The 59,225-nt window shown below is 38.3% G+C and overlaps 3 protein-coding genes and 1 pseudogene across 3 annotated transcripts; 1 reads left to right on the top strand and 3 right to left on the bottom strand.

Annotated features, from left to right (window-relative positions):
• Positions 1–16,602: 16,602 nt before the first annotated feature.
• LOC113347174 (pentatricopeptide repeat-containing protein At3g63370, chloroplastic-like) lies at positions 16,603–19,703 on the bottom strand. Its single transcript, XM_026590777.1, has one exon. It carries the CDS (start codon positions 19,564–19,566, stop codon positions 16,630–16,632), a length of 2,937 nt encoding a protein of 978 aa, XP_026446562.1. The 5' UTR covers positions 19,567–19,703; the 3' UTR covers positions 16,603–16,629.
• Positions 19,704–22,552: 2,849 nt separating this feature from the next.
• Positions 22,553–25,534, bottom strand: LOC113347173 (transmembrane emp24 domain-containing protein p24beta3). Its single transcript, XM_026590776.1, has 4 exons — positions 25,183–25,534; positions 24,082–24,268; positions 23,836–23,943; positions 22,553–22,934 (listed from the first exon to the last, which is right to left on the bottom strand). Exons 1-4 carry the CDS (start codon positions 25,402–25,404, stop codon positions 22,801–22,803), a joined length of 651 nt encoding a protein of 216 aa, XP_026446561.1. The 5' UTR covers positions 25,405–25,534; the 3' UTR covers positions 22,553–22,800.
• A 1,413-nt stretch (positions 25,535–26,947) lies between these two features.
• LOC113347172 lies at positions 26,948–43,805 on the bottom strand (annotated as a pseudogene).
• A 1,285-nt stretch (positions 43,806–45,090) lies between these two features.
• Positions 45,091–45,723, top strand: LOC113350755. Its single transcript, XM_026594877.1, has one exon. The coding sequence runs from the start codon at positions 45,091–45,093 to the stop codon at positions 45,721–45,723; it is 633 nt and encodes a 210-aa protein (XP_026450662.1).
• Positions 45,724–59,225: the final 13,502 nt, after the last annotated feature.

Genomic DNA, 59,225 nt, shown 5'->3' with positions numbered 1-59,225 from the left:
CAGGAACAAAATTTATGCATACTTGTGTGTGTACTAAATGGTTGATGGAGACTGGGTAAGTACACGTACCCGTACGCATACTGGCGGAAGTTCACGACCGTGATTTTGTGCTGAGTTTGGAAATCAAAACCAACTCAATCCGGTTACCTAAGTATGCATACCCGTACGCATACTGGCGGAAAGTTCACGTCCGTGAATTTCTGTTGAGTTTGAAAACCAAAAATAACTCAAATCCGGTTACTTAAGTACGCATACTTAAGTGTGTTACTTTCTAAAATTGGTTTGTCCATGAACTAAAACATTTATATAATAAGTAATGCAATTTGCAAACCGTGGCTATAATGTTCATGAATCGATTCGAGTGAATCAAAACCGATTTTGCTTCGATTGTGCCTTGTATACTTCCATGAGATCTAAGCAATTGAACAACTCTCTAACTAGTTCTTTTAAGTCATATGAACTAGTTATGTTGAAGATGAATAAGGTTGATATGAAAGTGCTCATATGGCTAACCATTTGGTTAACTACTGTTGAACCAACTAGGTGACACGTTTAAGTACGGTTACACAAACCTAAATGAACGTGCATTTCATTTGTGTATAACAAGCTAAGTTTGATCTAAAAGTTGAAAGATATTAGCTTGAATCTAATCAGGTTTTCATCTAACGATGAATATTGAATTCTTTATTACCAAGGTAGCATTGATTGCAAACCATGATTTGAATAATATATAAAGGAGAACTCTAACAACTGGGAAACCTAATCCCCACACCTCCTGTGTGATACTATTTGTGTAATCTAGAGTCGATTCTCCGATAAACTTAGGTTTCTACCGAGACCCTGTAGGTTAACGACTTGAAGACTTCATTGGGATTGTGAATCCAAACCCAACTATTTTTTCTGTAGTTGTGTGATCTAATCTTGTTGTTTCTATCATGTTGAGTGAAATTGGAATAATTGGCTCGAGATTGATATCTCCGATAGGCAAGATAAAAATTAGTCACAAACATCTTCGTCTGATCGTTTGTGATTCCACAATATCTTGTTTCGCTAGTCGATTAAGATTATTGTGAGGTGATTGATATTTCTGTGGTATATCAATTGGTTCATGTTCACCTTGATTTATCAAAAGACGGAACAAAACTCGTAGGTATTTTTATGGGAGACAGACTTATCTATTCCTGTAGACTTTTCTATGTGATACATATTTGTTTATTTTGGGTCGTAGCAACTCTTAGTTGTGGGTGAGATCAGCTGACGGAATCAAGTGTGTAGTATCCTGCAGGGATCAGAGATGTAAGGAGCGCAACTGTACCTTGAATCAGTGTGAGATTGATTGGGGTTCAGCTACAGTCCAGAATGAAGTTAGTTTGTATTAGGCTAGTGTCTGTAGCGGCTTAATACAGTGTGGTGTTCAATCTGGACTAGGTACCGGGATTTTTTTTCATTTGCTGTTTCCTCGTTAACAAAACTTCTGGAGTCTGTGTTATTTCTTTTCCGCATTATATTTTGTTATATAATTGAAATATCACAGGTTGTGCATTAAATCGATCAATTGGTAAATTCAACCTTTGTTTGTTGATTGAAATTGATTGATCCTTAAACATTGGTCTTTGGAACTGTTCAAGTTATCTCTCTTATATTCAATCAGGCTCCCAAATTTTTGTTTGTTTGATTGCGGATTGAATTGGGAGATTGAGATGTAACTCTTTGATATACTTTTCTTAAGATTGAGTCTGACTGTCTAGTTGATTCTCTTGAAAGTATATTGGAGTTAGTCCATACAGATTGCTAAGCGAAATATTGGGTGAGGTTGTTAGACCCCCACTTTTTCAGTATGCAAACATGTACGCATACCTAAGTGGCCAGACTTAGTTTGGGTTCGCCACTATGCGAACGGGTACGCATACCTCCAAACTCAGTTGAACTCCCAGACTTGAACTTTCACGCCGGTACGCATACGGGTATGCATACTAAGTTCTCGGACTTTCAACTAACCAACCAGTACACATACGGGTATGCATACTATGGTTCCCGGACTTCGAACAACTTGCAACAATTAGCATACAAGTACGCATATTGTGTTATATCCAATCATGGTTAATTGTTCTAAACTCCCATTTCAATCATTGAAACATTCTTAGAAGACGGAAATAGCTGTCTCACATAAACTATTAGCTTCAAATCAATTTTCAAGTGATCGAATGATCAATACGAAACATTCTGAGTCTACATCAAATGACTGTCTCACACAAATCATGTAAGATGTTACCAGGCGATTTTCACATGATCATATTTTGACTTTCGTCAAGAATATAAGATGAACTTGGTTAAAGCGAAAGCTTACTAACACATATTTCGAGAAATATGTAAGCGAGTTAAACTCAGCTCGAAATATCAAATGTGCATAATCGAAGTCTATATAGCTATAAGAATTTTGTCTCAAATAGGAGATAGAGTAGATAGACTTTTGAGTGATAGATGAGTTCAAGTCTCCACATACCTTTTGTTGATGAAGTTCCAGAATATCCCATTATTAGTTCTTCGTCTTTAATCGATGAATCGCCGTGAAGTCTAAAGCTCAACTACACTTACTATCCTAATCCGAGACTTAGTTATAAGTAGACTAGAAATAAAGAGTTATAGTTATGGTAACTAAACTTGACAAACACGCTTGAGATAACAACACTTGCGAGTTCGACCGAGCAGTGCTCTAATACCTCCCATGCCTATCGTTATATAATTATGGCATTCTAAGACGCACCATGCTACTTAATATTGATGTTTAATCAAACATAATCAAGGATGATTTCACATTCCATATTCAAAAATACATATAACAATATTAATCATGAGATCTTCAGACTTTCCTTTTACCGATCAAGCGATGAATTATTTTTCCTTTTATAGGTCATAAATAAGAAGTTAGCACGTATTTCAAGTGGTAATGAATTGAGTCTTGTTAGTCGTAATAGAAGATGCGCTCTTAGTTAATAGGTTGGAAATTGGGTACCAGAGGATGCAAAATCAGAGAATATAAAAGAATGTTGTGACACTGACTTTAAGGCCTTTCGATTATTTTCAGCAAATATTTCGACCGTTTCCAAATATTTGGCGAAAGTACAATCGGTCAATAAAATAAGGATATAATAAAGCCCTAATAATGTTTTTGGATTCAAGAGTTGTACTCCCTTGACCCAACCAAAAACACATAATTATTGGATTATGATGATGCTTAGAGCGAAACGAAATCAGAGATTTTGATATGTTGAAATGTGAGAAAGCCTTGACAATTTATAAAGGGTTTCATGTCTATTGAAGATGTCTCTTCATGTCCAACAGACGTCTTCAAAAGACATCCATTAATGAAAAGACACTTTATGGGAAGAGACGCGTTTGTATAATTTTCTGAAAAACCGAATTAGGTTTTCAAATTCATACTAAAAAAAAAATTAACGAGACGCTGTCTCGCACTCTGTTAAGGGGCGCTGTCTAGATCTCAACACTCCCTCCTTATAACAAAAATCAATATAATAGTACGATATTTTTTGTACTGTATAACTTCATCAAATGCACCGCACGTGAACAAGAAAGTGCATAATGAACACTTGCAGAACAATAACCCCACCATAAAGATTGAAAAAATACAACACAAAAACATATTAGGGACAATCTTCTTTATATTTATAAGCAATTAGTTTAAATACTCATGCATTATTATTTGTACTCGAAGTATTTGATTCGAGAAACAAACAATTATTTTTACGAGTCTACAACTAATTATATGGTGTCCGCATAAAAAACGATGGTCAATAAAATATCATCATTGTCAAACCCAAAAACATTTGGCTACTTAAAACTTTGAGATGCAAGGATATTTTTTCTTAAAGCTGTCAGCTAAGTCAATATCTGAAGAGCCTGATAGTCATAAGAAGAGTTATCCCACGTCCAAATAGGTGCAAGGTGGGAAAACTAATTAGGTCCCAACCATCACGTACTTACTTAAGACGAAGTTATTTACTGTAATCCATATATTAACATAATGTATAATTGGACAGAAAAGCTCACATTGTAACCAAGACATTTCATTAATAGAAATTACACTTTGAATATTTCTCTCTCTTCTGATTCTCTTCTTGTTCATAAGTTCTTCACTGTCCTGGAAAGATAATCAGAAACCATAACTTTACAGACAAGATCACTAAATAACCGATCAAATATCAGAGATAAGAGTGATCAACTAAGGTTGTGAATCCAAGTTAAGGACTATAATCAGAATATTATGAAGGTGTCATTCTCATATGAATTGACGCATCTTCACCCTAAAGCAACTGATCCCAAAAAGCTCATTTGTTTATGTGTAGAAGTGAATGATCACAAGTAATTACTGGTATAAAGGTCCACCACTAAATTGATACCTCGTAGAATATTATATTTGGATAAGTAACATAAGATTTCCCAACATAACCTAATTAATTAATAAGGTCCTAATTAACACACAATATTTTGTTATGGAAGAAAACTGTTTGGCAGAAAAAAGCCCGGGACCTAGTCCAGTTTTAAATACTCTCAGAATTAAGCTGTTATACAAGTTGAATACCGCAACTTTGTATAGTTGAGACTAAGTAAACACTCCTTCATTACCTGGTTCGTGCAGTTTCCATGTGCCTACTGTTAGAGCATTGCTCGGTCGAACTCGCATGCGTTTCTATCTCAAGCATGTTTGTTAATGTTAGTGATCAAAACTATAAGTCTGGATTTCTAGTCTAATATAGCTAAGTCTCGGACTAGGATAGAAAGTGTAGTTGAGCTCAAGGACTTCATGGTGATTCATCATACAAGAAGAAGAAATACTCAAGGAACCGGTGGAACTTCTCGACAAAAAGGTATGTGAAGACTTGAACTTATCTGTCACTCAAAAGTCTATCTACTCTATCTCCTACTTCTTGAGACAAAAAGTCGTATGCTATATATAGACTTAGATTATACACATTTGGTATTTCGAGCCGAGTATACCTCTCCTATCTATATCTCGAAATATATGTTGGTAAGCGTTTTGCTTCGATCATGTTTATCTTTACCTAGTGACGAAACTCATGATATGTTTCAATCACTTTGAAAATTGCTTTGACGAGAAATGGTGTAACAACTGTATAACGTCCTCTAAGAATGTTTCAATGGTTGAAATGAGATTTTAGATTACATAACCAATGATGGACATAAGTATTGTTGTGGAAACACATATGTGCATAATTCCTATTCCTTGAAACAAAGTTTGCGAACTTTGTTGATCAAGAGAAACCGGAAGAATGGCTTGTTGCCAAGTCCGCGAACTCAGTCCACGAACTGCCGAACTTCTTATCCCGAGAAATTCTGCTGGAGTTGACAAACTTGTTACGTGAGTACCAGTCCGCGAAACCAGTCCGCGAACCGGCGGAAAGTCTTTGCCGAGATTTTCTGCTGGAGTTTGTAAATTCTTCCCTGTTGCTTAAGTCTGCGAACCTAGTGTGCGAATTTAAGAAGGTTATATATCTGAAAATGATTTCTGAACTTAAACTTATAAAGACTAAGGAATGCAATTTGCAAAACGTGGCTATAAAGTTCATGAACTGATTCGAGTGAATCAAATCATCTTTGCTTCAATTGTGTCTTGTGTATTACATAAGATTTCCTTGCAATTGAACAACTCTCTAACTAGTTCATTTGAGTAATTTAAACTAGTTATGGTGAAGAAGAATATGGTTGGTATGAAATGATCGTATGGTTAACCTTTTGGTTAACTATTGTTGAACCAACAATGTACACGTTTGGGTACAGTTAACAAACCTAGAAGCGTGCATTTCATTTGTGTATAACAAGCTAAGTTTTCGATCTAACAGTTGAGAAATATTAGCTTGAATCTAAATCAAGTTTTTATCTAACGGTGGATATTGTTTGCTTTGTGACCAAGGCGAAACCATGTTTTGAAAGATTATATAAAGGAGACATCTATTATTGTGCAAAACTAATCCCCACACTTCACGTGCGATACTAGTTTGCGTGCTAGAGTCGTTTCTCCTTTAACCTTTGGTTTTATTCTTCTAAAACCAGGTTAACGACTTAAAGACTTCATTGGGATTGTGAAGCCAGACCGATACTACTTTTATCGTTGCTGTGCAGCACTTGTGCTGCTGCTGCATTGCCTTCTCTGCTGCTGCAACTCTGTTGTTGCTGCTTTCTTTGCTTTCCCCTGCTGTTGCTGCTCACTGCTGCTGCTGCCCTTCTGCTGTGCAGTCTTGCTACTGCTGCTGCCTGCCAAAGCCAGCTGAGCCCAATTCAGTTCATTGCTGTGCACTCAAGCCCAAAGCTCACTTCAAACTGAAGCCCAATTCAGTCAACTGTGGGCTTAACCAAAGCCCAGTTGTTTAAAACCAAAGCCCAAATTCATTAAGGCCCAATCCAATTCAGGCTTAATCAAAAGCCTAAGTTTAAGGCCAAAGCCCATTTGCACTTCAAAGACTAACTGAGCCAAAGCTCAGTTCATTTTATTGTGAACAAACCCATTAGCACTCAAAGCCCAATTTAAGCCAAAAGGCTTCTAAGCCCAAAGCAAATCTAGGAACCCAATTAGCTAGAACACTCCAAACACACCCGATCTCTGTGGATCGACCCGTATTTGCACGAGCTACAACCGACGACCGTGCACTTGCGGTATTACTGTAGGCCCCCGTTTTTATTGCGCTCATTTATATACCCTTTTCAAAGCCTACCAAGTTTTTGGCGCCGCTGCCGGGGACTCGGTTAGCGGCGCTGTTTTTTTTTTTTTTTTTATTTTGATTTTGTTGTGTTCTACCTTTGTTTGCTGTTCTCTGCATTTGTTTGCTGGTGCAGGTCTTGTTGCTGGCTATCCTTTGCTAGCTAGCTAGCTAACTGTTGCCTGTTGCTAGACCTTTCTTAACCTTGCTGCTGAGCTTGCCAAGCTGCTGGGTTGTAAGAACTTGACCCTTGTTGCTGCTGCCCTGCCCGCAAGCCCTGAACTGAACCACCTGCTGCTGCTGATGCTCTTGTGCTGCTGTGGTGCTCCTGCTGGTGCCAGGCCAAGAATCCTGTGAGCTGTTGCACCTGTTGCTGAACCAAAGCTGCTGCACCTGGTGCCAGGCCAACTGACCCTGTGCACTTGCAGCTTTGCTGAACCAAAGCCCAGCTGGGCTGTAAGCTGCAGAAGGTGAATAAAGTGAACCAAAGCCCAACTGGGCTGTAAGCTGCAGAAGGTGAACCAAAGCCCAACTGGGCCTTGAGTGTTGAAGCCAAAGCTTAGGATGATCCAAAGCCCAACTGGGCTTTTGCAACCAAACTGAGCAGCTGGGCTGTGCTTAAGCAAGTAAGCCTAAACCCATTAAGAGAACCCAACCTGTGGGCTTCCATTTTTCATTTGTGGGCTTGTAATAATTTTTTCCATTTTTCTGTTGGGCTTGTAATCTTAATTACTTGTGGGCTTGTTTGTTTAATTGCTTGTGGGCTTGTGATGTTAGACTGATTTGGGCCTGTAGTTTTAAATTAGAAAAACTGAACTTTTGAAAGCCCAACTGGGCCTCCGACCAAACAAGCAACAGTTAGGCTATTTCAAAAGCTACATTGGGCTTCAGTTTGCATACACATTGTAGGCTTAGTTCAACTTCCCTTGACAAAGCAATTTCTCCCACCAATGTGGGCTTGCTCCTAATTTCAAAAACCAAAATTGCTCCCAAATTAAACCAAATTTTTATCATCTCCCTTGGGCCTTACTTTTTTGTGATTTGTGTGATTATTTCATAAAACAAAGACATGTCTGGATTTTGGTCTGCCTCTGGGAATAAATCTATTAGAGATGCTTACGGGCAAGATTCACCTTATGAGCCTCCCACAGACCATGATGTCAATAGTTATAGGGATTATAATTATGGACCTTTTCAAGGTCATGAGCCTCAATATGCAAACCCGTATAACTATTCACCCATGTATCAACCTAGCCAACCTAATATGCATGTTTGTACCTTTTGTGGTGGTTTAGACCACCCTGATGAATATGCTATGTTTTGCATGAATTTAGGAAATCTAGGGGATACCATGAAAATCCAAATTATGAAATGCCCACAAATTGTGAGGCTGGTAGTCATTGGGACCATAATCAACCTTTCGAAGGTTGTGATCAATATTTTGTAAACCCTAATGACCATGCACACATGTACCATTCACCACAATTTGAACATGAAGAATTTTGTACTCCCATGAATTTAGACTCCACCGTAGAAGCTCTCAGACTCGGTGAGCAAAATTCTGATAGAACTATGTCACGCATTCAGGCGAAGTTAGATCAGATTTTGCTTCAACTACAAAAGGAGGAAATTCATGAGAAATGCATGTTGTCCCTAATGAAGTGTCCAGTCCCATTCATCTAAATGATATTGAATATGAACCTGATTTAGAGGAACATGAATCGACTAAGGACACCACCACTTTTAATGAGGATCAATATGCATGTTACCATGATGATGATTATGATGATAATGATATGTTAGAAGAACATGTTTTTGCTGAAAATATTGTGGAACCTTTTGGTTCAATAACATATGGCTTCTCAGCCTCAACCTTCATGAATGTTGTTTCTTCTGATACTCATTGTAATTCATATGATTTTGATTCTAATATGGGGCTTGTACAATTCTTCTGTGAAGATGAACATGACATAGGAATAGTTGAATCTTCTGTAGACACTAATTTTATTTGCATGAGGACGAATTTGATGTGTCTGATTCCTTGCCTAAGTCACAAAATGTTATTTCTTCCGGTGATGATTTGAGTACTTCGAACAATCATGATACTGATTTAGGTCTTGATGTTTTGTTCGATGAATGTAAGCATGTTTTACCTGTTTCTGATTTAGGGAAAGTATGTGTTGGTACTATTGATCTTACCCATGAAAATAATTTAGATGTACCCACTTTCTTACCTAAATCTCAAATTGAGATTATTCCACCCAACCTAGATTTGGTTTGCAACAAAAAATTTAAACCAACTTTTCTGAAAATTCCCAATCTAGGATTGGAACTGTGTGCCTCCCAAGTCCTCTTGGACTATTTTGCTTCAAAATATAACACTTTAAAGAGCCACAGTTGGAATGCATTTCTTTGCCCATCCCGAAAACAGTCCATTATGAGTTAGACCTTTTGAATCCTGAACCCCTAAAATTAAAAGATTTTGTGCTTAAAAGTAAACCTGTTGAACAATTTAGGTTTAGGGGTGATTCATTGGTTTTTCACTCTCACTCCCATTTCAGTCCAATTTTAGTGTTTTGAAACTTTCTATGTTTCAACACTTTGTCTTTTGGGTTGATCCTCAACTCTTTAGATTGTTAGTGTATGGTGAATTTTTGTATATAATCCAGTAGATAAATTTTTAAAAACCCTTTTGTTCCTTTTGTATATATTTTGCTAATCCAATATGATCTCGGCTGAAATATGGTTGGATTTTTGCCTTGAATAACGGAGTTTTAATTCTGCTTTCGCCGAAATCGGGTATTCTCTCTCCTTTTACTCTACTCAGCATGTCCTTTCCATATGTTGCATTTAATTTTTCCATATTTTTGAAACATTGAGGACAATGTTTAGTTTAGGTTTGGGGGTATAGAGTAGATACACGATAATATGCATAATTGAAAACGAACTCCATCTTTTTGAAAAAATCGAAAAAAAAAAATTCAAAAAAATTAAAAAATGAAAAAATCATAAAAATGGAGCTCATTTACCTTGAAATGTTGACTCTTGTGCAAATATGTATATTATTAGGAGTCTTAGTCTAGATATTTAGGCACCCTGATTCTAGCACAATTCACATAGTGATAAGAAATTTGCACGCGCACGATCTACCAATACATGTATGGCCTCGATCTTCAAGGTGTTTGATAGGAAGTTACGATTGCCAATCACTTTAGAATACTGAACGAAACTTGACTAGCTTGTTCTTTGGTTGGTTGGGATAGAAGGTGGAGGTTACATTAAGAAAGACAACCATCGAATTTAACTGGGTGCATCAAAAAGGGCTACCTCTTGCAAAGTGTCATGTAATCTTTTGTTTCCTTTTGTATGTATCAAAAGTGTTTCTTGTTCAAAAAAAAAAAAAAAAAAAAAAAAAAAAAAAAAAAAAAAAAAAAAAAAAAACGATGTAATATTCAGAAAAAAAAAAAAAAAAAAAAAAAAAAATACAAAAATAAAAAAATCAAGTATTTATCAATTCCATCTCTCTTGTTCCAAAAATAAAAGAGTAGTCAATGTAAATAAGAGTCATGTAAATAGTCATTTTTGTTGTTTCATTGTAATAAGCAAGGAGGGTGTATGCCATTGATGTACAACGCGAGTAATTGTGAAATACCTCCAACTCATTCACAATTCTCGTAAAGTCCGGACAGCTAGCTAGATTTCGACCTTGGTTCTTAGCCTGAGAAACTATCTCTTGGTGATTAGTAGTCATAACTTCAGATCTTTCTTTACACATGTGTAGATACACTTTACACTCTTATCACATGTCTTTTTTTTGTTATCAGTGCTAGGATTGTGCCTTCGATAGCTAGATTGACATCTCCATTTTGCTGTGAGCTTAAACTGTTTTGCACATGTCACATTTGATGGAATCTGAGCTTATATTTTGACCTAGAACTTTGTAGGTACGTTCTAAGCAAACCTTCACGAGACTTCAACTCGTCCACTAGGGACACTTAGTGGTTTAAAAGGCTTAGTGCATACGCTAAATGCATTCGAGAGACCAGCGACAGTGGTATAGTTAGGATTTCCTTAGTTTTGTTTTACTTGAGGACAAGTAAAATTCAGGTTTGGGGGTATTTGATGAGTGCCAAATATTGTATATATTTATCCCTTTTTGTTGGCATTTTACTCATCTTTTGTGCATTAATTCTACATTTTATCCCATATTCTGTATTTTCATTGTTTTCAAGAATAAATATTTTTATTAATTAATTTTGCATTTTTAGGCAATAAACAAAGTTCGGATGACTTGCGGAGCAAAAGAGCAGAAAAGTAGTGAAAAGCCTGGAGAAATCACGCAAGGAAGCCGCGAAGAATGGTGCGCACAACCTCATTTTCTACACACAAAAGCGCCTCCGTTCTCAGCCATCAGATCAGTTCTCAGAAGCATCCGACGGTCGCTCCTTCATAGATCATCAAAATCTGAAGTCTCTGTCGAGCACCACAGCGCTGAAATTCCAAGCCTTCAGATTAGATGGTAGCTGAATCCAACGGTTGCTCCCTTGCTGTTCATTAAAGTTTGATATCCCCGCATTACACTACAGCACCTAACCTAATCTAGCACCGTTCGTTTCGTTGTATCCCTTCATCCGACGGTCGCTCCTCGCTTGCCTCCGAATCACCGTCCGATCTACCTACCAGCTTCGCATCTCGCGGCCCATCTCACGAAACATCATCTCTTGATGAACCCGCCTCACACCCTAGCGACCGAACCCATCCACCTAACCAAACACGCCCCCTACCCCAAACTCAGTCGAGCCACTCTCCCCCATTCCTCTCTGCAACTTCACCACCGTCTTCAACAGAACCATGTCCACCACCTTCTCCACCTCTGTCACCACCTGCTCCGCACCCACTCTCTGTCACCACGTCAAACAATGATAACCCATCATTGTTCCCATCTCCCTAGTCCATCTAATTCACTTATTCCACACATTCTCTGCCCGAAACCCTAAAGTGTGAAATAGGTAAATTAGGTTGAGCTAGAGTGAAATTGAAGGCATGGAGAGGTAGAGAAGGACAAATAGAGTAATGGGTCGAGTTCAATTTGATGTTGCTACATCAAATTAGGTGAGTAATTACCAACCCTAGCTCTGTCAGTTTGGGGATTTTTATTGTAGAACCCTAATTGTGTTGTGGGTATAAATATGTAGTGTGGGAGTGTTGTAGAAACTTTATGCTTGGAGTAGCCAACATCCAGGACTTTCATGTCCTGTTAAATGTTAATGTGTTCTGTTAATATTTTCACTTTCATTTATGTTCATGTTCATGTTCTGTTAATGCTATTTTCTCCTGTTATTTATAGTTAATGCTCTGTTAATGCTCCTGTTATTTATGTTAATGTGATCATGTTCTGTTAATGCTATTTTATGTTAATGTCCATGTTCTGTTAATACCTGTTACTTGTGTCTTGTTAATGCTATTCTCTCCTGTTGATGTTTGTTACGTGTTCACTGTCATGTTTAAATTTGCTGTCACAATTGATGGAATGCTAGGCTAGGTATCTGTGAAGCTTTGAACTAATTGTGCAATGGAAGAAATCAGTGCTCATAGCAAGCTGATTATCTTGCCATTATTGTTGTATGCTTAGGTTGCACTGTTGATTGAGCATTGGGAGAAACTAGTGCTCATAGCAAGCTAGTTTTCTTCCCATTCTATTTGTTTGCATGTATTCTACCTTAGCCTTGCTCCATTTCAGTTTCTTTATCACCCCTGCCCTTGGCTTAGGCCTTGGTTCATCTTGCACTGTTTTATGCTTGTAGTTGCTTTGTTCTTTGTTTCTGTCACTGTTTTACTTCCATGTTCATTTCATTTGCTGATTTACTTCTAGTGCTGCTACTTCTTTTGGCTTGCTGCAACTCTGTTGCTTCTCTTATTCCACTGCCTTGCAGCTGCTGTGCAGCACTTGTGCTGCTGCTGCATTGCCTTCTCTGCTGCTGCAACTCTGTTGTTGCTGCTTTCTTTGCTTTCCCCTGCTGTTGCTGCTCACTGCTGCTGCTGCCCTTCTGCTGTGCAGTCTTGCTACTGCTGCTGCCTGCCAAAGCCAGCTGAGCCCAATTCAGTTCATTGCTGTGCACTCAAGCCCAAAGCTCACTTCAAACTGAAGCCCAATTCAGTCAACTGTGGGCTTAACCAAAGCCCAGTTGTTTAAAACCAAAGCCCAAATTCATTAAGGCCCAATCCAATTCAGGCTTAATCAAAAGCCTAAGTTTAAGGCCAAAGCCCATTTGCACTTCAAAGACTAACTGAGCCCAAGCTCAGTTCATTTTATTGTGAACAAACCCATTAGCACTCAAAGCCCAATTTAAGCCAAAAGGCTTCTAAGCCCAAAGCAAATCTAGGAACCCAATTAGCTAGAACACTCCAAACACACCCGATCTCTGTGGATCGACCCGTATTTGCACGAGCTACAACCGACGACCGTGCACTTGCGGTATTACTGTAGGCCCCCGTTTTTATTGCGCTCATTTATATACCCTTTTCAAAGCCTACCAATTGGCTTGAGATTAATATCTCCGATAGGCAAGATATAAAAAGTAGTCACAAACATCTTCGTCTCATTGTTTGTGATTCCGCAACATCTTGTTTCGCTACCATACGATTAAGATTGTTGAGAGGTGATTGATTTATCTAGGCTGTTCTTCGGGAATATAAGACCGGATTATCAATTGGTTCCTGTTCACCTTGATTATTATCAAAAGACGGAACAAAAACTTTAGGGTTTTTCTGTGGGAGACAGATTGATCCTTTGATAGATTTGTCTGTGTGAGACTGATTTGTTTATTGTTAAAGCCTGCGATTTTGGGTCGTAGCAACTCTTAGTTGTGGGTGAGATCATCTAAGGGAATCAAGTGCGCAGTATCCTGATGGGATCAGAGGCGTAAGGAGTACAATTGTACCTTGGATCAGTGGGAGACTGATTGGGGTTTAACTATAGTCTAGTCCGAAGTTAGATTGGAGTAGGCTAGTGTCTGTAGCGGCTTAATACAGTGTGTGTTCAATCTGGACTAGGTCCCGGGGTTTTTCTGCATTTGCGGTTTCCTCGTTAACAAAATTCTGGTGTCCGTGTTATTTCTATTTCCGCATTATATTTGTTTATATAATTGAAATAATACATGTTGTGCGTTTGAATCAATCAATTGGAAATCCGACCTTTGGTTGTTGATTGATATTGATTGATCCTTGGATATCGGTCTTTGGTACCATCCAAGTTATTCCTTGTATTTGATTAGAACTCGCAGTTCTTGCTTGAGTAAATCAAATCAAGAGAGAGATATAAACTTGTTGATATACTTTTAATTGATTGAGTCTTGTTGATTCTCTTAAAAGTATATTCGAGTTAGTCCATACAGATTGCTAAGAGAAATATTGGGTGGTGTTGTTAGACCCCTGCTTTTACACCTACAACTAATCTGGTCTACGCACGTGAATCCCTAGACAGACCCCACTATTTTGAGTTGCTTCACCGATGTGAAGACTTTCACTCTCAACTCCTTTGGATCATAATCCGAAACATTAAATGACTAAATCTATTTCAGTAACCAACTCACTTATCAATCACCAAAATGAATCTTTAAATCGGAGAGAAAGTAAAGTAAAAGGTCTTCTGTTTAATTAATATACTTATAAATCCTTTGGTCAAAGATACTAACGTGGGACCGGTTCTTAAAATATATCCTCATTAGGGATTGGTCTTTATAATAGATCCTTGAATCACCTTTCAACTACGATATGAGTTTCACAAGTATACTTCCTTAAATTACGTTTCTGAAATTTCTTTCAAACATAGTTCCCAAGGTTTGGATTTATTCGGAAGTTTAACACAATAAATAATAATAACTTACCAATCAAGAGATTTGTTTAATATCTTATCGATAATATAATAATTTTACTTACCAATTAGTGAAGTTTGAGAAAAAGAAGTTCATGGATAAACTATACTTCGTAATTACATAAACTTAAATTGTTGAAACAACTAGTATATCATTCCTTTCTACTTTGATCATAGTATAATGACCAAGTCATCAATACTAAAGTCATTTTAAACAAATTTTACTTCATATGATATGTTTTCAGTAAATACTGACTTGAAAGAACAAATGATGGAAATGGAATAAGTCAAGTATGTAGTTATTAACCTCGAACTGAAGGTTGATGTATTCATTGTTATTGATACGTATTCAGATTCTTCATGAGTAACAAGAGTAAGTCTCAACATTTCTATGTTTCTAGTCTAACCTAACGAAGTTCACTTTAGTAGTCAAATCAAGCGACTCCTAGTTTTGGAACTGAACTTGACAACCATACATGATATACCAACGTTTGGTAAGTTCGACCGAGCAACGCTTTAACATAGGGAGTTATCTTTGTAAATCTGATTTTTTGGTATTTATAACAAATAAGTCATTTTTTTGAAACTTGAAATGAAAGATTCAAAACTTCCTATCTTTCAAATTATATGTCGGATTTTCATAAGTTTGATTTGGTTTGAAAGCTCTTTTTAAAAAGAATTTCAATTTTTAAGTTATCAAACTTTATTTTTTGTTTCACCTTTTGGATAAATATAAACAAATTTTTGGAGCACTTTGGAAGAACTTGTATTATGTTTACATTAAGGGTGTTCATGTACATCCACTTGCATGCGCAAGTTCATCACACAAAAACATATTACAACACTTAAAATGTTATAATATAGTTTATTTTTGACAAGAACATATTATAAAGCACGACGAGCAATGCACATGTATTCTGCTTGTCGCAATAAAATAATTAAATCCGAAGAGCCAAGGGACTAGACTTTAGATTTAAGAAAAATAGGCAGAACAATGTGAACTATTTGGTTTGAAAAAAAATTCAAAATTGATGCCCTAACTGGTCTAACTCAAGGTGAAACATGAAATTATTGAGAACTAGATGATTAACTTATCATATCAATGGATAACCGATATTTAAATTTACATGCATCATAAGTGTATCACAAATGAAGCAATTGGAAATTTCTCAAGCATTATTATGAAAATTATTACACATCGGTCTCGGATAGTACATATAAAGATGATGTTCGTATTTTATGAAAATAAAATTTATCATATAGTCCATCCTAGAGTGTATGCGGTTAGGAGTTCGGTGGGGATACTATTTGTATGCTTTCATCTCGCCCGCACTGACGCCTGACCGATATGATTGAATATAATTGACAATATCGATTGAAACTTGCCTATAAAAAGCTTTGACTACAAATTCACCTTTTGTCTTCTCACCCTAAATCTCTTTTTTTATTTTCTTTGACTATCAGATGTCATTGTAGTACATTCATTAAATCGTTGGATGATGATACCAACGACCTGAATTTAAAACTCGTCAACACTATGATAAAGGATTTCTCTTTCCTTCTTTGCCTAGTAACCTGGGCACGTAGTTAGTAAACTTCTTCTACAAGAAGAGGTTAAAATCGTAATAAAATATTTGATTTCTAATCCTTTTGAAAAAAAATATTTGATTTTTGAGCTTTTTGAAAAAAATTGTTTCAAACCAAATTCAAGGCCCGTGTTTTGGCCTTTCGGGAAGGGTCTGATACTGGTATTCACGCACCTCAGATGTGTTTTTAAAATGGGGCAGATTTTAAAAACGAAAATGATTCACATCCCGCGGGTTGTTACCACAACACACAAAGGGGTGGGACCCACACTAAACCCACCCCTTACAAATCCGCCGGGTCACTGGGTCTCTCCCTTCTTTCTCTCTTGCGGGAGACGGCTTTAAAAGTTCACTGCTACTGTTGACTATTGTGGGTGCTCTTATTAATTTCTTTTGTTTTTTCTTTTGTTGGTGTAACAATCAAATAAGGATATCATTACCAGAAATCTTTACAAGAGCAGACCCCATTTTCGAAGCGATGGAACCTGTTTCCATCTCTTACAATGATTACTCGTTCAAGTATCTTTGAAACAAGCTTGGTGAAAACATGGCAATCACCACAAACCCGAAGGTTCTTTGTGATTCGAATTGGCGTACCAGGAGAAGTTTGTATTAGACCAAAAGCAGTGGCAAGCCTTTCACTATGCCCATAGAGCAAGTTAACCTTTTCATCTTCTTGTATATCATGCAAAACATACTTAGTCTCGGGAACATAGCCACCTTCTCTTTTCAATCTTTCTGTAATTTCATCCAATTTCGAGTAAATTTCTTCCGAATTTGGATGAGAGACATCTCTTACCATAAAGGTGTGCACCATATTATTTATTTCAATCCAACTACAAGCAGGATCCTTCCTCAAACCCCTTGTCCTCATTATGTTTCTCATTTCGTCCACAGCTTCCCATCTTCCAGTGGATGCAAACGTATTTGATGCAAGTACGTAGTTTCCAGGGCTTTGGGGATCCAGCTCCAGTAGCTTTTTCACTGCAATGTCTCCAAGTTCCTTATTGGAGTGGACACGACAAGCCCCAAGGAGAGCACACCATATAGTTGCTGTTGGTTCGATTGGCATGTTCTTCATAAAACTGTAAGCCTCGTCTAATCTATTAGCACGTCCAAGAAGATCAACTACACACCCATAGTGGTCCGGCCATGGTTCTAACTGATATGAATTTCTCATTAAATCAAAATATCTCCCGCCTTCCTCGACTAATCCTGAGTGACTACATGCACATAGAAGCGCTAAAAATGTTACGTGATCAGGCTTCAATCCCCTACCCAACATTCTGTTAAATATATTTATGGCTTCCTTGCCTTGTCCATGCATACCACTAGCATTGATCATACTAGTCCATAAAATCAGGTCCTGGTGCTCAACAAGATTGAATACCTTGAAAGAGTTCTCTATATTTCCACAGCGAGCATACATATCCACAAGAGAACTCGCGACAGATCCATCCATTGGGAAGCCTTTCCTAATGAGGAAACCGTGAATCTCTTTTCCCTTTCCGGAGGCAGATAAACTCGCAGACGCTGAAAGTATGCTCAAAAGAGATACCAAGTCAGGTTTCACACCTGTCTCTCCCATTTTGCAGAAGACTTCAAGAGCTTCATTTTCCATACCATTACGGACATAAGAAGATATTAGACTTGTCCAGGACACGACATCTTTATTACCTATCCTGCTAAATATCAGAGACGCGTACTCAGTATTCCCGCACTCACCATATACATCCACAATTGTGTTCTCTAGAACGTGATCAAACAAATTCAATCTCAAAATGTTGGCATGAATTTGCTTCACAGAAGATATGCACGTCATGCCACTACAAGCAAGGAGTATGCTCCCAATTATCATGGAATCGACTCTTATCCCTTTCATCTGCACTTCTCGAAACAATTCCAGAGCCTCCAGATAACAATGATTCTGAGCATACCCGGCAATCATGGATGTCCAGGATATCAGGTCTTTATTCAGCATCTCATCGTAAACTTGGGTCATATAGTGTATACAACAACACTTGGCATACATATCTATAAGTGTGTTTCCTACCTGAAGATCAGAATCCAATCCATGTTTAATTGCATAACCATGAACTTCCATTCCATTCCGAAGATTCCCCAGACGACCCAATGCAGTAAGTATACTAACAGTGGAAACCAGGTCAGTCTTATGACCTGCTTCCAGCATTTCATGGAAGAATGCCACTGCTTCTTTGTAAAGATCATTTTGCACAAAGGTTGAAAGCATTGAATTCCAAGATATACTGTCTTTCTCTTCCATCTTGTGAAAAACTCGTAAGGCTTCATCCGTTCTACCACATCGCGAGTACATAATAACTAAAGCATTAGTTTCAATAACATCAAGTTCCCTATCAGATCTTAACAGAGCTGCATGAATTTCCATGCCAAATTTTGAGAATGATGGCTTTGCACAAGCCTGTAGAGCTGCAACAACAGTAAACGAATTTTTGGCCACACCAGAATCTTGCATTCTTTTAAAGAACCGCAAGGCCTCAGAACCCTGTCCGTTGTTCGAATATGCCGAAATAATAGAATTCCATGAAACAACATCTCCCTTTTCAATTACTCTATCAAATAACTGTGCTGCTCGGTCGAATTCATTGCATTTTGCATACATACCCACAAGTGAATTGGCAACAAAAATAACCGAAATAAACCCACATTTTATCGCTAAACCATGAATCTCAGCCCCATAGTTCAAATCTTTCATCAGCCCACAAGCCTTCAACACTGAAGGAAAAGTGCAAGCATCCAAAGTTATATCCGATAGCCGCATTTCTCGATACAATTCAAGTGCACCAGATGGTTCTCCATTGGAAACATAAGCACCAATCATTGCATTCCAGGTAAATATAGTTCTTTCAGGCATATCATCAAACAAGTTCTTGGCATCGGACAAAGACCCACATTTCCCATACATGAAAACAAGTTTAGTACTCAAAAACACTGAATCAATGTCAGTATTTGATGTGATTATATGTGCATGAATTTGTTGACCTTGCAACAGTGTTTTTTTAGCAGCACAAATGTCAAGAATTGAAGAATAAGCTTCATCTGGAGGTAACTGAGGCGGGTTTTGGCTAGTGATAAAATTTTGAAGTTCTAGAAAAGCTTCTTCTAAATTTCCTCTCTTGCATATCTCTTTGAGAGTGATATTAAATTTAAAGGGTGTTTGAGAAAGTTTTGGGATTTTAAGAGGATTTTTGTTCTGGGTTTTTGGAATTATTCTGTGGGGTTTCAAGGTTGATGAACACTGGAAGGTACACAGTTGAACTGCCATGGCCATTAGTGAGAATTTCCTAGGTAAATGACAATCAAGTAGAAGTGCATGATAAGAGAGGAAGCGCATAAGCAATCTCGAGTTCTGAAAGCCGTTTTGCACTTGATTTTTCAAGTTCTGAAACCCTACACTTCTCTACCTTGAAGAATCGGATATTTATGGCACGCAGTATCTTGTTCACAGAAAACAAAATAGTACGAAGTCCGAACAGCATCTTCATTCGAGGGTGAGAGTTTTATTTTGTAACCTGATATAGGGGCCGCATGGTTTATTAGAGGGCGGCAGTGTAATAGTAATGTTCCGCTAGTTGGTTAGGGGATGTCATATAGGGAGTGTAAATTAACTAGATTACCCTTTCCATTTTTTAACCTAATTCAAAGCTAAATTGAAAATTTGTTTTCTTTCTTTTTCTCTTCTCCTCCTCCCATCAACCGTAACCTCCATTAAAACTCAAAATTTCATCGTCTTCGATTAATCAATGATTCGAAAATTAATCAAGTGTAGTGTAATGACTTATATGATGTATGTTTTGAAAATCCAATTACAATTTGGTTTATTTTGTTCGATTTAAGTTTAACTTCTATCAAAAATTAGGGTTTTAGATAAAAATTGAAATTTCTGGGTTTATGTGAGTTACGGTTGATTTTAACTCAATTACGAACCGTAACTGGATATTTTGATGTTGTTACGGTTGGTAATAGTTCAATTACCAACCGTATGTTCTTATATTTGAGAATTTTCTTCAGTTACGGTTGGTAACCATTTTAGTTTACGAACCGTAACTCAGTTACGTTTGGTATCGAGCATTTGGTTACGAACCGTAACTCAGTTACGGTTGGTATCGAGCATTTGGTTACCAACCGTAACTGAGTTACGGTTGGTATCGAGCATTTAATTACCAACCGTTACTGGTTTTACGATTGGGTTTTCTTCAAATTTAACCAGTTACGGTTGGTAGTTCATCTTTTATGAACTGTAACTTCGATTTACGGTTGGTTATGAGTAAAATTCCAACCGTAATTAGCTTTGAAAATGTAAAAGAATTGAATTTTTTACGTACTTTAGATAACTTTGAGCGACAAAAAGCTAGTTGGAACTAATTTAGAAGTATACCCGGTCATTTTCAGGTCATGGTTCTTCATTTTGTTGGTTAATTTCTTCAATTGATTGAGATTGACCTTCTCCTCTAAACTTTTTTTTTAAATCTAAAAATCCGATTTTGGTTTTGATTTTGAGTTAATATAAGTGAAACTAATCATTAACACTAAACTTGATTATCATCACTAAACTAGGTTATCAATTATGAGGGTTAATTTGTAATTTCCAGTATTTTTTTTATGAGGGACATCTTGAATGATCATGTAATGACCCTTTTTGTCCTATTCGAATGCCGCCCCTATAATAAACCATGCCGCCCCTATAACGGGTTACTTTATTTTCTTTTGACACGTACGATTTTAAACCCTCATTTAGATTAAATCCATCTCCTGGGTCTTATAAAATAAGAAGGGTGTCAAAATAAATAAACAAGAACCTCTTCCGAGCTGGAGCTGGATGACCGGAAGTCTTCCCAAACCCTCTTGAAGTCCAACTCCAATTCTTGTTTGTCTCTGAAAAGTCAAAATTAAATCTAAATACCAAATGTGGATCTGATCATCAAAGTTCATTATTATTTAACATTATAAATAACAGAATTCCAAGCAAAAATTGAAATTTCTAACCTTGAAAGGGAAGTTGAAAACTCATGTGCTGAAGAAGTACTGGTAGCTCCATTGATAAGTGCAGAAGATGAAGGGGATTGAGTAGTGATACCAACTTTGTTCTTAAAATCTTTAAGTAATGTTACCCATTTCATTCTGTTCTACGGAGATTCCTTCTCTGTCTGTTTCTTCTTCTTTCGCTTCTACTTCAATTTATAAACCCTAACTTTTAAAATGTGTTGAATTTTCATTGAAGTTTTTCATGTAACAAAAAAACAAAAATCAGATGAGGAGAAGAAGATTACACTTTTATCAAAGAGTATAATGAGCAGTAGTTTAATTTTGTCTTTGACCTAAAAATGTTAACAATAACATTATTGGGGTTTAAAAAATATAACGGCAAGATTTATAGCTTCCCTCGACTCAATCACTACGAGGACTAGTTTGGACTTTATGAGTAAGATTACCAATCATTATTCAGCGTCACTTCGTATCGTGGCTCCTCGTGAGTCCGTGACTCAAGGAATAGAAGAAATTTTTCTGTTCACAGCTTTTTGGCATGGGTGAACAAGCTCGCATTTCTTTCACTGCCCTGGCAGAGTAATGTTCACTGGAAGTTTCTATTGCCTTCTTAACAAGAAGGATTGGAGTTAGTTAATTGTTTGTGCATATTCATTCATAGGGAATGTGAAAACGAAAGAAGGGAGACCCGTCTGCCGTGACATTAGGGTCGTGGACTCGTGATAGACGGATAAAGTCGTGGTCCTCCACTATCATATGGGAATCTGCTTCTTTATTCGGAATGTCAGAGGAGATATGAAATGGATGATGAATTTTGCGGACTTTTTTTGTTTATTTTCTGGTGGGATGCGGTAGATGTACAGGAATCACGGACGTTGCTGGCTTATGAGTTTCCTCATTGGATTCTCTTCACTTCAATCTCATCTGTGTCGCCTCACCTCCACAATCTTAACACGCATTCATACACGAGATCAGATCAGCCACTCTGGGAAGGATGTTTAGATAGAACAACAAGGTATCAGTAGTTAATTCTGACACTATTCCCTATCATACATTAGAAAGAACTGCTTCCAACCGCCCTTTATTATGCTGGATTTGTTTTGTTACTGATCATCTGATACTTTACAGGGACTGGGGTTGCAGGAAGCAGCAATCAAGGCGTTTTTGTCAATTTACAACTAAAAATATACTTGAGGTGAAGCTTCAGACACTAAATGAGAACCATATCAGGAGGGGAGATGGTTAGATCTCAACTCTCAAGCAGAAAAATGTTGAGAATGCCAAGGCATACTATTAGCATTGAACTTCAACCCACTCTTGAGCTCTCTATCAGCAGCACTTAAAGGACAATTCACCACAGTACGTTAAGTGTAACATTACAGAAGCCATTCAAGAAAGTAACTAATAAACCATGTCTTATTGAAACTAAGAAAAGTTTCTTTTCTTCTTTTACTCAAATATGAAAATTCTACATATATTGACCCACCAGTCAGCAACTAAAACAAAAACAAGATTGTGAACACAATTAAGGATGGAGTAGAAAGTCAGATGAATTATAGAAAGGAAAAAGAAAAAGATAAACTCAGACCCTGTTGTACGCAACTGACTTGCTGAACAGGCGGCGGATGAACATCACTTGAAGGCCACTGGCCAAACACAATACCAAGTACTCTAAGATTGTGTAGAAAACCACACGCCTTCTTGTGCTCTCGTTTGCTGCCACATAAAAAGATAGATGAACAAATTCAGACAAGGAAATATAAAATCACAGAGCCTGCTCAAAAAGTATGATCCATGCACAATTAATTTAAGATTCCCATTAATCAAAACGTCGAGAAAAACAAAATCAGCATCTACTAATGAGAGCCCGCATAAAAAAGAAGGTCGTGTGCGCGGTCCATCACTCTCGGGGGAAAAACAAAATATAGACTATATCACCTACCGAAAAGCAAACCAAAGCACAGATGGATCAGGAAGCAAGTTCTGAGGTGAGTGGCTTTCTAAATTAACCACAGGAGCTATATTGATAAATGTTTATAATTAAGCTTATGAACCATAATGCAAACTCCTGTAGCTTTACTGCACAAACTTTGTCTCTTTAGTGAATACTACACTACGCAATATACTAACTATCTTTTCAATTTTCATTATCACCAAAAGAAGTAGGTATTTCTCCCTAAAGAGAAAACGGTAAAATATGTGCCTTAAACTAAGAATCTTGGTCCTTCGGTCTAATTATTTTCTGGTTATACTATTCTGTGATTCACAAACTTCAAAGTGAAGGTTATTATTATAACCAGACATGAGTTAGTTATTTATCCTTCCAACAATTTTTTTACCTTATTTCTGTCGCCAAGTCCAAAATACAATCACTCATCATTGGTTTGATATTAATCCATATAACCATGTTGGACATGGACATAAGAAATCAGACCGTCCTACTAGGTCAGCAAGAATATTGACTCCATATTTGCATGTCAATGGCCATGCACGTAACTTAAGGTGTCTACGGTTGACTAATTAGCATGTCAAGCCTGAAGTTTAATATCCATCTTCATATACCATGAATTGAACACTTGTCATTATGCACACATGAGGTAGAGAGAGATGAGCTTACTGTGGCGATGCCTGGAATCACGCGCTTTTAGGTACTTCTGCTCTGCTGTGACAGACTCCAAAGCCTCTCTCAACTCGGCAATCTTGACATTTATTGGGTCCAGATGTTCTGCAAAGAATCAATCACCCAGCAATAACGTTAACCAAAGCAGTATATAAACATGACCTTTTATCTGCACCATCCATAAAAAGAGATCTGCTAGGTGCAAAAAATCGTTAAATACAATACTAACAGAAGATAACTAACCATCTTTTGCAAGGTCATGCTCATTGGGGATATGACCAACATGGATGTAGAAAGATACAGTCTCTGGAGTTGAATAAGGATTGTGGAAGCAGAATTTATACATTCCCGCTCGTGGAGCCTTAAATTCAAACTTGTCCCCTGATGTTCCTTTCAAAGAATTAACTACATTGCCTCCAGGAGATGTTACCTGTGAGGAATCCAAGTTAGCGCTGAAGATTAATATAGGATTGAACTCAAATTCCTAGTAGATTAAAGTGGCTATTGCACTAAAGTAGATTGAGGATTTGAAATTTATTACTTTGGAAGGATATCAGGAAGCCTTCAAATCTACAAAAAATAAAAATAAACCAATATATGCACTCAACCAAAGCAATACAAGAGCATAGTTGAGACGAGATACACCCCATTAAATGAAGAAGTACAGAAAGCAACACCCTAGATTTCCTATTTGATTCATTTTATACATGTTAAGACCTCCAATCTTAAGACTCCAATATAATTAACTGTGCATCCAGTCATCGAGACCTCATTTTCATTATAAATTTGTAAAATCGCCATGCTCTGGATTCTTTTTTACAGAGTACAATGACTTACAAGTCTCAATTTCAACTCACTATCTTTCCATCACCCAATCTAAAACTTTCAATGTCACAATCTCTCTGGAGATTCTATTTATATGGTTAATTTCTCATAGTTCACTATAAACTGTAAGGATTAGGAATACACACATATACATTGGTTTCGCAAAAGCTACATGCAGTTTACATGATGCTTTAATATTTAAAACTAGTCTTCGGAGACATATCAGTTATCCATATTAGTCCTAGCCTAATATGATTGACTGATTCCTAAAAAAGGATGCTTGACGGAGAGAATGATATAACAACAGAACAGAAAAGAAGATCAATTACAACCTGGCGATTCATATTTACACTACCAATTTAACAAATTTGTCAACAGAGCTAACCAAAAATTAAATCTAAAATTTCAAAAAATAAAATTCTCCCAATAGATTCAAAAGCCTAATTAGTCAAACCCTAGAAAAAATAAAACAAATTTAATTTTTATACAAAATAAAAAATAAAAAGGATTTATTGTTACCGTAAAATCGATGCCAGGGTGATCAGAGCTCCAGAAGATATCGTGATCAACAACAACAAAATTACCAGAAACAGTATCACCTTCGTAAAGAACATATTCATAAACACATTCCATATCATTGACAGTTACGGATAGAGAAGAAATATGACTAACAAAACTTAATAGAAACCCTAGGATCAAACAGATCTTCATAGATCCCATTTTTCTTCCACTTCTCTCCATACGCAGAATTGAATGTTTCTTCTTGTCGAAGATGAATGAATCTATCTCTATATGGAGAGTAATACAATTGATAAGGACTTTTGTTGACTGAGAACGGATTATATTATTGCTCGTTGTTTCGTTGTTGCAATATTAAATTTTGGGGATTTTTCGTACTGGTTTGAATTGGGCTTGGAACCGGTTTAAAAGAGGTTAAGGATCGGATGATTCAGACGGGCTCGAACGAGCTAACAGGAGTTCAGTTGAGTTTCACCTAAAGGCACGTAAGTACGAGCCATATGGCACAGATGTTCAGCTAAACAATTTTATGAAGTTGTTGTGCCGGATAGGATTGGATTCATTTGTTGTATTACGTGGCGTGGTTTATTTGGAAACACAGATGTTTGTCTGTTTTTGATAATATGCTCAAGGAATATCTTTGAACAATAAAAGATAAGAATTATATTCATGTCCTAAAGATAAGGAATATCTTTGCTCTTGGGACCGGTTCTACCTTAACTCCTAACATAGGTTAAGGTCGGTTATACCAAGTTTCCAAATATAGGTAGGGATCGGTTTTTAGCATGACTCCCAACAAAATCTAGGATTGGTTCTACCATGATTCCCAGTATAGGTAAGGATCGGTTCTACCAAGACTCTCAACATAAGTTAAGATCGGTTTTACCGCATATCCCAAGCTAGGTAGACATCGGTTCTACCATAACTCTCAACATAAGTCAAGATCGGTTCTACCAAAGTTCTTACCTAGGTTCGAATTGGTCCTCTAATAAATCTTCAATGAATACCAGACCAAAACGCTTATTGATTTCCTTTCGATTACGAAACAAATTTCGTATATGTACTTCCTTTTAACATATGTAACCAAACATGGTTTCCTTGGATGAAATCACGCCTATATAAAATACACAATCAAGTAACGAGTTACATAGATTATGTCGATATCGCATTTACGAAATTTAAAAGATAAACGTTATACTTCGTAATCAAATATTCATCCTCGACACTTTGATGATAGTAAAATGAACAAGTCTAATACTAGAGTATTAAATATAACCTTGCATGTTATGTTTTCAATCTTAAACGAATTGAAAGCAATACCTCAAGTGGAAGGGTGATGTCTTCATTTTAGTCGACACGTCTTTACGATCTTCAGGTCTTTAAGGGAATACTTGTATGTCTCAACATTCCTAGACTTTCTAGTCCTACCGAAATTAAGTTGACTCTAGTACATTCAATCAAGCAACTCTAATTGAGTTTTGATACTAAAATATGACAACCAACCTTGACATACATATATATATAAAGGCAGCCTTTTCCAGCAAAATAAAGGCATAATCGGCATACACATCTCAACAACATAATATTGACTTTATTTTCTCTCCTGCGATATTTAATATTCTCAATAAAATAATATACCATTTATGATGTTAGGACATTTATTAATTTAGAAATTATATTTTTTATTGTTTACTTATTTTTATAATTTATTTATTTTGATATGTATATATATATATAAATTATCTTAAACTAGACAAACTTCTGGCTAATTTGACATTTTGATGGGTGGCGTATTTGCAAACTTCCAGGAGGTACTGTACAAGGTATCATAAACTCGTGAACCCGCCACTTCATTAGTAGGCACTGCATCTGAACCCTTTATGTCTTCTTTTGTAAGTTGCACACTCAGAGTGCCAATATTATCGTCCAAGTTCTTATTTTTAGTCGTACCTGTGAAGGAAAATCAAGGATCAACAGAAGGAAAGTTTGTTAAAGAAAATGAAGAAAAAACAACGTACAAAACTTCTTCTAGGTTATTATCTGTATCCAACAAGTCTCCATGACTTCCACTTAGAAGCTTACTTCCAAAGCTCAAAATATCCCAACGTCACTTAATTTTGATTATAAAACGAGTGAAAGTTCGAGTGATAACCAACTAAATATAGCTCACGTTACTTTATTGTTTCATAATATGAAGACAACAAAAAATAAAACACTGAGAATTAAATTAGTTGCTTACCGGAAATGGGGACAACGTTGCCTCCTGATGAAAACCCATGCTAAAGCTAGTTGGGCAGGGTGCATCCATGTTTTTCAGCGAAGATTGCTATGTGAGTATATAAAATCTTGTGTTTGTATAAGTTTTCGCCTCTGAACCTAGGGTGTGAAATCTAGCAACAACAATGACATGAATTTAGGTGTCATATTTACAAAGTTGTTGCATGTAAAGTTAATTATCACGAAACAATTGCCTTCTTCATTCTACTTTCTGAACGTCATATTTCGATCATAAGCTGGTAAAACTAAAAATATTAAAGAGTTATGTCGATTAGAGTTGTACCAAGAAACTTTTCTCGTACGCACTTTCAACAACCGACTTACCTCCAAAAAATCCACGACCAAGAGGGTTGTATGACACTAATCAAATACCTAGTTCCTTGCATATTACCAGTATATCATGACTTCCATTCTTTGAAAAGGAAGTTCAAGAACCTGATAGAAACAACATACAAAGTCACAATAATAACAAGAATTTTAACTGTATAATAAAGCTAAATGAAATCAGATATATCATCTGACATGACAAACACAATATTTCTCCTTCATAACTTGGAACAGACCTGCAAATTGGGATTATCTCTTCCTCGATCTCATGAGTCCAAAAGGAACACTCCATTTGCAAAGTAGTTATGGAATGAATTGCACGTGCTCTCATTATTGTGTTCATGCTTGCTTCAGATAACCCAACATATTTTATTTTTCATTCCCGACCAACTTCTTAAGTTCACCCATCTACATTTCCTAAAAGATAGTTTTATCTCAATAAGTAAAGAAGATCCCACAATCACTAAATAATGAAAATAAGTAAGATAAAGGGGTAAACACCCCAAATCCATAACCGCATTTCAAAATTGCCTTGAGAAAGAGGAAAAAAATAGGGAGTATACATATGAACTCACAATTTCTTCTATGGGTATTGATGTATCCACACGATATTCAGGGTCGGTCCTGAGATGTTGAATCCCAAAAGTTTATCTGCAAAATGATGCCTCTATACAAGGCTTTGTATTATAGATATAAAAAATGTTGTTAGAATATTTTGTTAACAACGTAATAAACTAAGCAACTATTTATTTTATTAGATCTTGATTATAAGTATCATAAAGTAAAAAAGATGAGCTCCAGAGATATGTTAAATTTATTGATTAGGTGTAAAGATTTCTCTTTAAACATTTTTCGAGGCAAAGTATTTATTAATCAGGTTTTCAGTTATGATTTTTAATTCCATGTACAAGCCTATCCCGTCGATATAAGAAATTGCATCATAACTCAAATATTTCTAAGTGTGCTTATATGGTGCCAACAACTCTTCATCACTCATATATTTTAGTTTTCAAAATCAAACATGAAACCATATATCCTATCGTACTCTCAAAACTGGGCAAACCTCTCTTAAAATGAACGAGGGGTACGATCTATTATATATAAGAAATGATTTCTTCTAAAAAATTTCTCACCTGATAATGATATTGGCTCCCCAGTCCTCAAAACCCTCGTCGAAATATTCTATTTTCTTTCTAGCATGTGTTCCACGAGGGTTTCTTTCTATTTAAAACCCGGAGACATACCCACAAATCATTGCATATATTGTTAGTAGTATAACTTATTGAAATCTAATCATAGTAACTTATGTAAATAATTTATCTCCTTAAAAAATTGTTATATCAATGATTCAATCTATGCCCAGAACTTAGTTTTATTGGAGAAAAGAATAAGTCGAGTAATCAGAATGATATGATGAGTGAATTAATAATTTGTTAAAATAATTAATAATTAGTTTTCAAAGAAACATAGTAATTCTCTCATTTTCTTCCCTCCTTTGCTCTCTAACATAGTTAAAAGGAGAGAAGAACATGTAAACTAAAAGATGAACAAAGTGAAAAAAGAAAAAGAAAAAAGCGAGAAAGAAACGGGTTCAATTGTGTTAATAACTTAATATTCTTTCAGAACGCGTCATGTGTATAACACACAACGTTTTTTATTAAAACGTCGGGTAATAAAGCACTACCAATTTCAACGCTTTGCTGCCACTTATACCAACAATTTAACTAAAGTTGTTGATTTTGGTAAAGAAAAACTGACATAATTTTTGATTTTGATGACCCAAATTTTTTGATGCCCAAAATCATATATCGGGTGCTTTGTATCAGGGCCGTCCTTTACGATATTGATAATAAAGATCAAGTAGAAACTACCATATAGTCCTAACAATAATATAAGTGAGTGAGTTTGGTCTTATTGACTTGGTTATTTTATTTAATATGTATTACTCTTTGGTCCTAAATATTACTGTTTGGTCTTCGGGTGGATATCACCCACGTAGAATGACGTCATCAATGAGTCAGAGTTTTTCTTTTAAGCTGTCAAAAATACCTTTTTTTTCTTTCTCTTTATTCATAAAAATAATAAAATGAATAAAAAAGAAATATCTTTTGAATTGTAAGTCAAAAAATAATAAATTTTATATATTCGGAAAGCTCTCGTCAAGATCTATCCAACGAGTACATTTTTTATTATATTTGGTAGCTTTAAATTTTTTACGTTATCCTTTAGCTAAAAATGAACCGTCGTACGAGTTCATTCTACAAAATAAACTACTTGGATGGACTATCATAATATCTAATTCATTATACAAAGTGAATTGTTTGAATAAACTATTATATGAGTTCATTCTACAAAAGGAACTCCGAGGATAAACTAATATATAGTTCATTCTACAAATAAACTATCATACGAGTTAATTCTACAAAATGAAATACTATTACAAGTTCATTCTACAATATGGACTACCATTTACGAGTTAACACATATTACGAGTTCATTCTATAATATGAACTACCATAATTAACTATTATTATGAGTTCATTTTACAAAATGAATTACCACTGCTACAATATGAACATCTATCATATACGACTTCGTTGTATAAAATGAATTTCTAGAACTAGAATGAATTACCATACTCTATAATAGTGTTCAATCTTGGATTTGAACTACCATTATGCCTAAAAAAATCGAAACTGTAGATGGAGAAAAACGATTTGCTGTTTTTTTTAGGAAAGTGAAGAGACGACCGCGCGGACGAGACTCCTCAACCGAGAAAACTGCTTAACCTCACACAGATGCACTGCACGGGAGTGCTTTAAGTTCGAGAGATCAATTTGTAGGACTCCGGCCTAAACCAAGTCAATGGCCGTTCCAGAGTCAATTCGGTCACAAAGAGGGAGATGGGTTGATCTGTAGGAGGGAAGCTGAGAATTATGTGGGATCAATGATGATTAAGGATTGTGGATGTGTTGTAGGTTTCTGCAGATGATGAATAAGCTCGAATTATTGAGAGAGTGTTGCTCACACGATGATTCTTGGTTAGACGATGGATTGTCTGTTCAATATCTCGTGGATTTTCTGTCTCTTCCTCAATCATGGATTCAGAGACTTATTTATATTGTAAGAATAGTGAACACATTGATCCTAGTAAGTCTGACAGTTTCTGGAGTGAAGAATGGGAAAGTGGGAGATCGTGGTAAAATCAGTTACATGTCATGCGGAGACTTAATTGATCATGCACCCACCACTTTGCTATCTCCTTCAACCGTTTGCACGACTTATTTACATTTCTCATCGTGGATGAACACACGTGCCGTAGGCTGCCAGACCAAAACCCTAATTGATATCCCCCCATGTGCCGTGATTGATGTCTCATGAACGTGGAGTCTGCAAGGCAGACGTGTATTAGGTCAGTTGTTAACTTTTAGACAGTGAGTCTAAGTTTTGTTGAATTGATCATGAGTGACGAATGCTCAGTGATTCATGAATTTAACAACGTACAGTTCTTATGTTGATATTGCTCGTCTGAGCAAATATTGTAAATTCGAGCAACTGATCCAGTATTGCTCGATTCGACGAATTACTGAATATTGATAGTTGGACCAATATTCGAGCAACTGAGCAAGTATTTCTTAATTCGTCAAATTATTTATTGGTAACGTGACCCAATAAAATATTAATTAAAATATTGGTAAACTATCAAATATTATATGATTAATCTAGATGTTGGATCAACATAAATTTTTTAGTGTTTGAAATTGCTCATAATGATGATTTGTGGAGCGTTTATTCGAAACCCTAACTTTTGATCAATTGTCCGTCAATTGATGAATTACTGAAAATAGGTCATGAATAAGGGAGGGACCGACCACATGGGATGACGGACGTCCATGTGGTTCCCAAGTGCTCAAGTGAGTGTGCACCAAGGTCCTTAGTTGACCGGTTGGTGAAAGAATGATCAAATGCTGGTATTGATCATTTATTAGAATAATGCTCGTGCGAGCGTTAGGTGATAAAACCTAATTATGAAGTGATGGACCGACCAAGAGGGCATACAAAACCGTCCCTTGGTGGTGTGGGACCATCTGATGGTCGATTGAGCAAATCCTAAGTTGGTTGGAAAGAGTTTGGACCCACTATGAGCAATTGAGTAAATTAGGTCAAAATTATAAGAATGTGTGGGACCAGCTCCTCGCAAGCCTTAGGGCCGTCCTTGATAGGTCAAGGAAGCATGCTTGTGTCACCATAACGTTCGTGTCTCAATCCTGAGAGTTTTGGTATTTTCTGGTGTGTGTTTGAGCAGTATCTTGGATTTTCAGAAGAGATTAATCTTTGACTGAAATTCTTGATTTAGCTCGAATGAGCAAGTAGGACTTTGCTCGTTCGATCAATATTTGAGAATATTAAAATAATAATAATAATTTAATATTTTTCGTTAATATCCTAGTCGGTCATGTGACCATTTGACTTTTTGGCTTTTTCATGGTTTGAGCAATATTTGAGAAAATATGAAGAAACCATGATTTTGGTTCAAACGGAGGAGTTTCATGAAATTAGGGAAATAATAATTATGAAAACAAGAGATTGCAAGGTGTGGGACCGGCCACGGCTAGGGCATAGCCGGCCGGCTAGGTAGCCCGGTCCCGCAACACCTTTCCCTATTTTATTATTTTTCATGAAACCGTGAAAATATGGAGAAACCGTGAGTTTTGCTCAAACAAGGAAAGTTGCTTGAATGAAGGAGTTTTCATGAATTCATGAAAATAAATAAAATAAGAAAAATAAGGGAAGAGGCGCGGGGGACCGGCCACGGCGGCATGGCCGGCCGGCGTGGGCCCGGTCCATAGGCGCCTCTTTTTATTTTTTATTATTATTTTATCTCTCCTGTTTTGTGTAGGATTCCTTGTTTGTCCATATTCTCGAATGCTCGTTCGTGCATCATTGTTGAGTACGTTTGCACCATATTATTGGGGCTTACTCAGTAATAGTCGGATGCCCAATTGTTGAGTAATTGTTACTAATTCATGAAATTCAACGGAGAATGATTCATGAAACGGAGCAATAATCATGAATTGTGCATCTATTACCAATCCATGAATCCAGCCGGGGAATTTAGGGAACGGGGCAATGAGATGAATTGGATATCTATTACTAATCTATGGATTCAGCCGGGGATTCATGGAACGGATAATGAGATAAAATATATTATTTTCTAGGAATTCAATGGCGAATGTCATGATAGAATTAATCTATTGTAGAATCGAGATATGAGATACTGAAGCATCATACTCGTTTTGAAAGGTGTATAGTCAGGGAACAACGTGCAGCGTTGTTAATGTCCTGAAGGCGTTTATCCTATGTAGGAGAGCCGCCTGAATCTATACACGGTTTCTCTATGTAGTTAGGGAACAACGAGTATCGCCGACGTTCTGAAGGCGTCAAGCCCTCTCAACAAACAATTATGTAGGAGGACCGCCCAATTATATTATTCTATATAGAGGTCATTATGAAATGCGCAACATCGAACGCTTGACTAGTGGGAGGCCTTTCGAGAATCATATTCTTCACGGCTCTGAGAGGAACTCGATCAGAGATCGTGAAACGGTTCACGGATCGTAAAATATGAATTGTCACATGCGTTCCTGAAGCCGGGTCAGAAACATGCAGTATCATGATTCTACGATTTTGATCTTTGTCGAAAATCCACCATCAACATTAAGTCCCCTGCTTAGTGAGGGACAATCATGTTCCGCAGTAAGCATTAGATGGTGATTTTCCAGTTGACGAGACAAGCAGTTGAACTCAGTCGTACAAAGTATTTTTCAGAATCCTCTATTTGCTCCAATGATGTCATGTACGAGCAAATGCACATATAAGCACCGCTGATTTGGTCGGTCGGACGTCCAATTTTGGTCGGTCGGACGTCCAATTTTGGTCGGTTTAATGTTTGCGGCCCCGAGCCCAAAAATGAAATCCATGTTTTATTAGGTTTTGGAAATAAATTCGGTATAAAAGGGAAGAAGCCCTAAAAAAAAAATCTTTGACCAACCAAGCATCCCTTTTCTTCTCATGCTCGACCAGAGAAGGAATTTTTTTTTACGCACGCCGGAGCTCCACCATCACCGACTTCCGCCGGTCGATTTCCGGCGAACTCCGGCGCCCGACAAAGGTATGATTTTTTTTATTATTTGTTGTGAGTTCGTTGATGAGTTTTCCGTGAGTTGTTTAAAACAGAATCCCATAGGTATCCGCATGTGTAGGTTTCATAAAGAAAATATTTTAGTAAACGTATGCCCGTTCGTTCATTAGTTTAAGAAACGAGCAATAATTCCTAATATGAAAGAGATACATAAATCCTTGAATAGATATGATTTAGTTACGATAGATAAAATTTTGTTTATGAGGTTTCATAAAAATCAAAACTTTCAAAGCATGAATTTTTTACACAAATACCTTTAGGTTTGTATGTTCGTTCGTAGTTAAAGTAATTAACAATAATCCTAGGATATTTTTGAAATAGACCTGCACTTCGTGATAAGATTTTGTTTGTGAACTTTCAAAATTTTATTTGGAATATGTGGACCTTGGCAAAAATAGAAAAGACCCTCGTTTCACAAACGAACGCTCGTTTGAGCAAAAGATTATTTTTTTTTAAATAATAACTCACGTAAATATTTTTTTTTACGTGAGTTCGAGTATTTTTTTTTTAAATCAAACTTTGATTTTTGAGTAATTGTTGGAAGCAAACAATTGTATGTGATAAAACAGTGTCTATATGAGTTTCGTGATTTTATAGTGTGTGTACACACGATAAAAAATTAGTAAATATTCACACGAAGAGCTTATGTGAATTATTCATAATTTCTTGAAAATTCAAGTGTTGACTTTAAATAATGAATTTTTCTCGTATTTGCAGGTTCGAAGTTTTACATTATTATCACTAAGTTCGTGAAACCGTAAACAGGTAAGAGTTGAGGATTACCATTTTTGTAGACGCTGATGTGAGCATCATAATTATTTCGTTGCTTTAGTTCCATTGTTGATGAAATTTGTGCATGGATGTCACGGAAACTTCGCAGAGATGACTGATTCCCGTGGTAGCACTTCTGAAGATGACGTTTCTAGAGAGGAAACTTCCAGAGAGGATGTCTCCACAGACGCGTCTTCCAGAGATGATGATTCTTCCAGAAATGATGATTCTGTTACTTCCAAGGAGAAAGAGCAAACTCCTAAAACCAAGAACATCCCAAATACTGATGATGAATTCTCCGTGTTTCTGTATAGGCCCAAAAAGTGTCCCTCAGGTTCCTCGTTCCGGCTGCTCATAAATCCCAGGAATACTACTCACAACAAGTTAGTATCTCCTCAAGCAATAATTAGGTTCTGTTTGAGTGGGAAACACTATTTGGGTTCACATGTGGAACTTAAGATTTCTCGAAAGCCTCTGGCACATTTCTATGGATGGGCAAGGCATATGTTGGGTCATAGTCGTGTAAGGACCATGCTGGATCGTGCACAGGTGACACGAGCTATTCAAGATGCTAGGGATTTAGTCATTCATCACGACATACCAGGTATGGTGGATTTGCTTGCTCGCTGGTGCGTTCCTACTCATACTTTCATATGCATATGGGGAGAATTCACCATCACTTTAGAATATGTAGTCGCTTTGTTGCATCTCCCAATTACTGCCAATTTCCCGGAAGAGCTCTCAGCAGAGGAGAATGTGATATCTGACATGTTGGAAACTACAATGCATGAATTCAACAAGTCGCCCAAAACTTGCTATGCTCAATGCTTGAAGCACTGATGGCCGAGAGATGAGGTTCATGAAGAACCTGTCGATAGTCTCTTGACCATTGTTTCTTTCTTATGCTTATGGCTCTCCAGAGACGTTTTTGAGGATAATGGACATTTGTTGAATCCATTTGTGATTCCTTTTGCCATAAATATGGCCAAAGGTGAGAAACTTCCTATCGGCAGTCTGTTTTTGGGTTCACTGTTTTCCAATTTAGATTCCTTAGTCATAGACTCCAGTATCTCCAACAGCTTCATGAAAATTGAAACATATGCTACTACTATGTTCCTCCAAGCCTTGATGTGGGAGCACTTTGATAAATATGCACCGATTCCTCGTAGCATCTTGGAAGGGACAAATGTCGACACTCGCCATGCTTTCCTTGAGAAAAATAATGTCAGGATCATGCGTTGGTATACAAAGCAACCACAACATAAGATACACCTCACCAGTTTTTTATATATTGAGTCTGAGTTTGATTTTCTCCCCTGGGTGTCGGTTCCTCCGCTCTTCTCACAATTGATCACTTTCAATACTGCTGAAGAAAATGTCATATTGAAGTCTGGTACCAGTCTGAGTGATGGAGAGAAATATTTTATACTGAGTTGCACTCCTAGTTATTTAATGTCTGTAATGCACGGGAAGTTCCAGGTGGAAGAAAATAATATTGACAGAGCAGCTCGACAAATGGGTCTTGATCAGTGTGCCCCGGGTCATCGAATAAATAAGCAATCGGTTGAGTATCTGAAGGCTCATTTAGATTGCACACGTGCAAAAGGAAATGATTATTTGTTTCCTTGTTCCAACCGAGCTACTTATGCAACTCCGGGTTATGTAGACTTCTGGCGTCAACAACCTGAGCGCTTGTATAAGTTTGCGATGGATGTCAAGTCTCTGGTACGAGAGTTTCCTCCCGCTGATGTGATCTCTGATCGACCAAGGTTGAAGTATCTTTCTAGTGGTGATAAAAGAAAAATGCCTCCAGAATGTTCACGGGTTAGTATTTTTCTTAGGATTTTGGTAAGGGCATGATGATCGCACCTTAATTGTTTCATTAACTTTATTCTAGGATGATCGTGCTGTGAGATCTTGGATTCATGTAGACTTCTCGGAAGTGAAACAAAGTCCCCAGGGTGGAGAAAACAGAAGTAGGATGAATTATAGGATGATACTGAATAATGTGCAGTCCCCAGTCGCTTCTTTGGTGAGTTCTTAATACTCCTTCTACCGTGACTTTTTCTTTTCCCGTATAATTAGGATCATGAAACCAATGTTTGTTGCTGTTCCAGAATTTTGCTCCATCAAGTATTGACGGTATCCATCTTGCTCAGCCAATAACTCACGAATCCAGCGATAGAGATGAAGTTGATGTAAATATTCCTTTGTATAATTAATTATGATACTTCTTGAATAAAATAATAATGATTGTTGCGGATATATCCAAGAGGATATTTTCGTGGAAAACCTACACGGCCTTGCTGTTCATTCGTCTTCGAATGGTGGTGAGAAAGAGAATCCTCAAGAATTGGGACCGAATGAAGATAATGGTTCTCCCAATGCTAATGCCGACCATGTTAATCTTTCGAACGACTTGCAGGCTCCTCAAGTAAGTATCCATTTTATATTCTCTTCATAGAAGTATAATATTTCTGATTTATTGATGAATATATGATAATCCTCATGAATAAGTGAAAAGTTTTACCGAAATACGTCACCAGAAAATTCAGAACTCGGCCTTTTAGCAAAAACGCCGTAAAATCTTCATCCGATGTCAGATTTTCGAGATCTACCCATGTATCCTTATGCCCAGGAAATTTCCAAGCTTTACTTAAAGAAGATTTTTAAGTTTTGAGAACGTTTAGGGGTCGAAATCAGTGAAACAGTAAACCTCCAGGAGACTTTCAGAAATTTTCCAGCTGGCATGTAGTCCAATATTTTGGCCACAACTCTTTACTAGTTTATCCAATTGATATGAAATTATGATATGTTGTAGAAAACATCCATATGAAGAGAACGATATATGACTAAACCTTAGATTCCTTACCATTTTCTCCCGGTTTGTCTTCTTATACAGGGCAGTTATAAAATCTCTTCCGACGAGCTTGATGAAAAACGTGTTTTATGACTTCCACACTATTTTCTCATGTCTTGGATGTATAATAAAGAACTTAGATAGTGCTAGTTCACTTACGTGGACACATGACGGGGAACAATACTTTCCGAGTACGAAATCTTTTGACAAATTTATGTGCGCTCTCTTCAGGCTTTTGTATGAGTTCGATTAAGGCTTTAACTTTCCCAGATGTTCGAATGACGGACCTTCCTCTATTTCTTCGGAGTCGGAGCTTTCTTCAACAAAGAAATGTGCAATTGAAGGCGTTGGAGTTACCTTTTCATCATGAATCCATGTTCGTCCAAGGATCATATCATACCCTGGATCTTCCCTGATTAAATGAAATTTGGTCTCTGTCCAGGTTGCATCAACTTTCATCTTGAGAAAGATGTAACCATACGCGTCTCTGAATATTCCTTCATGATATCTGACTGAGACAGGAGCATATGTGGCTTATTTTCGAGTGATGCCTGCACCTCTAAGAGTTTTCAAAGGAACGATGTTAATAGATATGCCTACGTCGATAAGCACCCTACTGAATTTATTTCCTTTGAGGTATACTGTGGTGAGCAGTCCCTAGTTGTACATCTCTTTATCAGTGGTGGGAGGTTCAGGGAGCGTTTCTGGAATGGATAGTCGTTTCCCAAACACTATGTGGTTTAAAGCCGTGAACATATCTCCCCTTTCAGATTTTGACAGATAAAGCAATTCGCAGACATGCTCGATCAATGATTAAACTGCTTCTTTGACTGGATGTTCAGAGAGTGTAAAGGTTCTGATTGGGAGAGGATTCTTGTGTACTCCTTCAGTCCCCAGTTCTCCTGAATCAGCCTTTTCCTTGAATATGCGTTTCAGATTCTGCAATCACTGGTCGGACTACTGACATACCTATGAAAGCGACAATAGCGCGGATTCTCCACTTCCTCATCTGTTGGCTCTCTCCTGACGGGAGGTAAGTTGATTGCACCGTCTTGGATCCAGGCTTCTAACAACTCGATCACCTCTTCAATAGGGAAAGGAAATTCTTGTACTTACTGATCATTCTGCTGACGCTGAGCCGACGCTTGTGCGTTTCGAGTTTGGTTGTCCTTCCTTGGTGCTTTCTTAGACGTTGTAGGAGCATTCTTATGTTGTCGCGCATCAACTTTTCTTTTGCCCCCTTCGGCAACATTCATGGAAGGTTGAACATTGTACTGTTTGTTGACTAGGTGCCTGGTGCTGGTTCGAGTGTCTCGCGGCTACTCGGTTTTGACAGTTTTTGTTCTTCCCAGTAAGGCTGGAGCAGTAGTTGCTGATCGCTTGGCTGCTTCATGGAGTTCTGAGAAAGTCTGGAACCGGAGATTTTCCAGCAAGGCTCTGTATAAAGGGATCATCCCGTTGATCCACAAGTCCACCAATTGTTCCTTAGTAACATTAGGATCATGACAATCCAAGGTTTGAGTTCTAAACCTCTTCACATATTCGTTCGGATGTTCAGTGTTTTTCCGAGCCATTCTCCCTAAGTCGGAAAGAGTGATCTGCTCTGAGACAAATAAATATTTCCTGTAGAAAGCATTAACCATTTATCCCAACAAAACATGATCCCATGTGCAATGTTGTTGTGCCAACTGTATGCTCGGCCTGTCAGTGATTTCGAGAACTCCTTCAGACGGACAACATGGTTGTGTTTGTGCTCACCTAGTGCTTCCAGGAATCAAGAGGCATGTTCTCGATCTTTCCCTGTTTCATTGTACAGTATAAAAGTTAGAGAGGTGTATCCCTTTTGGAGAGGAATTCGTTGTGTAGTAGCAGGATATGGAGGTTGATGACGATGAACTGATGGTGTCTTGTCTTCTCCTCGATCCTCCATAAAGCGTTCTGGGTCTTCACGGGTGATGAATCCTGCAGGTTCCTTTGTTGGTGAGTTATCTGCACCCTTTTGGACTTCATCATCATCTACTACATGGATCGGAGTGACTTTAGGATCAACAGCCGAAGATGTTTCTTTGGATTTTCCCTTTCCCGAGTTTTCTCTGACATCTTGTCAGTGAGAGTTTTGAGATAATTGCACAGCTCATTCTGTGTGTTAGCCATGTCAATTTGATTTTTGGCAAGAGTTTCTTGTACCTTCATGATATCACCTATGGTAGGTGTATTTTCTCTGATTTCTTCAAGAGACCGGCCGAAGAGGTGATTCTCTCCAATGTTGGTTTGAGGAGGAGGAGTGGTATCTCCAGTGCCGTTGTTGGTAGCAGGAGTAGTTTCTGGAGTACCACCAGTGTTGTTAGTGCTAGCGTCGTTTGTGTTTTGGGATTTGTAACTAACCCAGACCTAAGACCAGCCATCTTTGTGAAAGTTTGAGATTGCAACCGAGAGAATGATCTCCCACTGTGGTCGCCAATCTGTAGATGGGGAAAAAAATTTGCTGTTATTTTTAGGAAAGTGAAGAGATGATTGTGTGGACGAGACTCCTCAACCGAGCAAACTGCTTAACCTCACACAGATGCACTGCACGGGAGTGCTTTAAGTTCGAGAGATCAATCTGTAGGACTCCGACCTAAACCAAGTCAATGGCCGTTCCAGAGTCAATTCGGTCACAAAGAGGGAGATGGATTGATCTGTAAGAGGGAAGCTGAGAATTATGTGGGATCAATGATGATCAAGGATTTTGGATGTGTTATAGGTTTCTGCAGATGATGAATAATTTCGAATGATTGAGAGAGTGTTGCTCACATGATGATTCCTGGTTAGACGATGGATTGTCTGTTCAATATATCGTGGATTTTTTGTCTCTTCCTCAATCATGAATTCATAGACTTATTTATATTGTCAGAATAGTGAACACATTGATCCCAGTAAGTGTGACGGTTACTGGAGTGAAGAGTGGGAAAGTGGGAGATCGTGGTAAAATCAGTTCCATGTCGTGCGGAGACTTAATTGATCATGCACCCACCACTTTTCTAACTCCTTCAACCGTTTGCACGACTTACTCACATTTCTCATCGTGGATGAACACACGTGTCGTAGGTCGCTAGAACAAAACCCTAATTGATATCCCCCATGTGACGTGATTGATGTTTCACGAACGTGGAGTCTGCAAGGCAGGCGTGTATTAGGTTAGTTATTGACTTTTAGACAGTGAGTCTAAATTTTATTGCTCAAAATGATGATTTGTGGAGCGTTTGTCCGAAACCCTAACTTTTGGTCAATTGTTCGTCAATTGATGAATTGTTGAAAATAGGTCATGAATAAGGAAGGGATCGACCACATGGGATGATGGACGTCCATGTGGTGCCCAAGTGCTCAAGTGAGCATGCACCAGGGTCCTTAGTTGACTGGTTGGTGAAAGAATGATCAAATGCCGGTGTTGATCATTTATTAGAATAATGCTCGTGCGAGCGTTAGGTGATAAAACCTAATTATAGAGAAGTGAGGGACCGACCAAGAGGGCATACAAAACCGACCCTTGGTGGTGTGGGACCATCTGATGGTCGATTGAGCAAATCCCAAGTTGGTTGGAAAGAGTTTGGACCCAATATCATCAATTGAGTAAATTAGGTCAAAATTATAAGAATGTGTGGGACCGGCTCCTTGCAAGCCTTAGGGCCGGCCTTGGTAGATCAAGGAAGCATGCCCGTGTCACCATAACGTCTGTGTCTCAATCTTGAGAGTTTTGGTATTTTCTGGTGTGTGTTTGAGCAATATCTTGGATTTTCAGAAGAGTTTGATCTTTGACTGAAATTCTTGATTTTGCTCGAATGAGCAAGTAGGACTTTGCTCGTTCTATCAATATTTTGAGAATATTAAAATAATAATAGTATTTTAATATTTTACGTTAATAGCCTAGTCGGTCATGTGACCATTTGACTTTTCGGCTTTTTCATGGTTTGAGCAATATTTGAGAAAATATGAAAAAACCATGATTTTTGTTCAAACGGAAGAGTTTCATGAAATTAGAAAAATAATAATTATGAAAACAAGAGATTGCAAGGTGTGGGACCGGACACGGCTAGGGCATGTCCGACAGGCTAGGCAGCTCTGTCCCGCAACACCTTTCCCTATTTTATTATTTTTCATGAAACCGTGAAAATATGGAGAAACCGTGAGTTTTTCTCAAACAAGGAAAGTTGTTTGAATGAAGGAGTTTTCATGAATTCATGAAAAGAAATAAAATCAGAAAAATAAGGGAAGAGGCGTGGGGGACCGGCCTCAGCGGCATGGCTGGCCGGCCGGTGGGCCCGGTCCATAAAACACCTCTTTTTATTTTTTATTATTAATTTATCTCTCCTGTTTTGTGTAGGATTTCTCGTTTGTCCATATTTTCGAATGCTCGTTCGTGCATCATTGTTGAGTACACTTGCACCATTTTATTGGGGTTTACTCAGTGATAGTCAGATGTCCGATTGTTGAGTAATCATTACTAATTCATGAAATTCAGCGGAGAATGTTCCATGAAACGGAGCAATAATCATGAATTGTGCATCTATTACCAATCCATGAAGTCGTCCGGGGAATTCAGCGAACGGGGCAATGAGATGAATTGGTTATCTATTACTAATCCATGAAGTCAGCCGGGGATTCATGGAACGGAGTAAAGAGATAAAATAAATTATTTTCTAGGAATTCGGTGGCGAATGTTATGATAGAATTAATCTATTGTATAATCGAGATATGAGATAGTGAAGCATCATACTCGTTCTGAAAGGTGTATAGTCAGGGAACAACGTGCAACGTTGTTAATGTCCTGAAGGCGTTTACCCCCCACAACAAACAATTATGTAGGAGAGCCGCCTGAATCTATACACGGTCTTTCTATGTAGTCAGGGAACAACGAGTATCGCCGACGTCATGAAGGCATTAAGCCCTCTCAACAAACAATTATGTAGGAGGACCGCCCAATTATATTATTCTACATAGAGGTCATGATGAAATGCGCAGCATCGAACGCTCAGCTAGTGGGAGGCCTTTCGAGAATCATATTCATCATGGCTATGAGAGGAACTCGATCATAGATCGTGAAACGGTTCACGGATCGTAAAATATGAATCGTCACATGCGTTCCTGAAGCCGGGTCAGAAACATGCAGTGTCATGATTTTACGATTTTGACCTTTGTCGAAAATCCACCATCAACAAAAAAATTAGTACAATGAGTACTCGTTGCGTAGATCTCGTCGAGACCTTTCCGAATATATAAAATTTATTTATTTACGACTTATATTTTGCGAGATATTTAATTATTATTTTTTTAATTTATAGAAATAAATTAGTAAAAGGAAAATTAAAAAGTAGATAGTAAAACTATATCTCATGTGAAGTAAGAGAAATAAGAAAGAGAAAATGGTACTTTAGATATCTTAATATTTTTGAACAAATAAGGACCAAACCAAACTTCTTTTTTGTTGGTGGACCAAATCAATTTTGGACCACCTAAAATAAGACCAAATTAAGATTTCCACAAAGACCAATTTATTTCGCATCAAGATGTTTGAGACTAGCTTCACAACAGGATCGTACATATTCCGGTGTACCTTTAACTAACACCCCAGTTGGTCTGGTTCCAGCAATACCAAACTTAGTAGCTATTCGAATTTTTTCTCTTGGCAATTGCTTCAGGGACTGCAAGATTCAGTTATCTTGCACAATCAATATTGTTCAGCTCTATGTGACATTTATGAATTGAACAAAGAAAATGCAACCCAATTAAGCGCGGTTTAACTACAAAAGTGTATACCTTTCCGAGCAAAACTTTATTGGTGTGAGGTCCATAAACATCTGCAGAGTCCAAAAATGTGATTCCTTTGGTGAATGCATCCTCGACAATTGAAATCCCGACATCAACATAGAGTGGTATATTGTTAATCCCAGTTAGTCTCATACACCCAAAACCCAACTTCGAAACCTACTGGAACAAAAAAAACCCTAAAATTCATCATATGGCAATCGTCGATCAAATTAAATAGATTTGACTTAAAAGTAAAAAATCTAAACAGTTCCATAAGAAGGAATATTACCTGAAATCCCTGGTTTCGTAATTTCACCATTGGAATTCTAAATTTCTGTTCTTCTGCCATTAATTCTCCTTTCATCACCCATATTTTCTAATACAAAATAGAGAGAAGTGGGTCCAACTTTTTACTTGAGAGTCCCTAACTATCTTCCAAGAGTTGAATGAAGTGTCAGCCGACAAAATAGAATAAAACATAATCTAAAGTTGAAAAGATTCTCCCTCCATTGGATGGATAGCGTTAGTCCTCTTTGAGTGAGGGTTGTTATTCAACTTCATGGTTAAAAGTTATGCACTCTCACCGCTTCAGGTGCACAATGATCTAGTGATGTAATTTATGCCTCGTCTAATATTCCTATGGATCATTTTTGTTTGTTTGTTTTAAATAACATTTAGTACTTGGAGAGGAAAGGAGCGATTGCAGCTTTCTAATGAAAACAAATTTTTCTTAATATCATAGTTCTTGGGGAAAAAAATAAGAACAAACACACGAAAGTACGGCCAGTCTACAGAAAGAAAACCTTCAAACTAGTATTAGAATAGCCTTTCAATTGACTTAGTCAAGTATAGCTATCTTTTATTCTCTGTCAGTATAAATTCTGTCCTACCAGTATCTGCAAAGATTATTTGACTTTCTTTCTAATAATAGGTTTATTGTTCTTCCCTAATTTGCATATCCTTACATGGTATCAGATAGGTTTCGATCTAATTCAACATTTTTCTGATCAATCAGTATCAATTTAACATTTTTTTTTCTGAATTAATATTCAATCTTTCTTCTAATCAATTTCATATTCAAATCAATTTCACACCGAATCAATTTAATATCGATTTCTAGGTTTTCTGCTTACCATATCCAAGATTTTCTTGATTTCGGATCTATTTGTATTTTATATTTTTACATCAATTTCTCTTCAAGATCACTAATGTCAAAAACCAGAAGTATGTCTCAACACAATAACATCACTCTTCAACAAAGTTTCACTCAAAATCCAAGGGGAACAATATTTGCTTCTTCCGCTACACCTTCTTCTAACAATGGTAGTTCCTCTTTGAATTTTTCATTACCTTTCACTAACATCACCAATTTTGTGTCTATGAAACTTGATTGTTCCAATTATCTATTATGGAAGGATTAGTTTGAGTCGATCTTAATCTCAACTGATGTTTTTGGTTATGTGGATGGAGAAATACAAGAACCGCCAAGATAAGTTATTGTAGATGGAGTTTCTGTGACTAACCTTAGTGGATCTATTGGCGTAAACTTGACAGATTTGTAGTTAGTTGTTTGAAGGTAACCTTTACATAATCGGTATCTGGTGATGTTCTTGGTTTATCCGCTGCTAGGGAAATTTGTTTATTTCTTGAAACAAACTTCAGGAGTCAGTTCTCCGCTAGAAGAAACATGTTACAAAATCAGCTGATCAATATTCGTAAAGGAAATTCGACGATTCTTGTTTATCTTTATGCAATTAAAACCATTGTTGATTCACTTGCTACAATCAGTGAAAAGGTTAATGAATCTGATCTTATGGTGTACATTCTTAATGGTTTAGGTCGAGCATACGACAACTTTGTAATTTCTGCTCAAAATCGTGAGACATCATTCACTTTTGTTGAAATTAAACCTAGATCACTTAGCCATGAGCAGTGGTTAACCGATAAAGCACAAGATATTTCAATGACCTTTGATTCACAGCATCCTTCTGCGTTTTATGGTAGAAATGTTAGCAACTCTGATGGTGGTGGTAAACCTAAGTATAAATCAAATAATCAACATACATCCAATTTCAAGAATAATCAATATACTTCTAGATCTGATTCTCGTGCTTCTTTAAATTTCAAGAATAGTAAATTTCATGCTGGTTCTGGATCTGCACCTGGTAATTTTGATAAATCTTTTGGCGAAAATGGTGCAACAAGGCCTCATATTGAATTCTCCAAATTTGAATGTCAAATCTGTAGATGTTTTGGACATTTACGAGTCGATGTTATTACAGATATGCACCTGATAAGAAGTGAAAAAGCGGGGGTCTAACAACCAAACCCAACAATTCGTTTGGCAATCTGAGAGGACTTACTCCAATACACTTTCTAGAGAATCAACTAGACAATCAGACTCAATCTAGATAAAAGTACATCAAAGAGTTTAACATATCCAACTCTTAATTCAATGCAAAATCAACAAATAGAAATCTACGAGCCCGATTGAATATAAGAGAAGTTAACTTGAACGGTACCAAAGACCAATGTTCAAGTGTCAATCAATGTAAATCAACAACCAAAGGTTGGATTTTCTAATTGATTGATCTTAACGCACAACCTGTGATATTTAAATTATATAACAAAATATAATGCGGAAAAAAAATAACACAGACACCAGAATTTTGATAAAGAGGAAACCGCAAATACAGAAAAATCCCGGGACCTAGTCCAGATTGAACACCACACAATATTAAGTCGCTACAGACACTAGCCTACTAGTAACACACAGGAGGTGTGGGGATTAGGTTTCCCAGTTGCTAGATTTCTCCTTTATATAGTTTTCAAATCAGGGTTTATATTCCAAGTTACCTTGGTAACAAAGCATTCAATATTCACCATTGGATGAAAAACCTGATTCAACCAAGCTAATATCTTTCAACCGTTAGATCGAACTTAGCTTGTTACACACAAATGAAATGTACCCTCATTTAGGTTTATGAACCGTACCCAAACTTGTACACCCATGTGGCTCAACAATGGTCAACCGAAATTAGCCATATGATAACTCTCATATCAACCATATTCATCTTATCCATAACTAGTTCAAATGACTCAAATGAAACTAGTTGAAAAGTTGTTCAATTGCTATATTCTCATAGAAGTATACAAGAACACAATCGAAACAAAATCGGTTTGATTCACTCGAATCAATTCATGAACATTATAGCCACGGTTTTTAAAGATTGCATTCCTTATTATATAAATGTTTAAGTTCATGTACACAACCAATTTTAGAAAGTAACCCACTCAAGTACGCAGACGTGTACGCATACTTGAGTAGCCGGACTTGAGTTTGGTTACGCCAGTACGAATACGGGTGCGCATACTTCAACACATTCCAAACTCCAGCAGATTTTCATGGACGTGAACTTTCCTCCGATATGCTTACGGGTACGCGTACTTTCCCAGACATCAATAACCACCAGTAAGCGTACGGGTACGCATACTTCAGGTTCCCAGTTTTGGACTTGCACATTAATGTGATTAACACACTATGCTTATATCCAAACATGGTTACATGATTCTAAACTCTTTATTTCAATCATTTAAACTTTCTTAGAGGACGTTATATGGTTGTTGTTCACAAACTATTTTTCGTCAAAGCGATTTTCAAGTTATTGAAATTATCATAATGAAACATTCCAAGACAACACCAAATGATTGTATCACACAAACCATGTAAGATGTGACTCGAAAATTTTCATATGATCTTATTCGTACTTTCTTCACGAATGTAAGATGAATTCGGCCGAAGCGAAAGCTTGCCAACACATATTCCGAGAAATATATAAGCGAGATAAACTCAACTCGAAATCTCAAATGTGTATAATAGAAAACTATATCGTAACACGACTTATGTCCCAATATAGGATATAGAGTAGAAATAGACTTTCCAAGTGATAGATAAGTTTCAGTCTCCACATACCTTTTGTCGATGAAGTTCCACAAGCTCCCCTTAGTAGTTCTTCGTCTTCAAGATATGAACGTCGTGAAGTCTAAAGTTCAACTACACAATCTAGGTCCTAGTTCCGAGATATCTAAATAGGCTAGAAATCAAGACTCATAGTTTTGATCACTAACATTGACAAACATGCTTGAGATATCAATGCATACGAGTTCGACCGAGCAATGTTCTAACAATATCCTCGTTTGTCAATTTTAGTGACAAAACTATCAATACATATGGATTACAAAATAAATAAAAACTTTGTAGCTTTTCATCCAAATGCTTGATCTCCTTGGCATCTTCAACATTACTCGAACTCTTCGACACTTCCAAGTACCCCAATGATTCTAAAGGTTGTAAGTTTAGTATCATCTTTGTTGAGGATTCGTATGGATAACAATGAGAAAGAAAGTGCTCTCGATCATTGTTATACAGTTGTTGATGGTGGTTTTTAGCTTAGGGTTAAAATCGTAAAACCGCACATCTGACATGACGTCACTATGACCATTAGCATATTTATTGAATCGATCAACATGCCTACGTAAAAATTACCAGGGTACCTTTTTTTTATGTGTCATGTTCCACGGAAGAACCCTTAACATTGACCGACATCATCTATGCCAAACCCTAATTCTCATGCTACCGCGCCAAGGCATGCCAACCATGTCAGCCGCACAACTGTGCCAATGGCATGCCATGCCAGCCACGTCTACCGTGCCAAGGCATGCCAACCATGTCAGCCGCACCACTGTGCCAATGGCATGCCATGCCAGCCACGTCTACCGCGCCAAGGCATTCCAACCATGTCAGCCGCACCACTGTGCCAATGCCATGCCATGCCAGCCACGTCTACCGCGCCAAGACATGCCAACCATGCCAGCCGCACCACTGTGCCAATGGTATGCCATGGCAGCCACGTCTATCGCGCCAAGGCATGCCAACCATGCCAGCCGTACCACTGTGTCCATGGCATGCCATGCCATCCACGTCTACTACGCCAAGGCATGCCAGCCGCACCACTGTTCCAATGCCATGCCATGCCAGCCACGTCTACCGAGCCAAGGCATTCCAACCATGCCAGCGGCACCACATATGCCAATGGCATGCCAACCACCTTGTCGCGCCTTACCATGCCGGCCTTCCCTATGCGGCTACCAAAACGAAGGCGTGTGATGATTAACGACCGCCCTTCCACATTAGATGCAAATCTTAGCCGTCTAAGGTCGCCAACCAATGCATGGTAACCTTTGGCCCAAAACCCTAGTTTTGGCCACGCCAAACCGCGCCAAGGCATGCCATGCCACATGTGCCAATGGCATGCCAACCACCTTGCCGCGCCATACCATGCGGGCCTTCCCTATGCGGCTACCAAAACGAAGGCGTGCGACGATCAACGACCTCCCTTCCACCTTAGATGCAAATCTTAGCCGTCCAAGGTCTCCAACCAACACATGGTAACCTTTGGCCCAAAACCCTAGTTTTGGCCACGCCAAACCGCGCCAAGGCATGCCATGCCGGCCTTCCCTATGCAACTACCAAAACGAAGGCGTGCGACGATCAACGGCCACCCTTCCACCTTAGATGCAAATCTTAGCCGTCCAAGGTCGCCAACCAACGCATGCTAACCTTTTCCCCAAAACCCTAGTTTTGGCCACGCCAAACCGTGCTAAGGCACGCCATGCCACATGTGCCAATGGCATGCCAACCACCTCGCCGCGCCATACCATGCCGGCATTCCCTATACGGCTACCAAAACGAAGGCGTGCGACAATCAACGGCCACCCTTCCACCTTAGATGCAAATCTTAGCCATCTGAGGTCGTCAACCAACACATGGTAACCTTTATCCCAAAACCCTAGTTTTGGCCACGCCAAACCGCGCCAAGGCATGCCATGCCACATGTGCCAATGACATGGCAACCACCTCGCCGCGCCATACCATGTCAGCCTTCCCTATGCGGCTACCAAAACGAAGTCGTGCGACGATCAACGACCACCCCTCCACCTTAGATGCAAATCTTAGCCGTCCAATGTCGCCAACCAACGCATGGTAACCTTTGGCCCAAAAAACTCGTTTTGGCCACGCCAAACCGTGCCAAGGCATGCCTTGCCACATGTGCCAATGGCATGCCAACCACCTCGCCGCGGCATACCATGCCGGCTTTCCCTATGCGGCTATCAAAACGAAGGCGTGCGACTATCAACGACCACCCTTCCACCTTAGATGAAAATCTTAGCCGTCCGAGGTCGCCAACCAACACATGGTAACCTTTGTCCTAAAACCCTAGTTTTGTCCACGCCAAACCGCGCCAAGGCATGCCATGCCACATGTGCCAATGACATGCCAACCACCTTGCTGCACCATACCATGCCGGCCTTCCCTATGCGGCTACCAAAACGAAGGCGTGCGACGATCAACGACCACCCTTCCACCTTAGATGCAAATCTTAGCCGTCCAAGGTTACCAGCTAACGCATGACAACTTTTGGCCCTAGTTTGGTCGCGCCTAAACAAATCCAAAACCCTAACTTTTGACCGCGCCTAAACCAGGCCACATTAAATCCATACCGAGCATGCTTTCATGCCACTGGCTACCAAACGAAGGGTTGGAATAATCAACAACTACCTTTCCTCTTAAGATGCAAAATCTCGACCGTCGAAGGTCACCACCGAGCCTGCAAGTCTCCCAAGCTCAACTTTCTAGACAACAACATGCTACATGTTTTCCACGAAAACACTCGAGACATCAACACATGTCACAAACTGGGGGATGCTCATGGGGTATTGGTTTGGCGGTTTACAACGTGCGGCGTACACTACGCCTGTTATAAGATAGTGTCATAAAGATGAGGCGGTTAGTAAATACAGGGGTAATGGTGAAACGTTTTCTTTTATGGAACATCAATTCCAGGCGTTACCGGTTACCACCTCCTCCCATTTACTCATCCGTTTTCCATGTCTTAATGAGACGAGAGTACGTTTCACTTCGACTTGTATAAATAGGTCTTACCTATTTCCATCGAACAACAAGTTCAAGTCAGGAGCATACAACACTCAAAAAATATTAGCTATCTTTCCATCTGTTAGCTTCCCACTTTCTGATACAAGTCGTAAAACAACTACTCTTCCAGAATCAACTATTCTGGTCTCAACACTCTCTTCGCTTCCCTCCCCAAAACCAACCCTTCTCCTTCACTTTGTGACCGAAGCAAGTCTGGAACGGCCATTTCTTGGTTTAGGCCGGATTTGTACAGATTGATCTCTCGAATCTAAAGTACTCCCTTGCAGTACATTGTTTAGGGTTTAAACTCATTTCTCACCCACACACCCGAAATTACCAAAATCAGCAGAAACCCTTTTCACCCTCAAACAATTGGCGACCACAATGGGAAATTGATCTTTCGGTTACAATGTCAACTTTCAATCCTCGATCTCATATTTCGACCCAGACGTCAGGATGGTAGAATCAAACGATCCGCTCAGGAATCGACGACTCAGCTACCAGACAACCCGGTTACCAGTCATGACACAACAAGGGGCGACTGGGGACTTCCCAGAGGTCAAAATCAAACGATCCGCCCAGGGATCGACGACTCGATTACCAAGTGACTCGGGGACGACTGGGGACTTTCCACAATTTCGGTGCTTCTCACAAAACCTGGACTTGCACCTGACTCATTTTTCGTTAGCAGATCCAAAAAATCGAGTAAGTCCTGCCTAGACAAAATACATGGTTTACTATTTCAAGATTTCACAGGAATGATAAAACCGGTATCCATGTTATGTTTCACGTTGTCATATCTTCCCTGGGTATTTATGTTACTTACAATCATAACCAAAACATCATTATTCTAAAACAGTTCATTCCAAATAATAATACAAAACCCTCAGGGGTAATACTTGTCTATCAACCCAAAAATCTAGAAAATCAAAACCGTAAACTAGGTGTTTCATTTTCCTTTAAAAAAAAACTAAGATAGGAAGTTCAGAAGACAGAAATGCATTCAAGGAAAGTTTTTCAACAACGGATTGCTTATTTTAGCGAAAGCCTCATTCGTACTTTGGAGAGCCGCCCGTTTCAACTTCAGCTTCCTGGATAACTTTTCGACTTCCGCTTCTTGCTGTTTGACCGTATTTGCAGAAGAACCTTCGGATGTTTCGACCAGCAACTTTTCAACCTCAGAGAAACCCTCGACGAACCAGGGATCATTGAACTCGAAATTTATGCACATGTCACGATGGAACCTCCAGCTTGAGATTACATCCTCAGAAACGGTACATCCAGTCACGTTGCACATGTCGTCAATTAAAGACAAGGATTCCTCCACACGCTTAACCAACGCAAATCGACTATTAATTTTCTTGGTCATGGTGATATGTCTGTAGCTCTCCCATATCTTAGTATACAGCGCCGCATATTTGGCTGGCACGCTAAATCCCCCGACCAACACATGATCCCGATGAGGAACCAGGTATGGAGGGTTGAAGGTGGCGCCCGCGGCTGCATCAGCGACCGATAAGGGATTCCTAACGACAATTGCACCTGCGGCCACTGGGGTGCTCTCCATTTTCTGAGTCACAACGACGTCTTCACCTTGATCAACCTCCATTTCAAGGTCGCCCGGTGCAGCTGCCAAAGTTGGAGACAAATCTGTATCTCCACCAACCTCCGTCTCGGGTTCATCTTCAGAAACGACTTCCCCCTGTGATATCACGTATTAGATGCTTTTCCAAAGAGAAGAAGGAAATAAGGAAGAAGGAAAAACATGTAGAAGACTCACTGATCCGCTTTCAGACTGACCAGAAGAAGATTTAGTGCTACTGTTGGAAGAACTATTCTCGTCGTCACTAGACTCCGAACTTTCTCCCTTCTAGGATTCCCCCTCGCCACGAACATGTTCAGCACCGCCACTTCCTTCATCGAGAAACGTTGTTTTCTGACTACTAGCAAGTTTGGTAAAGGCGTTCACGCTGCTAAGACCCTGGGCAAGGCACGAATACAGACGCTTAGAAAAGAGACGAGGATATACGCAATCCAACTAAAATCAAAGAGAAAATCATACATACTCGCATATTAGACGAACTAAAAGTCGGAAAAGCCGCCGAATCTGACTGGGAACCATCTGCACGGCTTTTAGACCTTCGCTCCTTCACTTGGGGACTTTCCACGTCCGGGATAACGGATTTTCGCTTGGTGATAGACACATTTTTGTGTCCGATTTGTCTCGATTCTATATATTGTTAGGGCTCATTTTTGTACTTATTATGGTGTTTTATTTATTTGTAGGTATTTTTGGCCAATAAACATTTTTGGAAAAAATTGGCTCGAAAAGTTGTCGGAAAGCACCCGGAGGAAACTTGCTATTCGGACCTCCGATTTGGATAAGGGGCACCCCCAGGACACCCCTTAAGGCAGCTGATAAAGGCACCCCTACTCTGGATAGGGGGCGCCCCCTTTCTTCATCATTTAAAAACCAGAAATGGCGGGAAAATAATTCTTCTCGCGTGAAGATTATCTGAGTAGTTGGAAGCCGAGTTTTATGGGATAGGAAGGGGGACTTCGATATGCCAACTTGAAAGGAGGATCAATACGTGTTTATACACGTCAGAGTAGAGCTTCAGGCCGATAAAAATGGAAGATATCTTCTCGGAGAAGGTGCGGGCCCAGTTTCAGATAAACACGACTTAGATCGTGTTTTTGGAGCAAATTTGTTGGAGTTGGACGTGGAATATGATGGATATAATCCTGTTAGTCCAAAACAGGGAATGTATGGCGGCCAGATTCGAAAAAGAAGGAGTTTCCGTCGAGTTTAGACAAAACAGAGTCTTGGAAAGATACACGGACTGTGTTGGTTTTATTTGAGGAAGTTATGTGTAAAAACAGGAAGGGTATCTTCCTTGATATTTCACTATATCCTTAGAAGGGTTTGGAAGAATTCAGACTCTGTGATTGACGCGTAAAGAAGAAAGAAAATAGAAAACTCCGAAACTTGCTGTGGAGATAAACCAAGATTTTGGGGGAGATTTAATCGAGTTGTGGACTATAAAAGGAGAGGGGATAAGTCATATAAGGGATACGAAACCTTAGGAGAAGTTTAGAACACCACAAAGCTCCAGAGATCGAGTTGCAGGAAAAATACAATATTCTGCTGCTGCTGCTGAAGAGGAAGAACACGAAGAACATTGACGCACAAGTATCTGTTGCAGAACACTATCGCTATTCAACAACAGAACCCATCTATCGTTTATCAACAATAATTTCATTAGGTCTTTAGCTACTGTTTCCTCTTTGTAACAGAGATTCTGCAACACCTTCACACTGTTGCGAATCGGCTGTGTTATCACTTTTTCACCTCCTTGTATACTTTTGAGCTATAAAAACATATTTTGAGAACATGGTTAATATGAGGAGCTAAACCCCATTGCTGAGGCGCTAGAGGAAGCTATTTTTCCAACAATAAGTGGTATATTCTCTTTTATCTATTTATTGCAATTTTATTATGATTATTTGCCTTGAACTAATATCGAATATGATTTTTATTTGAGTAATTGTGATCTATTTTGATGGAGTATGTTTAATTTAAGACTTTTGATGCTTCATACTTGGTATTTACAATTATTGCTTTTGAAAATCTACTTGTTGCAATAGTAAGAATCAAATTGAAAGATAAAATTGCATGAATACAAAGATTGGATTAAATCACTTTAAACTTGGAAAATAGTGGAATCTTAGCCTCGGTGTTCTTTTAATATTGATACCAACTCTGTCAGTGTTTGTTATATTTATTAGTGAGTTTTCTATTTAGTTTTGAATTTAAGTCTAAAGTTATCCTTCACAAGTTCGAGAATCGAATCACTTTTTACCACTATCTACAAATCACATCAATTTTTGGCGCCGCCGACTTAGACTTGTTTTTAGGGTTTTAGATTTATTTTATTTTTATTATTTTTTTTATTTCTGTTGTTTTTTATGTTTTTGGGTATTTATCTTGTGTCTACAGGTTCTGGATCATAAAGAAAATTGAGCCAAAGAGTTTGGTGATTTCATAAAGACTTGGAGCTAAAGATTAAAGCAAAAAGAACAGAAAAGAAGACAATTTTATTTTAGACAATTTTAGTTTATGGTTTGTTTATTTTCTTTTAGAAAAAAAAACTGTATTAGGGTTTATTATTTTTGTAATTTTTCTTTATTTTTTGGACTTTTGGACTTTGGGACATTATTTTTTTATTACCCTATGGAAGGGTACTTTAAATATAAACTGTTTGCAGAGAAGGAGGACAATTACGATATTGTCTTTGCACCTTGGGTTCGTACACTTGACATCGGAGTCAGTGGCCCGAGTCGACTACAACCGATTCATCCCCCGTCTGGAACGGGAGGTAAGATTCTAAACACTCGCGAATCCCCTGTCAGCGAGTTACTGGACTTCTTCGTATGCATATATGTTGAGGACTGAATACGGAAATTTATTTTTCTAGTAAAGGGCAAGGCCTGGCCATACAAGATAAGGGTTCGGATTTCATCACCGTTCTCTTCTTGCCCGCTTTAGGAACACGTAACCTACGCGAACCTAAGCCTAAAATTTTGACTAGAACGAGACCGATAGGGTAACGAGCTTAAAAGGAAAGTCATTCGAAAAATATTGGTTACTCTTTTAGGCATACTTCAAAGTTCTTGACGGTTTCTGTAAGTTGAATGCGTGACTGCGCCGACTTATAATACCGGTGAGGCCTTGGGTATCAAAACTCCACCGAGCTTCCCTCGCCTCTATTCAACTTACGTTAACTCGGATTGGTTCCAGAGGGGTTTGCTTAAATCGTAACGAATTCCCGTTCGAAGGATTAGAAGCTGGTCTAGAAATAATCTAAGTGGAGCCATCATGCTTTTTATTTGCTAGAAATCAATAGGTTTGATTTGGTTGAGTCGGCCTTGATCTGTGTTTGCTTACCTTTCCAATTTAGAAAATTCTATTGTATGCCTGAACGTAAAAGAGACGCACTAGGTAGATTTTTTAAAGAGAAACCTAGTAGTTCGAAGCGTCTCGATTACCTTAATCTAGAGAGTCCGACTTTTGAAGAGTCTGTTTTTGAACGTCCTTTGACTGAGGAGAGAATCTCTGTTGCTCCGATAGCGCCAGAAATTGCAACTTTGAAAGCTTTGTTGAATCCAACTAGGACTACTCGTCCCTCATGTATCAGGTTAGCTGAGACGGAAGCAACTTATGAACTTAAACCTGGGACCTTACAGCTGCTCCCAATCTTTTTAGGGAAAGAAAATGAAACCCCTATTTCCATGTTAAGGACTTTGAGGAAATTTTTAGTACCCTCAGGATTAGAAACTTAGATGATGATGCTTTGAAACTTAGGTTATTTCCCTTTTCCCTTAAAGATAAAGCTAAATCGTGGCTATATAGTTTGGCTTCCGGGTCAATTGAAACGTATGAACAACTTACATCTTCCTTTTTGAACAAGTTTTTCCCTAGGCACAAAACATCGTCTGTTAGGACGCAAATCTGCAGGTTTCTCAACAGGAGGGAGAAACTTTGTATAGGTATTTGGAAAGGTTCCATGATTTATTAGCCGAATGTCCTCATCATGGTTTAGAGAAGGTTAGGTTAGTTCAGATCCTTTATGATGGTTTAGATTATCCCACCACAACCACAGTAGAATCTATGTGTACTGGTTGATTTGAGAAACAAACAGTTGATGACGCGATGACATATTTGCATGAAGTCGCCGAAAAGACCCAACAATGGGAAAGTAGTAGAGGACCCCAGAAAACAATTCTTCTCGGCAGAGAAAACGTTAATAGGGTAGAAGGAGGCTATGAATCAGATGCCAAAATTGCTGCTATAGCGAAAAGGTTAGAAGCTTTAGAAGTGGGTAACACTAGTGGTAGATTGGAGCCTTTTTGGGATGGCCAGAATAATGAAGAGTAAGCCAATGCTCTATATAATAACACTAGGTTTGATAATCGTCAGAAGTTTGACCCATATTCAGAAACTTATAATCCTGGTTGGAGGAACCATCCGAACTTTTCATGGTCTAAGGGCCAGAGTTAGGGTCAGTCTAATAATTCTAATGCTCCCCAGGTTTTGGCTACACTAGGAATACATCAGGCCCAAAAAATAAAATGACTGGCTTAGAGGAATCTATTAAGATGTTAGCAAAACTCAGGAAATGTTAGCACAGAGCCATGTTAGTTTTCAACAGGAAACCAAGCAGAATTTTCAAACTAATGCTCAGAGCCTTGCTAAGTTAGAACTTCAAGTCGGCCAAATAACTAAGACCTTAAGTGAGAGATATAATGGTAGGTTCCCTAGTCAGACTAATCCCAATCCTAGAGGAGTTAGAACCCTTAGGAGTGGTAGAATAGTAGACAATCAGGTAACCATGCCCGATAGTGAACATACTGTAGTCCACCCCTCAAGACCACTAGCTAAGGAAACTGATAAAATTTCTGATGATGCCAACTCAGTTCCTGAGAGGTCTGATTCCATGCCTAGAGCCCCATTTCCTCAGCTATTAGTACCAACAAATAAGGAATCGAACTTTAATGACATAGTGGAGGTTTTTAAGCAAGTTACCATAAACCTTCCTTTATTAGATGCAATTAGGAAAATTCCTGCTTATGCCAAGTTCCTTAAGGATATGTGTAAGCGAAAGCGAAAACTTAGCGTCCATAAGAAATCCTTTTTAGCTAGTCACGTAAGTTCAATCATTCAGAACACCACAACTCCAAAGTACAAAGACCCAGGTTCTCCTACCATTGCTTGCACAATAGGTAACTTCCGGGTAGAAAAAGCTTTACTTGACTTAGGAGCCAGTGTGAACTTACTGCAATTCCATGTATACTTACAGCTAGGACTTGGTGAAATGAAACCTATTCAGATGACACTGCAGTTAGCTGATAGGTATGTTAAAATCCCTCGAGGTGTTATCGAGGATGTTCTTATTGAGGTCGACAAGTTTATTTATCCAGTGGATTTCGTGGTCCTAGATACCCAACCTGTCCCTGACCCAGAGAACCAGATACCTGTGATTTTAGGTTGCCCATTTTTAGCTACGTCTAATGCGATCATTAGCTGTCGAAATGGTGTGATGAGTTTATCTTTTGGTAATATGACTATGGAGATGGACATTTTTAATGTCAGTAAGCTACCTCATGAGCTAGATGACACATGTGTTGAAGAGGTGAACATGATAGAAGCCTTAGTTTAGGAGTCATTACCAAACATTTTGTCTGAAGACCCCTTAGAAAGTTGTCTATCCCATTTTGGTTTAGATTTTGATGATGATAGCACTATTGAACATGTGAATGCTCTATTAGATTCTACCCCCGTGTTAGACACTGATAGATGGAAAGCTAGGTTCGAACCGTTACCAGTTTCTGAGACTACCCTAATTCCTTCTTTAGAAGAGCCCCCAAAGTTGGACCTTAAACCACTACCCGATACTCTAAAGTATGTGTTTTTAGGCCCATCTGAGACTTTACCTGTGATTGTAGCTTCCGATTTGGATAGTGATCAGGAAAGTAGGCTAGTAAATGTACTTCAAGACAATAAGGAAGCTTTAGGGTGGACTATAGCAGACATTAAGGGTATAAGTCCTACTGTGTGTATGCATCAGATTCATTTAGAGGAAGACTCCAAACCTTCTAGGGAGATGCAACGTCGACTGAACCCTAACATGAAAGAGGTAGTTCGAAAAGAGGTGCTTAAGTTGTTAGATGCGGGTATTATTTACCCAATTTCAGACAGTAAGTGGGTCAGCCCTGTTCAGGTTGTCCCCAAGAAATCAGGTATCACTGTAGTCCAGAATGATAATAATGAATTAATCCCAACCCGAGTGACCACGGGATGGCGTGTGTGTATTGACTATAGGAAATTGAACAAGGTCACAAGGAAGGATCACTTTCCCCTTTTTATCGACCAAATGCTAGAGCGATTAGCTGGACATAGTCACTATTGCTTCTTAGATGGCTACTCCGGTTATAATCAGATCGTTATTGCCCCAGAAGACCAAGAGAAAACCACTTTTACCTGTCCCTTTGGTACCTTTGCGTATAGACGCATGCCTTTCGGGCTATGTAATGCCCCTGCAACTTTTCAGCGTTGTATGATGAGCATATTTTCTGATATGGTAGAACGGTTTTAGAGGTCTTTATGGATGATTTTTCAGTGTTTGGTTCATCTTTCGATGAGTGCTTGCATCATTTGACATTAGTGTTGACTAGGTGTAAGGAAAAAATTTAGTGCTTAATTGGGAAAAATGCCATTTCATGGTTAAATCAGGAATTGTTTAGGGCACATTTCTTCAAAGGGTATAGAGGTAGACAAAGCCAAAGTTGACCTTATTAAGACTTTACAGGTCCCAAAAACCGTAAAAGATATTAGGTCATTCTAGGGCATGCAGGTTTTTACCGTCGATTCATTAAGGATTTTAGCTTGATTTCTAGACCTCTTTGCAATTTGCTTGCAAAAGATGTTAAGTTTGTCTTTGATGATGCTTGTTTAGAGGCTTTTGAGAAGCTTAAAACTTTACTCACTACTGCCCCGATAGTCCAGGCACCTAACTGGAACCTACCCTTTGAGATTATGTGTGATCTTCAGATTATGCTATAGGCGTTGTTAGGTCACGAGAAAACAAATTACTCATGTGATTTACTATGCTAGCAAAACTCTGAATGATGCCCAAATGAACTACAACTACCGAGAAGGAACTAGCCATCGTGTTTGCCTTGGATAAGTTTAGTCCTATTATTAGGTTCTAAGATCGTAATCTATAGATCATGCTGCTTTGAAATACCTTTTATCTAAGAAGGATACC

Source organism: Papaver somniferum, chromosome 2, assembly GCF_003573695.1.
Source record: "Papaver somniferum cultivar HN1 chromosome 2, ASM357369v1, whole genome shotgun sequence".
NCBI lineage: Eukaryota > Viridiplantae > Streptophyta > Magnoliopsida > Ranunculales > Papaveraceae > Papaver > Papaver somniferum.
Note: the sequence above shows the minus strand (reverse complement) of the source record. Positions and strands in the feature narration are given on the sequence as shown.

Coding starts and splice junctions, on each gene's coding strand:
- LOC113347174 (XM_026590777.1), bottom strand. CDS start 19,566: ATGCGCTTCCTCTCTTATCATGCACTTCTACTTGATTGTCATTTACCT.
- LOC113347173 (XM_026590776.1), bottom strand. CDS start 25,404: ATGGAGAGAAGTGGAAGAAAAATGGGATCTATGAAGATCTGTTTGATC. Junction 24,269..25,182: donor ACCCTGGCATCGATTTTACG/GTAACAATAAAT, acceptor GATTCCTCACAG/GTAACATCTCCTGGAGGCAA. Junction 22,935..23,835: donor TGATTCCAGGCATCGCCACA/GTAAGCTCATCT, acceptor TTTATGTGGCAG/CAAACGAGAGCACAAGAAGG.
- LOC113350755 (XM_026594877.1), top strand. CDS start 45,091: ATGTTACAAAATCAGCTGATCAATATTCGTAAAGGAAATTCGACGATT.